The sequence below is a fragment of the Mytilus edulis genome, chromosome 2 (assembly GCF_963676685.1).
Source record: "Mytilus edulis chromosome 2, xbMytEdul2.2, whole genome shotgun sequence".
In the NCBI taxonomy this organism is placed as follows: domain Eukaryota; kingdom Metazoa; phylum Mollusca; class Bivalvia; order Mytilida; family Mytilidae; genus Mytilus; species Mytilus edulis.
Genome location: NC_092345.1, coordinates 91,085,714 through 91,157,802, shown reverse-complemented (window position 1 = coordinate 91,157,802; position 72,089 = coordinate 91,085,714). Strand labels below are relative to the sequence as shown.

Genomic DNA, 72,089 nt, shown 5'->3' with positions numbered 1-72,089 from the left:
TTTTATGTTGAACTCACCAAACTTTCGGTCACAAGGGTATCTAATAAAGGTTTTTATATTGGGCTCAGCAAACCCTAGGTAGCAAGGGTACCTGATAATGGTTTTTATGTTGGACTCCACCAATTCTCGGTCAAATGGGTATCTGACAAAGGTTTTTATGTTTGATTCTTCAAACTCTCGGTCTCAATTGGTACATTACGAAGGTTTTTATATCAGACTCTCAAAACCCTATGTCTCAAGGGTAACTGATAAAGGTTTTTATGTTGGACTCACCAAAATTTCGGTCACAAGGGTACCTGATAAAGGTTTTATGTTGGACTCCACCAATTCTCGGTCAAATGGGTATCTGACAAAGGTTTTCATGTTTGATTCTTCAAACTCTCGGTCTCAATTGGTACATTACGAAGGTTTTTATATCAGACTTTCAAAACCCTATGTCTCAAGGGTAACTGATAAAGGTTTTTATGTTGGACTCACCAAAATTTCGGTCACAAGGGTACCTGATAAAGATTTTATGTTGGACTCCACCAATTCGCGGTCAAATGGGTATCTGACAAAGGTTTTTATGTTTGATTCTTCAAACTCTCGGTCTCAATTGGTACATAACGAAGGTTTTTATATCAGACTCTCAAATCTGTATGTCTCAAGGGTACCTGATAAAGATTTTATGTTGGACTCCACCAATTCGCGGTCAAATGGGTATCTGACAAAGGTTTTTATGTTTGATTCTTCAAACTCTCGGTCTCAATTGGTACATAAGGAAGGTTCTTATATCAGACTGTCAAATCTCTATGTCTCAAGGGTACCTGATAAAGGTTTTATGTTGAACTCACCAAACTTTCGGTCACAAGGGTACCTAATAAGGATTTTTATGTTGGACTCACCAAACTTTTGGTGACATGGGTATCTGATAAAGGTTTTTATGTTGGGGTCGCCAAACTTTCGGCCACAAGGGTACCTAATAAGGGTTTTTATGTTGGACTCACCAAAATTTCGGTCACAAGGGTACCTAATAAGGGTTTTTATATTGGACTCACCAAAATTTCGGTCATAAGGGTACCTGATAAAGGTTTTTATGTTTTTCCATGGCAACAATCTGCATTTATTTGTTACAAAATATTGCAAAAAGGGGGGGGGGGAAGATGTGACATATTTCCCCCAAATTTGGCTAAAAAGTAGAATTTCAATCGCTTGGAGTAATACCTTTTCTGAAACTGTGTACATATATCATTCAGCAAATCCAATGAAAATCATACATCTTTCGTCTCATTTTTCTGTAAAATTGCGTCAAGAGCTTCGTGTAGAAAAAGAGTGTTTGTAAACAGTACATTAATTTCTGGACCGATGGTCTAGCTATGAAAATACGAATTATCAAACAGAAAACAGCCCATAAAACATGTAAAAAATAATCTTGATGCACTTATAACCATCTTTGAAGGCTAAATTAGCACTCATCTGTCGAAAAATGAATTTTCTTACACAATAACTTTCCTATTTGAAAAATACACAGAGGCCAAAATGCGAAACTAAACTCCCTTTGCTACCTAAGGTAATCTATGCCTGGGATAAGAAAATCCTTAGTTTTTCGTAAAATTCAAAGTTTTGTAAACAGGAAATTTATAAAAATGACGATATTATTGATATTCATGTCAACACCGAATGTTGACTACTAGAAGTACATTCATAAAAGGCTACTTATCTAGTTTTTTTTATCGAATTAGTTGGCCACGGCGTTAACTCTATCGTAATTTACAAGCATCAAAACTAAATTTGCGTTCATGATGGCTGCACTAACTAATCAGTAAATATATATATATATATATATATATATAAATATATATAAAAAGAAGTTCCGAACTGCAAGGTAAATCATAAAAAGGGTGGTCTTTATAAATTAACAACATCAAACCTTCTCAATCAACTAGTTAAAAACAACTGTTTCATCGTAATGTATGCTTTTTGAGTTGTCTTTCTTAGATACATCTTTATATTGAATTGAAGATTCGATTTTCTCTTGACCAAAAAAATATCTTTTGGAATTTTCCCAACAGAATTTAGCCGTTTTATTGACAGAAATATATTCATTGTCAAATATATATTATAACTGTCATATAAAAATAATCAAACTTAGATAAAATATTTAACAATTGAAGTATGGGGAAATTATACAGACATGCAGCCTTATTTCAGTAGTGAATGACAAATAAGAATTGACATTGTGCCTTCCTGGTAACTCATCAGTTAACATAAGACAGGCAGCTTAAGAAAAAGGTAAAATCTATTGACACTACTCCATAATGTAATCTAATCAATCGAAAAATGTTGGCAGCCGAAATTTGATTTTTTTGTAATTATAGAGTTTTATAAATACCAAAACATATACCAACTCAAATCATCCAGACGACCAGGAATTTCAATACGAATTTCATCGTTGTAAACGCTTATATTCAGCAAACTATTATTGAAATACTACCAACTTCTAACTGAATAAAAAGAGAAATGTTAAGAGAATTAGACCGATCAGTAGTCGAAGGAGAAAAATATTTATGTACTGTTTGCCTTCACTTGTGTGACTTGTAAATATTTTAAGAATTCTTATAATAGTAATATATTTTACAGTTGAACTTTCAATTAATAGTTGCTAAGAATTTTGATATTAAATTACAAAAAATAATCTTTAGGGAAGATGTAAATAAAATATAATAGCAAATATAAAACAAAACAGCTCACTATGCGGTATGGGCTTTGCTCATTGTTGCAGGCCGTACGGTGACCTTTAGTTAATTTATGTGTCATTTTGGTCTCTTGTGGTGAGTTGGCAATCATACCACATCTACTTTTTTTATAGTTATTTTTTTACTTTGTAAAGACACATTACGACGCTAAATGTCATCCCAGTATTACAATCGTTTTAGATTCAAAAGGTAACACACACACTTTTGTAGGGTCGATTTCAGGCATTTCAACGTTTCTCCGTAAGAGATAGGTTAGTTCAAGGGCACACCCCGGTTGATGACGTCCGTATAGTTCTGACATGCACACATGCATCACTCAATTTAAAGTCTGTGAACCCTGATTGATAATGCAGAGGGTTTAGTACTGCTTCGAAAGGGGAATTTGACAATTTGAAAGTTTAAATTATCTCTTTTATCATAGACTTTCGTTAGATGTTGTCCATCATTATCAAGGAAAAGATTAAGATTTGAAACAGACCTTTTATTTGTTGTTATATCCTTAATCGCTTGTTCGCTGGTACATTCTTTGCAAGCACTCACAGATTTTTGGTTGATTATGTGACAGGAGATTATTAATTAACTAGTATCTTAAAGTGGAAGTAAATAATTTAGCAAGAGGGACGAACGGATATTTAATTGTTCTAAAATCTCCTCTTAAGTGAATGATATAGGGGTATATGAAACAATATTATTAGGTGCCTTGGCAACAACATATTTGTCTTGAAGCCATAATAAGCATCTTCAAATTCCATCCCTTTTAAAGAGTTTTAAAGAGCTTAATGACCTTCTTTTACATCTTCATCATCCGCTAGGGTCATATCATATTAGAACAAATTGTTTTTTTCACTGCCAGTTAATTTACTAAATTGTTTGATAGATTACACACTTGACAAGGGATGCATACATTCATTTTCTCCAATATGGAGACTTGTCAGTATAATTTGTGATGTATCTCTTTATCGTCTTTTTAAACCAGTAAGATCGGAACCATTACATAATGAAAAGAGGAAATTCCTTTCAGTTCAGTTTTTGAAGAAAGGAATTGAACATCAGAAACAAGTAGCATCTAAAATTCTTTTTTATTTTCAAAATCAGTCTGTTCCTATTGTATCATACACTTATTATAAAACCATTTCACCTATAGTATTTAACTATAATCAGGCTTAGCAGGATATTGATTTACAAGAATACATAAACAAAACTCTGACATGTGACTGTTCCCAATCATCGGTTTTTTTTTTGCAGCCCCTCTGACTCTGTTATAACTGGGTATCGTAACATAATTCAACCTGAACAGCTCTGTAATGTCTAATTGTCTAATGTTCAGAGAACCCCAACACATTATTTGGAACGTTAACTTCAAAATAATTATGACTTCCATTAAAGACTACGCCAGAGTATGTGGTATTAACGAGAAGCAGGTGAACTGGACACTTTTTCAGAATGGTTCAAAACAATCAGGTTTCTGGTTAAACGACGGATTTTTGAGCTAAAAAACTGTATGAATGACTGACCAAAAAAATGTTTTCAGAGACAAAGAAGCTGTAAAATTACTATCATCTCTTCACGATAAAATGTTGTTGTTCCTGCGCTCAAAGCTTCAAATAATATAGTCTTTGCATGTAAATCGTACTACTGCGAGTGTCTTGTAAAACAATTATGAATAATTGAGCGCTCAGGTAATCACATACAAAAACATATCATTTAGCAAGGATGAGATTTTCGCGAAACATTAGTCCTTCGTGGTTTCAATAAGCATTACATCGACAGAAGGCGGCTTACATATATATGATGTGACGCTGAATTCGTATTTGATACATCTTGGGAAAAAATTTGTACCACTGAGCAGCTTACATGCATTTAGGTTTTTTTCTTAAATTCCCTTTACTGTTTTATCAGTCTGATACTGTCTGAATATGCGTGAATAACTGATGTTTTAACAAACAGTTTACGACTAAAAAGGTTCACTTGATTTCCATAATACGATACTTAGTAAGCTGTTTGGTAACTTCACTATTTTCTTAATGACCGTTAATCTTCTCCGGCAAACAAAATGGAATCTTTTAGTATATTTCATTAAGAGAAGAAGGGAAGACCAATCAACTTTTATGGAAGATCATTTATTTTATTATCCTGTAAAACTATTAAAAGACTTGTTTTTTTGGAAGAAATGTGTCTGGATAAATAATTTCCATTATAATCAGTAACGACTCCCGAAAATAAATCAAACGTATAAATGGTAATGTCCATAGAATTATATAATTCAATTTTGTTTTTGAACCTTATATGGTTAAATGGAGAATGGGAAAAGATTAGTTCCATTAAAGATTGTATTTGATTGAAATTGAAGACGCTCGAGATATGTACTTTCGTTGGATGACAAAAAATGACGTTTGATTCTTACGTGGAATTTCGTTTTACTTAATTAAATGAACCTATTACGCACAAAAATGGGCTACCGAATTAGTTTTTAGTTTAAACATATTCATTAATAGTGGATTGGGAACCAAGTTTTGCAACTTATATTAATCCCTTTCCACTTTGCGGGTGCGAGTGCTGGGCTACCGAATTGTTCAAGCCCTTATTTCATCAAGGGGAAACTTAGGTAGTAGGAAGGAAAAGATAAACCTGCAGCTACAGATGTCGCTACAGTGAATGATAGGTACAAACACATTCAGCCCAATAGAGGTCTTGTAATTGAAATTGAGAATATGTACTGTTAATTGTTAAGGGCAGAGGATCGATTTATGATTTTCAAACAATTCATTATATATCAGAATTTGAGTTACAAAACCAAGGGAAATATAGAATGAACATGATGAGGCCGGAAATACAGATGAAGAGATATATAAAAATAGCATTGTTGATATGCACGATGGTAAAGCACACAACCAAATGTTCTCAAAAGAACCCAGTTTTAACGATGAGTTTCAATATATTCTATAATGTACTAATCTTTTGGTATTAATATTGATTCACTCATAGGGTCTTTTCATAAAAAATCAACACATAATTATGTTTTTGAAAACCAGTTGTTGGCATGATACGGGTTATGTTATTCACATATATTTTTATATATATGGTATGATACTAAACCCTAACAGCAGTTAATAAGTAATACAATTATAAAGATTTAAATGATCTACAACGAAGATTTTGCTACAAACAATGCACATTTTTCAAAAAGCGAAAATCGATAAAACCATGGATGATATCTTATTTAAAAAGAGTGTGAACAGGATAGGCATTTTAAGTCTGATTTGTCTATTTCCTTACGTATATATGAATAAATATGGTATCTTTGATGAGTTTAAAAACCATATGTAGATATCACTAGTGAATAACTGGTAGTCAGTGCAAAGTGAAGTGAATAACTACGCTAACACGTTTGAACTCATTAACTTGAAACTCATTCCATTATCGAGGTTTTCTTATACTAACGTTTTCTTGGAATATTTGATATCAGAAACATTAAACAGTCAAACAATTACAGTTGCAGCATACGCAAATCGCTTTATCCCAATCATGTCAATAAATGCGATATTAATAAGATGACAGAAGACTGGACTCTTGTACATTTTGCCATTTTAGGTCACTTCAATGTTGACATATTTCGGCACTTAATGTAGCATATTAATCTATTGCAATAAAAAATCATAATATCTAATAAAATTTGTAGATTTAGCTAACAAAGTCTTTATATTTGTATAAAGTAACATTCGTTTATAGTGGAAAATTGTTTTAACGTTGAATAAGCTACAATTAAAAATTGCTTGCTGGTCCCTCTCTGTGATTACCATTATATTACGCTGGTTCATTTCCCAATCAATATGTCACCAAGGGAAGATAAATAAATCGATTTTCGTTCATAGTCTTTTTCAAAAATGATGAACGGTTCTTTATATTGGTTTGTAATCATTTTAAACGTTTCAAATTTATGAAATTATATTCGTACATCAATGTTTTTGATACACCAATAACAAAAACTGAAATATATTGAAATGATACATTTTGTAATTATTCAAAATTATATCAGAAACCTAAACTTAATTATAAAATAATGAACCTGTTAAGGGGAGAGAATACTCGCATAACTTTTTCGAATTGGCACATAATACAACGAAAAGTCACTCTGGCATACAAATGGCACATCAATATAATTATCTGCGAAATCGTTCCCCACCTTCAATGATGATTCTAAATTATAAATATAACCAAAAGTTGTTAATCTATAGATAGTTAAGACTAATTAAAGCTAACCCAATGTAAAAATATTTTTTTGCAATTTTTTTAAACTTCCTCAGAAAAATACTCGAGCCACTTGACTTTCATAGCTCAAAATTAACGTTTTTACACAATATTTGAATAAAGTAGTTGAAGATTATTCGCTTCTCAAAGTGTAAGACGCAATAAAAAATCGTATGGTTGCACCATCCTACCGAAATACGGATTTAATTAAGTCCTGAACATTTTGAGATTTCTTTGTATATTTTGAACAAAACCGGTTTTAACCAAATCACAAGTACGTGTTAAGATCCGACTAGATACCTATTTTCCTATATGGTCAGGTAAAGTTGCTACTTAATGTCAAGATAATATCCACTGGTCATTTTTGAATCGAATAAACACGATTATGAAAGGTTTGTTAATTATTTTTTTGTTGCAATTTCAAGTGTCTAATAATGGCTCTAATTTCATGCCTTGTCATGTATTACATAAATCTTGTAACCTATGCATAAAGACGAGCCCAAAGAAATTAAACGTAAGGTTAACGACATTGTCGAATGTGAATTAAACTTATTTCTTATAATAAAATGCTTGAAGTAACGATTAATGTAAAAGTCATCAGATATAAATTTCGCATGACTTATTTCTATGTTTATATTTCTGAAAACGATAAGTCTTTGTAACAAATAACTGTTTAATTATTGGTTGAATGACAACATTCTGTTAATGAGATGTTCCTATCTGACAGTAAATCCATTAAGATACGATACAACAATCATTATGCAGCGTAATGTTGCATGCGTTTCAAAAATAAAACTTCGTCTTCTATCAATGCTTTTGTTTTTGACCATTACAGTAACATTACCAATGACAAACGGATTAAAAATCCAAAAAAATGAAAGAAAGAGAGATAACGTCTAGGGAATAACGTTTTTGTTTTGTCAATATTGGAATAGAATGTTTTCAATTATTTCTACGTGTATTAATTACACAATACAGCTCAAGGTCAACGTATGATCTTCCACAATAGAAAAGTGTATAAACAATTTGAGAAGATCTGAATCGTTCCTAGTTTGTGAAGATATGAACAGCGACATTCAATTTGTCATACAACGTCTAGTACATTTTCTAAAAAAAAGTTCATTAGAAGGTTCTAATACCTTGTTGATAAATACTCTGTATCAACTTCAAGTATAATACACGATGGTCTTGAAGTATAAATTCTAGGTACAGATGTTGTTTATCATCTTAATAATGTGTTATAGTATCATGTCTTTATAAACCTTTCTTTATACAGTCTGTTTTTTTTTGTGATATCCATTTGACATGGCTCTGTACTTGTACATCCCGTCATTGTTTATTGTATATTCTTGTCTTTCATTTTTGGTAAGTCACTTTGTCGATATGCCTTTTTGTTTTTCATTGTTACGTATGACGTGGCTCTGTACATATACATCTCGTCATTGTGTTATTGTGCTATTGAATATTTTTGTATTTTTGTCTTTTGTTTTTACTTATGTGCTTTATCTATATGCCTTTTTGTGTTTCTTTGTTACACATTTGTTTGTGTTTTAATAGTGGTTATGATTAAAACGCAATATTGACTGCCGTGACCCTATTTTTGACATGTTGGCCTATTATGTATATTTGTTTTGTTCACACATCGTTTGGCATGCCACAAAACCAGGTTCAACCGACCATTTTTCATAAAATGCCCTGTACCAAGTCAGGAAAATGGCCATTGCTACATTATAGTTCGTTTCTGTGTGTGTTACATAAGAAAATTGTGGATAAAACCTAGATTTATAGCTAGCTAAACCTCTCACTTGTATGACAGTCGCTTAAAATTTCATTATATCGACAACGAAATGTTAACAAAATAACCAGCCATAAGTGGTTAACATGTCAAAAATTAGGGTACAGAAGTCAAAATGGTGCTATAATCTTAATCACTAAAAACAAATAAATATGTAACAAAGAAACACAAAAAGGTATAGTGACAAAGCACAAAGATAAAACAAAAAGAATATTGCCGTCTAATAACTAGCCATCTTGTAGTGTCATGATTTGAATTAACAAACGCGCTATTCGTATCATCACACAAAAATTCACGTTATCCACAAAGGTGTAATGCCAATCCAGAGTTGTTTATAAAAGGGGTCAAAACTTATTCATTTTATAAATAAGGACTCACTCGAAAGAGTTATTAAAGTACATAGAGATTATTTCTGTTAGTTCGAAAATACCTAAAAATAAAAATAACCCGAGATGCCGCAATTGCATAATAACATAACTTTAGTGTACTGTCTTAATGAAGCGAAGGTTACCATCAATCTATGACCATCTATATCAATCGATAAACATACCTAGCAGACATACAATCCCTTGTCTCTTTCATTTTAACAGTGTAAAGCGAAAACCTAGTCTCATTAAAATAGCACACCCTTGTCTATTCCTTTTCTCCAAGATTATCAAGATTATCACTTGCTTCGTTATCTGAACAGATATTAGATACTTTTGTTTAAATCTTGCATTTCAGTTTCACATTAAATGTGTCCTTCATTTTTTTTTGTATCACAAAATCATTGAAAGCAAAATTTTATGTGTTTATTTTACCCGTTTTTTAGGTTTTTTTTGTTGTTTCACAAATAAAAGTACGTTATATCCGCCGTTATATTAGGTGGATTTATCTTTTGAAAAAATGGGAGGATATAACTAAATGGCAAACAGACACTCTAAATCGAGAAAGATAGATGACAACATTGACATAGGTATGCATTGTCATTGCTTATGAAGTAAACAGTCAACAACAGACGCATTTGTATTAATGTCCTACTCATAATAGCCCAAAATATAAACCACCAATTAAAAATTACAGCTCTAAATTATTAGAAGAACATGAATCGACACCGATTTAATTTTAAGCAGTTGTGTAGTATTTATGTAGAAGTAAACGTGTTAAACACTTGTTACCCCCCCCCCCCCCCCCCCAAAAAAAAAGAAGGTACCTTTCAATATACACTTGGCCGTTCGCTAATTCTGACGAGGGCAACTCCTAACTCTTTGTCGGTTAGTGGAACAATATTATATACAGTTGTTATTGGATTTCACTGTGCTTATACATATTTGCATAACAGAATATTTATGTAAAAAAGAATTGTTATTGTACGACTTTTTTTCACACAAATCTTGAAAATTCTGACAATGCAGTGAATATTTGAATAATTTAATAGTAACTAAAGCACGAAATAGAACAGAATAATTTTGTGCTACTAAACAACAACTCCACAAACTAACTTGACCTAAACAGAATAAAATGGTTCTATTCATTTAAGTTATGATGATTAATGTTTTATATGGTATATGATTCTATTATATAAAAACATAACACTTGAAAAAGTCCGAGAATGAAGAGTATAATACATATGTCTAGAATATCAAAATTACAAGGACAGTGACTTGGTAACATAAAGGGCAAATTGGAAAACCAATAATGTTTGTTTCAGTGAAAAATTACAGTACAAATGATTCAGTAGCATTTAAAATAAGTTAAACAGTGATCAATCATCCGTAATCGTGTTTTCTTTAAAACAATAAGACAAATAAGTGTTTGAACACAGGCATCAGAGATCAAGAGCCAAACCATCATAGATTGACTCTTAATTTTTAAATTAATTGATACTTAATAATAATAAAGTCTCTCATATAGTTCTCTCCACTCGGAATATTATATTTGAAGCAGCTGTAAAATGTATAGGCAGAACTGTATCTGGTGTTCAATTCAATTAAACATTCTTTATGTACTTTACATTACGATAGAACACGATTAGAGGTTGACAAATCATATACAATTTATAATTGGTTTGTGCGTGTTTTTCAATTATCTTGCTGGCGCAAAGTCTGTAAAAGTTATTAGCTTTGCTTGTCAACCTTGTTTGTACTGGTCTGACAAAAGATGTTTTGGTTTAATATAGATTAGATTGCACTTTGACAAGAAACCTATTTCATGTCCAAACAAATACAAACAAGTCAAAAAGTTCCTAAGAAAATAAATTTAATGTAACATGCTTGTTATCATATAAGCACTGGCATGTCGTTATTTTGAAAAACGAAAAAATGTATGTTTTTATCAATAACCTATTGCGAAACAAAAGACTCTTGTAAATAGTGTTGTGATGATATTAGTTAAAGGGTTGGAATATCCAGAAAAACATTAGATCAAATATCAAATAAACATTTAATTGATTAATTAATATAATACTGACCGAGATTGTATATTTCAAAGTGCACTTAGATTTGATTTAACTTTCAAAAAGGGTAAAAGTAAAGCAGTTTCTGAACTACAATTTATGTTCATGCAAATATGAGGTATTAATGGGAGAATTATGAATCATGGTATTTAAGAAAGATAATTTTAATTTATCAGTCGTCCCGCTGTATATATCCCTCTGCTCAGCTTTTAATTAAATTGCATACCACAGCTTTGTGACGTCAAATACGTTGACCTGGCATTGATCCCTGTGAGCAGAACATATCATCGACATCATAATATATGTACCGACGTTGATAAGTTTGACCCAAACTTCGATGACTGTCTGATAATGTGCCAGTATTTTGGTACTTAAATAAAATACTTATATCTTTCAATAAAATCAGCGGTTACAAAATATCAAAATAATTCAAGTTTAAGGAATATATTTCTCTCACGCAATCCTCCGTTTTTCTTGACTTGGTTTGGCTTTACTTTTCCTCCTTTTTGGTTTTTACCACTTCCTCAAGGATTTTGGAATATTTTTTACCTAAAGTCACCTAAGAGACACCAATAATCGAAATGCGCATCTGGTGCTATAAAATTGCGACTGTTAAGGATATTGTAGAACGGTCAAAATGATTTTTTTTGTTTATTTTGCATCAAAGGTTAAACTTTGTGCAAATCCGATCTTGGTAAGGCACATTATTGTAATTTACCGACATTTGATGGTTTTACTGTTTGAAATCGTCTCCGAAAAACAAATACATTTTTGAGTACAGGACGGCGTTATTACATATTTACATGTTATAAAGCTCTTTGAACTTATTTTCAGTTACATTATGCAATTCCTCGACATGTTTACTTTGTTCTTTGGTTTTCGTAATTTGGATAACGATAGAAAAATGTAAGAGCCTTTCACTTATAGATTTTTATTGCATGTTCTTACGTATACTGTACCCTTTTCTGATGATCATGATAACATGAGGGACAGGTGAGATTGAGATATCATAAACTTTTAACCCCGACACCTGTCTATTTGCCTGTCCTATTAAGTAAGGAACATATACAGTGATTATCGTTTGTTATATCTTGTTGCTTTTGTCATTTAGGGCACGTGACATTATTGATAGATATGTTAACACATGATTGTCACTTAACCCACACATATGCTATTGTCCATATTTAAAGAAAAATGACTGCGTTTTCAATTAATGTACAAATAAGGAGATAATGTATAATTCCAGTGATACAAATAACACATAAGGTCGACGTAGGTCTTCTGTATTAAGATTATTGCAATTGGAACAATTAATCGTCCGCATATATCTAAATTATGACAATAGCATGTGTACTGTTCATACCAATGACGTTTAGATAACTGAGACCCGGGATAGCGAAGTGTAAAGCAATTAGAGAAACCGAATGCTATAGCAGAATTAAAATATGATAATGTTTGCAAAACCATGTCGTATAGTAAGCAATACCTGGGATCACAAAATGTTCAACAATCAGAGAAAGTTTTGGTTCTGATACATGAATAAAGGAGACAGTAACCATCGACAAAAACAAGCTAACAGGTATGGGACCTGGACAAGAACATAATGAGTATGTTCATGTGATCGTATGCAGTTTAATATCATTATGGGTAAATCCCATGTTGTGTCTATCTATATGATATCAACAAGATTAAGTGATGGCTATTTTAAAAATTCTTTTTTGAATAACAAACTTTATATATTCAAGAAAACCGGAAAAACAATATTACATTTGCGCGAAAATTATAAAATATATTATTTGAATATAATGCATTAAAACAAACAAATAAATGGTATACACAATTTGTGTATATGCACATTTGAAATCTGAATCTTGTAAAGGTATTAATTGAAACCAATGCATCAACGGCTTTATAAGATTCCGTTCCTCTTTATGGACACATGCATGTTGTAGTACGTTTTGTTTTAATGCTTTGTCTCATAAATATGTTAAAATTATATTTTGGTAGGAAAAACTTACATCTGATTTTGGTGTGCTATATTCCTTCAAATATATGATTATTTATTGCGACGTTGATAACATCTTCCACTTAAACCAACATGTGAACCATGTTCAACTCCTTAAAGGGAAAACAAAACAGAGTGTCATATTTCCAAAAAAGAAAATATAAATTCAATTTATTAAAAAAAAAAAAAATTGATAACCATACGTTTGTGTAGATGTCAATTTATATAGATTATTTTAAGACACTAAAATAATTTGAGTATAAGTCCAATAAATAAATATATTTATACAATTGATTTTAACTCGCCAAACAAAATAGAGTCATTTGACTTGAGATAACACCGTAGTAAAGCTGCTAAATTTGTTCGATAGTAAAACTTGCAAACCTCCATCTTTGTAATTATTTGATGGATTTTTGACGACAAAATCTTGTTACTGTTACACCGCTGTCCCATGTGTAGGAAGTGTTGGGATCCCGCTAACAAGTTTAACCTGGCCACATTATGTATGTATGTGCCTTTCCCATCAATTAGGCCGTTAGATTTTTCGTTTGAATTGTTTTACATTTTTCATTTCAGGGCCTTTTATAGCTACTATGCGGTATGATGTTTTAATATGAGGAAGGCGCTACCTTAAATGCCAGCTTTGTACTAAGACAATGCCCTAAATATAGATTAGGTTGTTGGTTGTTTAACGTCCAGTGGCAAATATTTCATGCATGTTCAGAACGAATGTCCTAGGCTACATTAATATATTGTTTATGTCTAAAATAAAATTATAAGTTCAGATGGAAAATGTGTAGGGAACGAACATTGAACTTGAAAAGGCATGAGGGGTAATGGTATTTTTCCTGAAAAAAATATTCTGATTCCCAAATTGATGAATAAAAAATCTATTCAAGCATACGACAAAAAAAATATTTTGATATTGACCAAAAATGATTTTATCTTTCAGAAATGCAAAATAAATTGAACTTTTATATATCTAAAAACATAAAACTTCCCAAACCGCACATGTAACTCCGTACACAGTAGTTTTTAAGGTGATAATAAGGCTGTATTTGCCAATTTGTTATGATATACCTTTAAACTAGTGTTAAATTTTGACTAAATAAGTTTAATTGATAGCGCTGAAGGGCTTTCGTAAAAAAAAAATCAGACTCTAATAAACAAACATTTGTAATTCTGATCATCGTCAGTTTGTGAGTTCTACATCAATTTTTTGTACTAATTAAGAGTCGGTTTTATGTTATTTTTTGCATATATATTTTTTTTGATACATGTACAGGATGTAGCTTACTTTTCAAGTTTTTAAATGGCAGCAAAATAAAATTGAGAATGGAAATGGGAAATACAATTATTTTTGTATGTGCCTGTCCCAAGTCAGGAGCCTGTAATTCAGTGGTTGTCGTTTGTTTATGTGTTACATATTTGTTTTTCTTTCATTTTTTTACATAAATTAAATAAGGCCGTTAGTTTTCTTGTTTGAATTGTTTTACATTGTCTTATCGGGACCTTTTATAGCTGACAATGTGGTTTGGGCTTTGCTCATTGTTGAAGGCCGTACGGTTACCTATAGTTGTTAATGTTTGTGTCATTTTTGTCTTTTGTGGATAGTTGTCTCATTGGCAAACATACCACATCTTCTTTTTTTATAATCACAAGCATACAAAAGTAATCATGTCATATTTTTGTGTCATAGTTGTTTTCAAGAAGACACATTTGGTTTCTAGACAATAACTTGAGTATAAGTGAATGGATCTCTATGAAACTTTAATACACAAAAGGAAGATTAGAATTTATTTTGGTACAACATTATTGGGGAGGGTTCTTTTCCAAATTTTGGGGTTTTCTTCCAAAAATTACCTTATTTACATTGATTATACTCGTCTAGTACTATATATAGATGCAACAAATAGTGATTTGGCAGGAGATGCACTCAAAATAGGGTATTTTTTATTTAATATTTTATCTGTAATTTGTGCACTTTTCCAATGATATGTACTTCTTGATAATGTCTATGTGAGTATCATGATGAAGAAAATATATTTAGTAAGTATATATTCACAACTGACCTGCTCAAGTGCACTGCAAAAGGATCTTCTTTCCCTTCAATTCCAAAATTTACACATGATTGTTTGTTCTCACAGTAACACATGAGTTATTTGGTAAATAAAACACTTGTCATTGTTTGAAACTTTCAGTAATAAAAATTTAGTTTAGCCTGTTTGAAAGTTTCACTGATTATGAACATTGTTAACAGAAAATGTACAAAACACTTGATAAAATTGCATTATCTGCAGAATTATTGATATCTTTCCTCACAATATATTCACAAGTACATTAGAACTAACATATTGTCCATGCTATTCTGATCTGAGTTTTTATTCATACATATACTGGCATGGCTGGTGCTGTTTTAAGTTCTCTTCTTTTTCTGTTTCTTGAGAAGTATTTGTTTAACCTGTTCAGTCACTATAAAGTGTTACAATTCTTATTTAGACGCAACACATAAATAGTGACTAAAAAGGTACTGCTTTCACATGAGAGAAGCTAGAAAAAAAATTAAATGTACACATTTTCAATATTTTTTTAGGACTTACTATCATATGAAATTAAGGAGATATGTAGTTAGAGACTGCTGCTGAATAGAAATATGTGGGTTCACCTGATACCTGTTTTTAAATTAGTCCATATTGAAGTTTAAAGGATCCAAAATTAAAACATGTTTGATTCTAACTGACATAAATATATTTTATATGCTAAACATACATCTGAGGTTGTATCAGGCTGTGCATGGCGAAGCATTTTATTGCCTTTATGTTTGTACTTTTTTTTGTTTTGGTCATGAAAACAAATTTGTAGTTCTGTTGTGAAGTTGCTAACATGAGAATACCCAAATTGCACATAAATTGTCAATTTTTTACCAACTTTTTTTATGTACCAGACAAAAGTTTATTCTATGCTAATTTTGTAGACTATCCTTGTTTACAATATAGATACACCATTTTAATTTTGAGTCCATGTAGAGTCATTGAAAAATGGGTTTGAAATTACATCTAAACAATCCATGATACTGTAATGAGGTGAGTACCCAAATTCCATACATCATTACATGTATGGTTACTTTCAAATCCTTAAAACTGGGATATAAACATAAATTTTGTTTTACTTCTTCAAATATTTCAAACAATTTGACATTATTTAATACTTTAAACCTTTTTTTTTAAGAAAAGGATGCTGGTAACAAATTTAATTTGCTCATTTTAAAAAGATGATAATAAGATAACTTCACATGGTGAAAGCAAACTTAGTAAAATTTTTGAAGGGTTTTTTTGCTGAATAGGTGCAATTTGGTTACTGAGTATAATTTTGGTACTGTGAGGTTATATAACCATAAGTGTGTATTGCTAAATAGGTTGAAATGTGAACCTGATAGTGATATAGCGATAAAGTACTTGGTAGAGTGAAAATGTTTTGATCAGGTTTAAACTGATGCATAAAATATGCAGGCCACTGTTGCAGCTTGAATTTTAAAGGATGTAGCCCACATACTTCCAAGTAACATGCCCTGTATATACCTATCAAAGTTCTCATTCTCATGGGTTAAAATAAATCCATCTTCCAATAAAATCCAATTTTGGACAATATGGGAGCATACAATATATACAGTAGTCAGTTCTAAATGTACTACTCAGACTCAAGTCTCCTTTTATGAATAAACTAAGAGGGAGAAAACAAAACAGTTTCCATCTCCTGGGACTGTACATGCTGTATAAGGTGTGACATAATCATAGAAAAGATTTGTTGAGATTTTGCCAAAGAAGTACAGAATTAGAAGATTGTGAATTATTTGAATATTTGTTTGTGTTCTAAACTTTTGTTAAGTTTTGAATTAGTCTGTGGGTTACCATAGGATCCAGAGGGGGCGGTCCGTGGGAAAAAAATGTTGATTATATAGGTAATCACTGAAGCCTGAAGCATGACTGGAGCACCCCGTCAGCGCCCCCCCTTTTATGAAAAATGCTGGATTCGCCATTGACTCCATGAATAACCGTGACAACCAGTCAACAGTATAATTATCACTGTTCCTTGATTTGGGGAATAATGTGGCAGATGAACATAAGTAGTCGTGGTCAACCAGTGCACCGTAGTTTACCCCGCATGCCGCATGGCCATTATAAAAAAAAAATCCGAAATGTATTGCTTGCGGAGTTCTTTTCAGTGTTCCCATGCCTGGACGGAACTTTTACACTAAATATGTTATCGTTAACTGAGATTGTGTGACTTTTAAATGAAGTACCTGTGATTTTTAGGTAATTTGTTTTGACTTCACTGATAATGGAATGTTGAAGCAGACGAAACATGGCGTCAGATGTTGTTGTCCTCACTTCGGTAATTTCCGTGGTACAATTAAATTTAAATAAGCTTCACTAGTTACAAAAATTTCTGAATTCTTGTTTTTGCAAACAAATAGAAATTCATGTCGTATTAAACATTGAAATTTTTCCAATCTGCCCCGTTTTTACAAGATCGCGTTGAAACGTTAAATTTGGCCGCCATTAAAAAAAAATCGTACGAGATTTAACGAGAGTGACGAAACTTTTCAGATGGGTCGTCTAGAAAGAGTTATCATTTTTTGTCCCAAAACGATGCTTCTACCATAAGTGCCAGCATAGCTGGCATATCAATGTTAAAGGACGTTCGGTTACCTATGGTTGGTTATTTCAGTGTCATTTGGTCCCGTTTGGAGAGTTGTCTCATTGGCAATGATACCACATCTTTTTTTTTTATATGTTTCAGATTTGTGTCTAATACCTGACAGATCTTTATCTAAAATACATGTATACAAACGATCACCAAGAGGTGATCTATAAATAAGTCATCATGAAGTAATTGCCCTTAAATGGCTATTGTTTACCTTTTTTTTTTGCGTTTTAAGCAACAAATAAAGAGAGTACCTGTAAATAAGAAAAAAGGACCGAAAAAACAAGATAAATTTTGTTCTAGTCTACAAAGTTTCAAAGGATTGTCATTTGTAAAAGAGGGCCGAAAGATTCCAGAGGGACAGTCAAACTCATATATCGAAAATAAACTGACAACGCCATGGCAAAAAAAGAAACAACATAGAAAACTAAAGAATAAGCAACACGAACCCCACGAAAACTAGGGGTGATATCAGGTGCTCCGGAAGGAAGAGCAGATCCTACTCTACATGTGGCACCCGTCGTGTTGTTCATGTTATAACAAACTCGGTAAATAGTCTAATTCGGTAGGTCACATTTATGTTTAAAAGATGTCCATGTACCAAGGTAAAACAGCTTTTAAACCATACTTCTTTATATTAGGGAATAACGACGCCATACAGATTAGGGTTTGATAAATAAAGGCAACAGTAGTATGCACCTGTTCAATAGTCATAATATGATTGAGCAAAAACAAAACCGTTTGCAACCTTGACTGATATCGATATCATCATGCAAGACTGACATATAACAGTTGCTATTGATTGTATTACACAAATTCTTTTTTTTTTTATTTACTACATTTTTGTACTAAGTATATATTAATTTCAAATATCACCTTTTAATGACGGACACAATTGTGTAATTAAGTAGTTGTTTTTTTTTTAATAAATTTACTGTTTGCAAAAGTATAATTATTCGAAATAATAAGGATTGTCTTATCCCAGGTATAGATAACATTAGCCGTATTTGGCACAACTGTTTTGGAATTTGTACTTATTTGGCTTTCTTTTTATTTTGATATGAACGTCACGGATGAGTCTTATGTAAACGAAACGCGCGTCTGGTGTATTAAATTATAAGCCTGGTACCTTTGATAACTAAGCCTACTAGTTATTTCTTCGACGTTGATTTTATTTGTTAATTTTACTTATTGCAAATTGGAAGACAAGTGACAGGTTAAGCTAGATATAAAACCAGATTTAATACACCATTTTCTACGTAAGGAAATGCCTGTACCACGCTAGGTATATGTTTCCTTGCGTTTGATGTTTTTAAGCTTTTGATTTGCCATTTCACCCGGATGTTCCTTTTGTAATTTGCTGATGAGTCGGGTTGTGTTTGTTATTTCACGTTTTGCATTCGCACAGTTTTTTCTAAATAAAAACATATTGTAAAATATTTTTTCATTTAATTTTCATTTTTTTTCCCTATACATAAGTATAATGATACACCTTAATACTATAAATTCTACCATCACACAACTACAAAAACGTACAGCCTTTGGGTATCAAATACCCGTATTAGAGTGCAGGACGACGTTGTTACGTATCAACATGTTTTTAAGTTCTTTTAACATGTTTCAGCTACAGTTTTTAAAACATGCTTTGAGATAGCAATGTTTTTTATAGCTAAGTAAAGCTTTTAACTTTTTTTTTTGTAATCTGGAATACAGATAGCATCAAGATAACTGTGTTTCCAGTACATATTATTTATTGTATGTTGTTATATTACCTTTTTGGATCTACATAACTATACATTTTCAATGATAAAACATTCATAGTATACAAAGATAATATTGAGAAATGTTTGTTTTTAATAAGATCGTATACCAAAGATTCTGGTAAAATTGTTTATGAAAAACTTTATAAGTTTTTGTAATATACAGACATAACGTTAAGACACAATTTTCAGAATAATTCCGTACACCAAAGAATATGGAAAAATTGCATTACAAAACACTACATATCGTAAGCGGCTACACAATGATATATAATACACTTCTATTCTTAATTCAGTTTATCGCTGATGTTTTGCACTTCTGTTTTCCCTGAAGAATTATTTGTATCTGTAACTTGCTACATCTATACATCGCATACTGTGTCTTGTAGTGGTACCATTTCTGGCTTATCTGTGAACTGGAATAGAATTATTATAGTATTTTGATCATTTTATCATGGTATTTTTATCATTTTATCATAGTATTTATATCATTTTATCGAGACTAGGGTGGAAATACATTTTAATATTAAGATAAACACAGTAGCCATAGCGTTGTCAGTTTATTTTCGACTTATGAGTGTATGTGTCCCTTTGGTATCGTTCGCTTGTGTGAAATCGTAAGTAAACTCATCAACTTCATAAATTAAAAGCAGATTGCTTCGTCTTTGTTTTTGTGTGAAATCATATAACCTATAAAGAGAAACCACGAACAAGACATGACACAATGATCGTAACAAATCTCCCTTGAAGTTCAACTGGTTATTTTTTATTGAAGTTTAGGATAGTCCTTACGTTTTTAAAGATGACCCTTTCACACTGTTTTTATTTTCTACAAAATATTTTAAAACTAATGCAAGCTTTAATATGAATAAAAATTGAGTCTAAATTCATAAACAAGCACGAACAGAGACGAACAGAGGATCGAATCATCAGACTTTATAATTGAATCACAATTCTAGTAACAAACCTTTTTGTTACAATCGTCAGCCATATTTTCTGTCACGGTATAATGTGTAGATGAACAGCGATGTTTTCGTCGCCCGCTTCCATACATCAACCAATGCTGATCCCATTTCCGTTTCAAAATCGCAATGATCTATAAAAAAAGAAAAAAAAGAAGAGTACATAGAATCTGTTAAGGTATTGTCACTATTGATTTCGACTATTTACAAAATAAAGATAAACAACTGTTATAAAAGCTTTGGAAAATTGTTAGTTTTATATAAGTGTGTCAATTCACGAGGCGAGTACGCTACCAAGAGACCACAGAGTCGGTTGAACAGTCTGCTAAACTTTTTTTAATTATGTTTTCGTGTATATATCAACGATAAACTTCTGTTTAACTCTTCAAATTAAAAAAAATGTCTATATAAGAAAATTTATTTCACGTTTTCATAATTGTAATAGCTCGGATGTATTTTTTTTTATTCCAACTCAAGAAGAGTAAAGTCTTGAAGTGTATTTTTGATTCATTCTGAAACTAAATTTTATTGAATTTTGTTGTGTGTGGTCTCAAACATTCTGTCCATTTAACGTTTCAAGGGATTAATTGCGACGTATCTTCCAGATTTAAACTATTTGTACGTACATCAGTTCTGTTGCTCTTTGTCTACTTTGATATAGCTAGTAGCCTCATATTAATTACCTATGTAATTGAGCATTTGACATTTATAAATATTCATTAATAAGGAGACAAAAAATATCTTGCAATTTTCATGAGATCAGAAGTAATCCAAAATAACCCATTTTGATTGTGCATTCCTTTTAAACTAGAGTGGTCCAAATTCTAAACTAATTTTTACTGGATCAGAGTCTTTGTGTTTATATTTTGATATTCTCCTTTTATTTCGTTTTTTTTATTAACGTATTTTTATGATTGAAATATGGGAAGAAGTTCGTTTCAGTCAAAAGTCAAACACACAATTATGCATATTCTTATTTAAATGTCACATGTATCAGAACAATGAGTCTACACTATTTTCAAGGACCGGTATTTCGCTTTTTACATTGTCTATACTTCTAATATACTGCCTTGTTTAAATAAGTAAGTGTAGTGTAGTTTGCAATTATAGGAAATACCTTTGACAGCCCTTGTCATTCATTTAAACAACAAATGTTTTTTAGTATATGCAATCATGAAATAGTCAAATGCTATTGCAACATCGCAAATACGGTCGTGGTAAAACTTATACCCACATTAAAGTGCAGGACGACGTCGTTACATTTTAACATGTTTTGAATTACTTCAGCAACAGTTTAACATTCTTTGAGATAGTAATGCTGGTTTACCGATACTATTAAGATAAGTGTGTTTCTTGTACATATGTCTCATTGTATGTTTTAACAAGGACACTTTAAAAATATAAATACCTCAAAATTGAAAAAAAATTATTAAAGGTCCATGTTCTTTAATTTCCAAATGAGATCTATGGCCATAAAATTTGCCATATACATTACCAAGAAATTACTTTTTCATATTGAACTAAATGTTGACCAATTCAAAACTTTTTGAAAAAGGAAATTTTGAACCTGTAGTTCGATAAATTATATGACAATGTTGTCAATACTTTTAACTCGATCCCTGTATCGTAATAGTAATAGTACTAGTATGATCTAATATGCATACGGATAATAAAAAAAGAAATACCAATTAAAAAAGGCATCCTCAATTGTCAATTATGTTATTTTGAGATACTACTGATAAATCACGAAACAGATTGTATCAACTAAGGTAAACTTGTTATACCAAGCATGTAATGGTAAGACAGGATACCTGAAATCTGTAAATAAAATGAACTTACCTCGCTATTACAAAAGCAATACATGATGGATACGAACGAACCCTAGAAATAAAAAAAAATCAACTGGATTATTTTCATTAACTTTGTACATAGGAGTCCTTAGTGATTTTTTAACTAAAGTAATTTCATTTCAGTTTTTTTTTTATTTGGTTTGTATTCACTTATACTCGGACATTTATAGCTTCTAATATATCCATGCTGATTTTATTATGTTTACGAAGGAACCAATACTCCGTTGTTTTCAAATGATTTCTGCCTCCTTATATCTTATTATGATGTATTATTCACCCTTACTGTTAATTTGAAGGTTATATTTATGTATATGAAGTGTTTAATAAGAATAAAACGACAATAGTCATTTTGCGATCATTAAATCCCTTTATTTAAAGCTTTTTCATTTCCTCTTCTTACAACTAATGAGCATTGTATAATCTGGTAATTACGGATTCATTAATTTTACGATTAATGTATTTCTCTGTGTTCATGGACCAGTGTTACAATTTATAGACCGTTATTGACAAAAAATAACCTAGTGGAGAACGATTTATTTACATCACGCTAAAGAAATAGTATCACTTGTCACATGTTCCAGAACGTTCCTTCATATCTTGTGGGAAAAGAATTATATACACATTAGAATATATTGGTAATGATAAACGAGGTCTGCGAATAATGTAATGAAAGAAGTAGAAGTAGCCGAATGTTTTTTTTTATATGGTATGAAAGAATGAAAGAGAGTCGACAAATACTAAAGTAATATAAACTCACAAGTCAAAACAATTGCGAATGAAAATGCGTGTGCTAATTAATTTCAATAGAAGATATCTGACTTTTTTCCTTTATTTGTATTTCTATAATAAAGCGTTTCCGCTTAAAATGTTGGTATTTGACCACAAGTTTTCATTTGAAAGTTCGTATGGTTTGCAGACGCCATCATGGTTTGGTAATACAATGAACAAATTATATGATACTGATTTCCGTGTTCAAGACAATTTTATTTACATAATTATATATCTTTCTTCATGCTAAGTGTTCAGTATTCTATATCTATTAGTCTGAAATATTGTAAAACTATTTTCCATTTACACAACTCTTATCATACGTAAACAATACCTGCAGTGAAGTTAAAACTGCCACCGAATACACATAGATATCTGATAAACCAGAACTTTCACTCGGTCTCATTGGTAATACAAGATACTGTAATCCTAGTAATGGAAGTAACACCAAAGTGGCTCTAGCTGCTTTCCTAAAAAAATATATTTATATATTTGTATAAACAGTGACTTCAGTTTACGAAAAAGTATTAGGCAACTTCAGAAAATATTCAAACATACTGAGCTGTAGGAAAATCTAGATAGAATATCTACATTATCAACTTGTCATTGCAACCATAAGATGTAGCACTTCATGAATCAAGCAGACTTTCTTTTTATCTAAAAGGAGATGTTGCAATATGATGATTATTAGTGCTGATGTATATGTGTTCGATGATACGAACTCGCATTGAAAGAAATGATTGATCAGATTGATTAACATATGGACAAACAATTGTATGTACAATGTCTGCTCTTTGTCCGCAACTTCTATTCACTAACATACTTATACCAATCAGCAAAGATAACAGTTACATATGAACAAGTGTAATGTAGCTCCTGGTGAAATAAGATGTTTAGTTAAATGAGTGATACAAGTGATGATTAGGTTTGTATATATGAAAGGTTCTAAATTAAGTAGGATGATTATCAAATACATCGCCTGAAATCTTGTAGATTCGATTATCTGGTGACCAACACAGCTTTCGGTACATATATCTCATAAGCGCCATTTACTGATCAGTTAATGGTTAATTAATGTACATATTAATAAACATAGACCCCATTGCTTTCGGCACAATTATTTCATGTAAGTACATTTAAATGGGCAATCATACCACATCTTCTTTTTTTTTATATTTATTGAAGTCATACATTTGTCGTATATAACAGACAACAGTAGTTACCGATACTCTAAACATATACATCTATTTTGTATTAATAACACCTTGAAAATCTCAACAGCTATAATCGGAACGAGACAAGGCGAGTCGACTCAGTAAGAGTCCGATGTCGATCATGCATTGCCCTTAATTCGGACCCAGAGTTAGTTGCAACTTTCGTATCAGAAAACAGGAAACAATCAGAATACTATCGTTGTTTCTTTATATCTTTTATCGCTTACACATGTATCTGGTGAATTCAGAAACAGATAATTCATACCGATCGAATATCGAGGGAAAGCAATAAATGCTCAAATATTGTATCGTCGATTGTAGTTATTCTTTCTCTTTATGAACACTCATTTGTCTACCCCAATGCATATATGGTATATACCAGATTTGCCACACTATTCAAACACTCTATTTTCAATGTTTATCATCTTTATAATTGATTTTGTAATGCAATTGGTTTGTAAACTATGGCTAAATAAAATATAAGCAAATTATCTTTAATGATTTTCTTCCAAACTCTGTGGAAGGAGTAAAGTCTTAAATCGTAACCTACTTGCTTTGTGATGCTTCTGGAATTTTCTGCAACTTTGTCATCAGAAGTCTAACAATATTTACAAGGAACATTATGTTGATCTAAAATATGCAAAGTTTGATTTAACAGAAAAATGCAAATTTTGAAAGACAAATAAAATTTCAAAGAAATCTTTATACTGTGATGTTTGAACATGTGTTAGCCATTTAAGGAATATAATATCAAAGACATTTAAACTTATTGATGATAATAACCGTTCTGTAGTAATTCGAATATTTACTTGCATGTTGTTGTAAAAGAATAACTCAGCATAGATATCTTTAAAAAAAATGTTGCAAGTAACAAAATTGTATCTATCCATTCAATGCATGAAATATTGAATACGTACACAAATGGAAACAACTATTGGACCATACATAATCCATTGCAAACTACTTTCTTCATGCCAACATCTAAAACATAACATGTAAGAATTACAACAATATACATATTATATCAATTTAAATGATGATAAATATTCTGATTACTAATATTCTTCGTTCATTCACTTGCCAGATATAAACTAGTAACCAAAGCATATATGTAAACGTCAGAAAATATTCGAGTTATTAAGCTTCATATACATTAAAGGTATTAAATTTCACATTCTGTTATCATCATATTAAATCAAAATGATAGGTAGGGAAATAATGATTTAAATGTTTAAGATTATATGACACTTTGGAATTTGGTGCTGCGACGGTCATACATGTGAGAGGTTTAGCTTGCTATAAAATCAGGTTCAATTCATCATTTTCTACATAACAAAATGTATGTACCAAGTCAGGAATATGACAGTTGTTGTCCATTCGTTTGATGTGTTTTATCTTTTGACTTTGCCGTTTGATAAAGGACTTTCCTTTTTGAATTTTCTGTGGAGTTCAGTATTTTTTGTGATTTTACTATTTGTATGGATGTATAGAAACGATCACCAAACCACACTGTCGTCACAGAGATTTTTGTAGACGAAACGCGCATCTGGGGTACAAAATTGTAATCTTGGTATCTATAATGGGTTTAATAATATTGCATCACATTTGATTTCTTTGGCAATTCACGAAAATGACACTAAGTTGGCGATAATTAAATGCTGAACTCTTTTCTAGATAAAGAACAGCAATACAAGCGCTGGTCCTTTGCTGCATGTACTAATTTTGTGTCTTGGATAGATACCCCATATCCTTTTGTTTTTCTGTTTTTGTTAAGACGAATGATTATTGCTTTCCGTATCGGACTGGGGGCTTCGCAACGATTAGTTACATTTAACCGTTAGTCAATCACACGTTTACTTATTTATTATACTAGTTATATACATTAATTTGAAAAATGATGAAATTTTACACATTTACGAGTAAACATGCTGTATAATCAGACTAACAGAAAAACAAACAGCAATTAACGTCACTGTATCTATGGAATTGGTATTGAAGAAGGCATCCATTACGAAAAACAATCGTCGAAATGTCGAATGCCATAAACAATCTTAAAATAATTCAGAATGTGTCAATTGTTGTAAAATACCTTATGATATAATCACTTTTACAACATTCAAATTATCTTAATCTGCTGTTTTCACATCTTTTAATGTAAAGATATTTTCTCTGGGAATATTAATCATTTTCGTAATGTATATTGCATGTAGATTTTAATTAACGAGTATGATTCGATCAATTTCTAAGATGAAGCTGTTGAGTTCAAACAATCAAGCATGAACCAATCAGACGGTACAATGAATTGCAAACAAAAGGTTAAGACAATTCCTGAAGAAATATTAAAGTACGACCATATTTCTGCACTAATACGTTGTTGTTTTTATGACATATGTTGGAATGAATAAATGTATCCAATTTAAAACAATATGTTTTGCGTATCAAATACGGAAAATGTAATGAATTTTTGAACTATAAGAGTACTTGATAATGTTTTTAATTTTTAAGAAATTGTTGTTCTGTAAAGCCTTTGTTTATTCACTATTTTAATTTTAATTATAGACCATGTCAAAATCAATCCATACTCCATTAAAAATACCAAGATTTTAAGGATGATAATCGTTGTTGCTTATTTATAGAAATAAATCAAATTTGAACAAAATCTAGAACCATTTCAATGTTTTAGCCTAATGTCAAACCGTTCCTGATATTTCTAAGTTTAATACGGTGACTTGATTTCGGGCACACCGGACGACTCATTATTGCCGGAACTTTCAAAACAGGTGACGTCTTTGTAAACAATGATTTAAAGAGTCTTCTTAATTTATTTTTTTCCGTAAATTTTCTATCAAAATAACATCCAGGCAAATTACTTTTTTGGGATAATTTCAAAAGTATTGAATTCTATGCATATTAATATTGAAACGGCTTTTAAAAAAATGATATATTTACTTTTTTCCCACGATACATGCAAATTTCAAAATTAAATATGAAAAGTGAGTTAAGTCGGTACATTTGTATTTGCATATTTCAATAGTGCATATCATAACTGACGTGTGAAATAATTCAAGGAACAATCAATGAGAGATTTTTTCTGTATTGTTTGTCCTTAAAGGGAGGTATACTAGTTGCCTCCTATGTTTTGATTGTTACCAGAATCATGGATAATTTAAGTGACTGGAAATGATTTAGGTCTATGATCCCGTCAATGTCCCATACTATTTGTTCGTATGGTAGGTATACTTTGGATCAAGTATTGAATGCAAATTTGATATGCAAATACATCAGATTTGCATTCGCTAATGACGGTTGTCTATGTTAGAATAATCATAATTCCATTAATGTAGTGTTTTCTGTTTTAAAGCGATTTGTTTGCCATCTCCCATGAGACTCTCTAAACCAATGTCAATTATCATGGCGTCCAAACAACTTTGTCAATCGTTATTCAATGGTGTTTTAGTTTCTTCTAGATTGGTATACCCTTTGCTCATTTGTGTTTCATTTGCAATTTAAATTATTATTATCGTGTTCAATGTTGAAAATATTCACATCTTTAATTTATCTATGCATTAGTCGATGCTTATTTAAAAACAATAAGTAAGTAATCACAAATTATTAGTAAGTACATTTTAGATAAATGTCCACGAGATACCAATCTTACAGCAGAAAAAATCAAACAGAACCAAACTTCTGGAATAATTGATATCAAGATGTCAGCATGTAGTTTTCAACGATAACATTGTTTCGCTCTAAATCACGTCTAAACACACAGCGTTCTAAATGGTATCGAATCACGCATTGGTTCTAGACACATGTACATATTCTGGCACCGAGTTAACAGCGCACTTTATGGCATACAGTGGAGACCACTTCTCACCTTTCATCAAATCTGTCAGAATTTGTCAGTGAAACTGTTCTAGGACCGTATGTACAACTGTCATCCTGACACCTTTTAGACAGTTCAAGCTAGAACAGTTCAAAGCTAGAACTGATTTGGTAAGTTCTACCCTAGAACAGTTTTAGACAGCTTTACGACTAGAAAAGTTCTAAGACTAGAACAGTTCTACGATTAGAACTGATTTTGTTAGTTCTACGGCTAGATTTGATTTAGTCAGTTCTATTCATAGAAGAGTTTTAAGAACTATTTGTCTTAAATATAAATAAGTCAAAAGAATATAATATAAATATTAAAACATTCTTTATCAACGATAATAATAACACTGGATGGTGACCAGTGAGATTCCCTAGCTGCAGGGACTTTGTTTAGAACAGGTCAGGTCAGTTCGGCTAGAGCAGTTTTAGACAGTTCGGCTGACACTTCTACAGTTAGAACTGATTTGGACAGTTCTACCTAAAACTGAGTCTGACAGTTTTAATTATAAAATTAACAGTTCTAATGTAGAACGGTTCTAGATAGTCTAGAACAGTTTAGAACAGTTCTATGAGATGTTATTCTGACAGTTCTAATGAGAAGTTAGAAGTGAATCACTGTATATGGTATCGTGTCATACAATGCTCTATGTGTCACACAGCGGTAACTATTTATTCGTCCTCAATGCTTTTCAACTTCGCATATTATTTTGGCCTATATTTTTTTTTATTCGAGCGTCACTGACGATTTATTTGTAGTCGAAACGTGCGTCTGGTGTACAGAATGGTAATCCTAGTATATATGATGAGTTTAACTGCATCGACTCACACATAGTTCAATGGAATATAAAATTGAAAATAGATAAACAGAGATGGTGAGACCAATAGGCGTCATTCATGTTTGGAGATTAGCACATACAGGTGATGGTTAAATTAGTTTTTTTTAATACTGAGCAAATCCTTGTAAACATTTTAATAACTTGAATTATTCAAAATTTTATTTGAAATAATACAAATACAACAGACAACCTAAAATCTAATTAACCTCTGTATTATGTATTGTTAAGTCGTACATGTAGATCAAACGATAACAAAGCATAACAGAAAAAAGTAAAATCACAAAAGATTTATTGGTTTACAATGATGACACAATGAGGTATCATAACGTCACATGTTGTATACTAAAGTAAATTAAATCTTTTAATGTTAAATGGTTTCACTCTTACCTTTTTCCTGTTCGACTTCTGAGAACAGTATAGATAATGGTTGGAATAAGTGGGTATCCTGCAACATGATATCACTTGTTTATTTATTTATTATAATAGTCAACATGAATGTAAATGTAAGAATGTTATTAGTAAGGAACAATTTAAAAATGTTGCTTGACGAGACAGTAAAAGATCTATCTTTTCACTATGTTATCTAAACCGGCTCAAATTTCGAGATTTTAATTGATTTACCTGCAGGATGAAAATAATATAAACCTTTGTTTTAGTATGAAATTCAAAACAGTGTAGCTGTGGCCATTGATTGACACATTAAAATCATTCATTGACTGGGACAATTTAGGTGAACGTTTGTATGTAACGATCAATGCTCACTATGTACTTTTTAAAGACACTTAAACTATGGGGTCACCAAAGGTTCTCAACACCTAAATAAAGTAATTCGAAAAATTAATCAGAAATAACACGATATTTTGATTTATATCAATTATATAAATCAAAACACAAAGGTTATTCCTGATTAATTTTTCGAATTATTTTATAATTAAAGGCGTTAAGAAACCTTTGTTGACCCCACAGTTTAAATGTCTATCGTAGGTACGTCATGAACAGCGGTTGTTACAGACAAACGTTCACGTAAATTGACCCAGTCAATGGATGATTTTGATGGGTCAATCAATGGCCACAGCTACACTGTTTTGAATTTCATACTAAATGTTTTGCTCGGTTAAAAGTTTCCACTGGAGAATTTCCTGAACACAAGGCAAAATTACAACAATCAAAGCTTTCAAAATTCTTCATTGATATTTAAGGGCATACGATACAGTTTTGATCCCGTATTTACAGTTTGATGAAAATTTCCATATAGGCTATTTTTTGCCTGATTAAATCAAATATGTAATAAAAAATATTAAATAAGGTCGAAATTTTGTATATTTCCTCAAAATTCGGATTTGTGGCCGTATTTTTACTTTCGAAAGAAAGACATAACTTTTTTGTTTTAAAAGATAAACACAAATTGTTTTTTGTTAAATAATTTGTAATTTCTGTATTTTATAAGTATCTTAAAAATTTATGCTTTTTTATTCAGAAATAACTCAAATTTATCAAATGGTCATGAATTGAGAAAAAAACGTCATTTTTTGCTGTATATTTATCAAAATTAAAAAAAATTGACTATTTACAGTTTTATAAAATTTGATCCACATAATCTCCCTGCATAATGAAACAAAATGTCGTTTTAAAAAATAGGGGTCCATGCACTCGTTTTCAAATTAAATCAGTTTGAATGATAAAAATCAGTTGAAAAATGTATCTTTTCCCGATATGTCACAGTTTGATGTTAAGGGCATACGATACAGTTACAGGGAAGGTAATGACGTTGCTAACGTAAAATGTTATTTTCGCGACGTCAAACTATGACATATCGGGAAAAGATGCATTTTTCGACTGATTTTTATCATTCAAACTGATTTAATTTGAAAACGAGTGCATGGACCCCTATTTTTTAAAACAGCAATTTGTTTCATGTTGCAAGGAGATTATGTGACCCAAATTTTATAAAACTGTAAATAGCGCATTTTTTTTTAATTTTGATAAACATGCAGCAAAAAATGACGTTTTTTCCTCTATTCATGAACATTTGATAAATATAGAGTTATTTCGGAATAAAAATTACATAATTTTCAATGATACTTATAAAATACAGAAATTACCGATTATTTAACAAAAAACAATTTGTGTTTATCTTTTAAGGCAAAAAAGTTACGTCGTTCTTTCGAAAAAGAAAATACGGACACAAATATGAATTTTGAGCAAATATACAAAATTTCGACCTCATTTTACTCAAAAAGTAGCACATGAAGGTATATTTTTTTATGACATATTTGATTTAATCAGGTGAAAAATAGCCTATATGCAAATTTTCATCAACTTGTAAATACAGGTTCAAAACTGTATCGTATGCCCTTAAGAAATTAAACACAAAAAGATATTTTTTCAATCATAGATACAAGTGGATACATATTTGTACTGTAAATACTTTCCCTATACGTTCAGACATTTTTCCTTAGGAAACACTAATGTGTACTCCTTTTTTGGGATAACAAAATATTTGATATTGCTTAAATCGTCTTTTTTATATTTTTGAGATGAAATTGTATTGTTACAAAAAGTCTTTATCATTTAACATTGGCTATTATCATCTTATTTTGCATCTTAGTTTCCTGTTTTATGCACCTTGTATTATGATACGAACATTGTAACAAGTTTCAGAATTTAAGCTTTTGTTCCGATATAAACAGTATTTACTATGATTACAAACCATGGAGACTTGATACTTTGTATTTTGCTGTTCATATTTAAACCATTATCTTTTGAATACGTAATTTGTTGTTATAAAACGACTTTAAGTTCAGTGGAATTTATGAAGAAAACAAACACATATCTCAGATTTCAGATATTGGATTCTAGCTTCAAAGTTTGAACAAAACTAAAGTTTTCCGTTGTAAGGTTAGAAGGCATTGATTTATCAAATACATGGCATTTTTTGTTTGTTTTTGTAAGGTCATTCCTGGAACCAACATTACACGTTTGAAATTGTATCACATCGCAGGAAAAAGAGATATATTCTTATCATATAACAGTACATGTATCAGAATAGTTTAAGGGTAATGATAATCATAGTTGAATCTCTATCGAACTGTCCTATTCAAATGCATTAAAATGATTTTCTTCTTTTAAATTTTAGATAGTTCATGTTTTGTTTCAGATAACCAATTGAAACTTCAGTTTATTATTTTTACCTCTAGCAAAATCGCCATATTGGTTGCTATGATGAACAAAACAAGTGTATGTACTTTAAAAAAAATATAGAAAAGAATAAGCTTACCCCATCCAATTGCATAACATATAAATGTTAGTATTTTTCCGTTGCTGAATACTCTTATTAGTACTGTATGAAGGTAAAGTCCTTCGCAAAACATCCAGGCAAAATTACATTGCATAAAATACTGTGCTAACACGTGGAGAAATTGACACCACCACTGAAAGAATGATAGTTTTAATCTTTTACTGCATCAGTTGTGCCATTCTTATTTCGAATAGTACATGTCTTATTCAATATGAGTTCTTCGTAATATATGGATTAAAAAAACCAAAGATCAACAAAAGTGGGGCGAAAAATACTAAAGGGACAGCCAAAGTCATAGATCAAAAATTTACTGACAACGCCATGGCTAAAAAAAAGAACAAACAGACAAATAATAGTATAAAAGACACAACATAGAAAACTAAAGACTAAGCAACACGAACCCTAACAACAAACACTGGGGTGATCTCAGGTGCTCCAGAAGGGTAAGGGAGCTACCATTTGATTTTTATGGGGGGGGGGGGGGGCTAGGATGAAAAATTTTGTCCTGCTTTTTTTTATAGTTGTAATCCCTGTCCTGCCTTTTTATTTTTTACTCTATTCGGTCCTGCCTTTTTTTTACTAGTTTATCCTGACTTTTTTTTACACAAATTGTCATCCTGCCTTTTTTTTATCAAGTTGCTCATCCTGCCTTTTTTTTTTTACTCAAAACTCCTGTCCTGCCTATTTTTTTCAAATTTCATCCTAGCCCCACCCCCCCCCCCCCCCCCCCCCCACCCCACCCATAAAAATCAAATGGTAGCTCCCTAAGCAGATACTGCTTTACATGTGGCATCCGACGTGTTGCTCATATGATTAAAAACCCGGAAGATAGTCTAATTCGGTAGGTCACATTCGTAGTGAAAAGGGAAGTGGATTGTTGTTACGACAAAACATATCTGAAATCATCTGTGAAACGGTTATTCCATACGGTCAACCAACTCGTAATGTCGTCCGTAAAATTTACGAAGGGATGATTTCAACCTCACCATTTGTAACTCTTGGTTTAATAGTTCCTTGAGATCAGCAACCCGGTATCAAGGAAATCGTAATAGGAAATACAAGCCCGGAAATATCGTATCAATTGGGAGATATATACTCCATATGCAGGCGCTGCTGGAATGCTTCTACATAGAAATGGAAAGTTCATAAATGGGAAGCTGATATCATCTCTTTAGTCGTAAAGTTTTGTTTTCAACCGACCCTCATTGTGAATTTCTAGATGTAAGTCAAGATATTAGGCAGACTTAACTGTATATGGTATAACCTGTATCTCTAGTTAGAATGAATAGATGCGTTCAACATATTCACCAAATTTTAAATTATTTAGTGAGAGAACATCTATATTACGGAAAGTTAAGTTAAAGGATATTGCTAACTTCTTATCTTTCTTCTTAAAAGTTCCTGTATAAAGTCAGACTCAAATATTAATAAAAAAACAAGTCGGCACAATTTGTTCCCATTGCAATGCCGACAGTCTGTTGAAATACACGTCCTCCGAACGTAACAAATATGTTGTCAATCAAGAAATCAAGCATCTTGATATTGTCAGTTTCAGAGAAATTTTTGTTTGAATCAGATTGATTCTTTACAAAGTAGTATTTATTCCTTCCTAAAAACAAGATACAGTACCTGTATCTACGTTCGCCATTCTTTTTTATGAAACAAAACACACGTGTGTTACGACATTTCTCCACTCGAGACCGCTACATTTCGATCTTTTTAAATACTTAAAATTTAACTGTTAAAAGTGGAGAAACATCGTTATACAAGAGTTATAGTGGTGGAATCTGTTTATCTTATGATTTTTATCCTTTTTTTTAACGAATGGGGACCTTTGTGTACTTTTGATGTGAAGTCATCAGGCATGGTCGCCTTTTTTATGACGTCACAAAGTAAAATTTAAAAGAAGTCAAGAAAATTTAACGTCACAATTACATTTCGACCAATCATTTGCCGAGAACATATTTTTCACTCGCGAGAAGAAATGGTTTTTTTTCACACCGATCAAGAAATATGAAAAAAGCACAACAATTAGAGAAAAGACAATCCTGGACATTACTGAATAGTCCTTGTAATATATACCCCGTTTCTATGGGATGGTTTGGTGTGCAATCAGGAAAAAAACAAGTCCCTGATATTAAGAAAACATCACTAGTTACTCTATATTTGAGTCACCTTTCTATTTTACTGTTTTGCTTAAAATATCTGTATGTTACTATCATTTAACCGCATTATTCATTTGATACTCTAATTCCTTTATTTACCATACTTCAAAAAATACCGTACCAGAAAAATATTGATCAAGAAACAGGCGTCATTCGCACTGAAATCGGTATCATATGGTAGATTAGTGTCACTTGGTACGTCTGCTGATTGGTTCGTGGCACAACAAAGTATCAAATTATATTCTTCTTAAATGAAGGCATGATCTTAAGAATATATTTCATTTCCTTAATTTTATAACTGAACTAGAGCTGCGGTTGTAACTTCCTCGTGCAAACTTAGAAAAGATTATTTTAGAAACATGTCCTTGAAAGCACGTTAAAACGTATCATGCTTATATTTTCATTCAAAAAGACTGCTTATCGCAGCAAACCCAAATTAAAAAAAAACACCCTTATATCATGAATGACTCATACTTTTCTGTGTAGTTATTAATTTTGCAATTATATTGGAGTAAATGTACTGATCACCTTTTCGGAGAAACTTACAAGAATATACTTACCGGGTTAGCATCTATAATATCTCCGTCTAGTACGACTAGTTTGTAGTAAAGGATCCAGGTTAAACCAGTAAACACGTATGATAGGAAGAGATTTTTATGGATCAGCACCCTTCCACATCGCAACTGTCTAAAGACAAAGAAATTAATAATTATAATTCGTTTGAACCAAAATGTTCGTAAAAAGTTTTGAAGAGATTGTTTGCATAAAGTTATCAGTAATAATACACCATAACAAACAAGATATATTTAATAAAAACATAGAAGTTTTCATACTAATTAATACTTCGTATTCAGTATTTGTAATCCTGGGTTGGTTTTTCAAAAAATATTTGTTTTGGTCTGTGCAGAATGCGATAAGATATAATAAGCAATCTATATAGCACTCGATGACCTTTAGACATGATCAAAATCCATTCTGTATAGTAAGATACAAAAAGGCGCCAGCATGACACAATGAAAATAAATCTAAAAGAGAAAACTAACGGCCTCAACAATTATACATAAAGCGAATGTGGCAGACTGCAATCAACGACAACGAATGATTTACTGGCTGACAGATAACCGGAATGAGGCAAGGTTTAGATATTTATGAGCGCTTAATCCTTCCTCTAGTTTATGACAGTGATGCTACAGCACAACATAAAAATAAACGAAAAAACTCAGCTTATCTCCTCAGATCGGCATTAAGAATTTTTATTTTAAAAAGACAAAAAAAAGCAAGTTACCGAACACAGAATACTCGCAATTAATGGATGCTAGTTCAACTAATAGATAATCTATTTTTACCAGACTTAACTATAAATCCATAGTAGGTTTTGGTGTCCCGGAATCGTAAAGAATCTGAGTAAATCATGGTAAAAAACACTGTCAGACTGTAAGTGAACAGCCATGTATATAAGATGATGTGGTATGGGTGCCAATAAGACAACTCTTCATGCAAGTCACAATTTCTAAAAGTTAACCATCATAGGTCATATGGTCTTCACACGGAGCCTTGGCTCACACCGAACATCTAGCTATAAAGGGCTCCAAAAACGACTAGTGTAAAACCATTCAAGCAGGGGAAAAACGGTCTATACACATTTGTATTTATTTATATTTTAACTTATTAAAACACTATGTTTGTACCTATGACGACAATATGCATGAATGTAAAATCGATATCTAAGTCAATTCAAAGAATCGATCAGATTAAATGGGTCATTTCTAAATTTATGGGCTCTATAAACTACATCACCTTAAAATTTAGCATGTTATATTTCTTCAAGTAAAGCCAAACTTCCATGCAAACCAACCTTTGTATCTATGAAACAGTTTCGTAAACGTACATATAGGTGTGGTATGATTTTTTTGTGCCAAAACCAGCTGTTTTTGAATAACATCTTACATGTAAGATTCAAAAATTGAAACCATAAAATATAAAACATGATATACGTACTAAACGTGGGGGAAATATGAAGAAAAATTAAATATGTGATTTCAATTTTCCAATGAATATTAAACATTGATGCTAAGGACACATGGATAAATATGACTCTAAATTTAATATCCTTGTAACTTTTACAAACTAGTGTTGTAATCATAGGTTTATAAATATATTCATCACTAACGTATAATGTCGAAAAACAAAATTGAGTTCGAGCCTATCTCTTGATTGTAGATATGATAAGTTTTGTTTTCAATATTTTTGACAAAGTACGTGTACTTTTATACTTTTATTAATTATATTCTGCAATTTAGTATTCCCACTGTAATGATTAAGTTGGAATTGTTTTTGTTTTGCATTGAAATCAGTATTACATAACCAAGGGTACTTCTTTGTCTTTTATCGTTTGTTAGAAATAGATCTACAATATAAGAAGCCATTAAATTTTACAGAACTTGAAAATTTCATCATTTCCTACCTGAATCCGAAGAAAATGGATAATGCAATTGTGAGCAGCAGTAAAGACAACGCATTTCCAGCAATATATACATAAACATAACCTTGACTCTCATGGCTAATATCCTACAAAAGAAGACAACATTTCAACTTTAAATTTAAGGATTTCACTGATTTCGAATTAACCAAAACCAAACAACATAAGTTTTTATTTAATTTTTATAATAGCGAAATAACATATGGTGGGTTTCCGTTCATATTCCTAAATTAAATAACTGCAATGATATAAGTTATTTTTAAATTTTGTCAAACATAATATACATGTATACCCTTATTATCACAAATAAAACATTATTGTGAAAGAATTATTCTGCATGAATTAAATACGTATCCATTTTTAAACACCATTTCGCTATTCCATTATAGTTCGAACTGAGTGAAAAATAAAAGACACCAAGGATTATTTCCACGATTTAAAGAAATCAAATAAACAACATGGACAAATTACCATCCTTTCTGACTGAACTTTGTTTTGATGTTATCAAACATGTTTGATGGTTATACTGTACATAGAAATGAAATAAGATAATGCATGTTTTGCTTTATTACAGTAAAGGAAACCGTAAAGACTCGAGCGTAGTCTTTACATCGTTATTTATTGCACAATATTGCCAATGCATTTTACAACATTTTCGTTATTGCATCAACTACATCAATACTGTCCATAAACAATTATTTACGCTTTGACAAAAGACTAAGAGATCATATGCAGAGTAATGTTGCGAAACTTCTACAGTAAGATCACTATACCGGTATACACGGGGTTCCTAAACAATTATGATATACAATGTAAATTGTTGATGGTCCAGCAGACAAAACAGTTTTCTTTATTGAAGATGGTTTGCTGATTATTACCAATTATTACCAATTGACAAGATGGCTTAAGACAAAAGCTACATGAAAATTAGAAAAATACTTCTTTATTAAGATCGATTTCCTACTGAATCACTATATTTAAGGTCATTCAACGATGGTTTGCTTTATCTAATTTGATTTTGTAATGCAAATATAGTATTGCATAACTAAAGCGACTTGTCACTGCAAATGTACTGGTCGTCAACATCAAAACGATTGCCATTAGTTGAATCGGAACTGTTTACTATTCTGGATGGCTTTTGGCCTTTCCCATTTTTCTTGGTGTTTTTGTTGCTCACTCTTGAAATCCTTTGTATTTAAATTTGTGGGCTGGTGGGTTTTTTTCCCGTTAATTTTTTGCCAGTTCCTTAACTAATGTTTTTTTATTGGACTTCTCATGGTATTTGTTTTCATATACGTATGGAGGATTGCGGTCGATCGCTTTTTATAGATTGTTAAGTATGGGATCTTTCCTGAATTATATTTATGCCAGACTCCAGCTGGAACCCTGTGTTTTGAATATTTACTAACATCGACATCATGCTATTTACAAGCGGTATCGATTGTAAGTCTTTCAAAATATACAGCGCGGTAAAATAAATCCCAAGAAATTAATTTTTCACAGCTGTCTTGATTTAATCAGTTTTTGCAGATGAAAAAATACATCAAATAAGCGAAACGATAAAAAGAAAATAAAGCCCAATTGAGTACCTTTATATTTAAAGTGCAACATGCAGTGCTTTGAACAGCAATACATGGTAACTATAAAACCTCTTCAATATTTGAAGCAGAAGAGTTATAATAGCATGCTGGTAATATGTAAATATATATCTGTTTTCGACTAGATTTGTTGAACATTAATTAAATAAAGACACAGGTTTGTACCAAACAGTACTGCAAAAAATCTGTTTCGGCTAAGGTTTAAAAAAGTAAGTAAATTATACAAATAAAATTTATGACATATTCCTTTTACGTTAGCATTAATTTTAATCAATTGTTTGATATGTCATAAGTACATTAAATGTATATACAAATATTGCGATATTGTTTTGAAGCAATGGTACGCTCGCATTATCTGTAAAGCTAAAATTTGCCACATTTTTGAAAACCTATGACATTTTAATTTGAGCATTGTAAATATTCTATCCAAATGACTATCATTTACTTTGAAGGACAGTTAAAAGTAATGTGGTTAATATTAAAGGAGATGTAGACGATACCTTTGATTGATGAAATGACAGCAGTCGAACGTCACAAATTAAGTTCGAGGTCTTCAAGAGTTGAAAAATAGTTTTGAATTAATTAAAAAGATCTGCCATCGAAAGTCTATGTTTCGAATAAAAAAAGCATACTTTTCTACATTGGCTAGAGGTATAGGGGGAGGGTTGAGACCTCATAAACATGTTTAACTCCGCCGCAATTTTGCGCCTGTCCCAAGTCAGGAGCCTCTGTCCTTTGTTAGTCTTGTATATTTTTAATTTTAGTTTCTAGTGTATAATTCGGAGTTTAGTATGACGTTCATTATCTCTGTACTAGTATACATATTTTTAAAGGGTCAGCTGAAGGGAGTTTCTCGCTACATTGAAGACCCATTAGTGGCCTTCGGCTGTTGTCTGCTCTATGGTCGGGTTGTTGTCGCTTTGACACATTCCCCATTTCCTTTCTCAATTTTATTAGAATATGACTGCAATGAGACAGTCACTAACGATGTTCCTGACTTGCAAGATGCACATTGATGTGTGACGGACTTAAAACAGTCTTTTATAGCTTTCATCCCTCCCCTTTTTTAGTCTCTTTCACTTGACTATCATATGGCCAGTATAGAAAAATACTCACATCAAGTATAACTAAAGATTTTTTTTTATGTTTGGTCAATTTAGATTTAAAAAAATGAATTTGGGTTCAAACACTGCAGCCTAATTTTAAAGAAAGAGAGGATGTCATAGGAGGTAGGCTTGTAAAACAAATTCAATCAAAACGGACAATATGGAAGGAAAAACAAAAACAACAAAATATCCACTAAACAATACATGGAAAATACTACACTGAAAACTAGATATTAAGCAACGCCAACCAACAAAAACCATTGTTGAAATGAGATGATCCAGAAGGGAATACAGCTACTGTTCGATTTGTGGCAATTGTTGTGTTACAAATTGCAAGTTTAAATTATTAAAATTTTTGAAACAATGTATACTTCAATATTTTTCGTTCTATATAATATAAGGTAAAACAATGCAATAATAACTTATATATTTATGTATAGCTTACGTTTAAGTGAGTATAATTTTCCCCTCTGATGTCCCATGTTCCGTTTTCTGTACAGTGATAACTTATTCGGTCTGAAATGGAAACAATATTTTGCTTTTTACAGCGTTCGTAGTTTGTCTATCAAAACATTTCAATTTCGGATGAAATAAGAAGAATGCACTAAGTTTACCAACTAGAGATATTTAGAAGAAAATCAGTAGCCGTTTACTCTAGCTTGCACAAGGCTTTTACAACTTGTAACAGCGTGAAATAGAGTCGCACAAGTACTTAAATCCAGGAATTCGAGAAAAAAAAACATAGATAAGAGGAACATATACAATTAGAAAGTTAAATCTGTTTTACACGATTTCAAATTTGAGCAATGATTCTTTATCCTCATGGAAGTTAAAATGAACAACATATCAGCAATAAAAAATATATAATTTGAAGCTTATTTTGAAATGGCGACTGATAAAACAAAAACCCATGCGAAATGATGATTGTAATTGATAACAGAATGCCAGATAAACTAATTTACACTGCAAGGATCAAACCGGGGTAAAACTATGGTAATCCCTAAAGTTTTCTCATCTAGCAGTCAAAATTTGGCAAGTTCTTCGGAACGAAGATGTTACACACGGTGTTTCGTAGCTGATGAGTCTGTATGCGAGTTGTTGCAAGGAAAGATGTATGCCCCTAACAAACCTGCCCTGATTTTCGATGGGCAGTTCGAATTTCACGTTCGTTCTTGATTACTTTATGCAGACTGACTTATCTGTTGTATTAATTGGTAAGTTGTGCTCCTTCTGGATACGTGTGACAATTTGCAACTGGTTATTTAAGCAAGCAACAATCAATCTATCTATTAAATTAAATATCTGCAATGGTTGTTTGTCTCCTCGTGGTTTCAAATTCAAACAAATTTCATAAGAAAAAAACATTCTTAATAGTATGAGGTACAAATGTATACAAGAAGGAAAAGCCTTCTTTAAAACTAGCATATACGGAAACAATCCTAATGAGACAACTATCCATCAGAGACTAAATGACATAGATGAACGGCCGTGAAGTACGAACAACACTCATACTGTATAGTTTGTTGTTAGAGACCCCGACATGACAGAATGCAGTATAAAGTAATGTCTGATGAAAAAAAGTAAAATGAAAAGCAAATATTTATAAATAAATAAAAATAAAATAAAAATCGACCCTAAACCCACTGAATTACAAACTCCTGACATGGGAAGGCGCATACAGAAGGCGACAGGGTTAAATATATTTGCAAGCCCTCAACTCTCCTCTAATATGGTAATCAAAATGGTTTACATCATAATTATATTTTGTGAAAACGAGATTTTTATAGTTCGTTCTTATGTTGTACTGTTATACCACTGTCCCAGGTTAGAGGGAGGGTTGGGATCCCGCTTACATGTTTAACCCCGCCACATTCTGTATGTATGTGTCTGTCTGAATTCAGGAACCTGTAATTCATTGATTGTCGTTTGTTTATGTGTTAAATATTTGTTTTTCGTTCATTTTTTGTACATAAATTAGGCCGTTAGTTTTCTCGTTTGAATTGTTCTACATTGTCATTTCGGGGCCTTTTAAAACTGAATTTTCGGTAGTGAGCTTTAAAGGCCGTACGGTGACATATAGTTGTTAATTTCTGTGTCATTTTGGTCTCTTGTGGAGAATTGTCTCATTGACAATTATAATACATCTTTTTTTTTGTATTTCATCGTGGTATTTAGATTTTTAAGTAAGAAAGAAAAACAAATTAAAAGTAATACGCACAGCTATTGATTGCTAGGATCCTTGATTGAACTGCTGTTTCACCAGCCAGTGTGTGGTTCCAACATGCTCCCATCCTTCCAGCTGTGCCATTACAAAATAAGTTATCTTAAAAACAAAACATAGTACTTATACAGTTTAATTCACCGTTCACCAACTATTCATACAATTTTATGTACAGAAAAATAAATGTTATGATACAGAAAGACAACATCAACAAGTGTAATTTTGGTCAACCTATTCAATAATTCGGAATTCTGATTACTAAGTATTTATTTGTCAATCAAAATCAAGAACCAAACAACAATTATTTGACTGTCGGGTATATTTGTTCTTGTGTATTGTATGATCAGTTGCAACTATTCTGCTCACAATTCAATTACAGTCCACACGACACGTGTTTCAAGATAAACTTTTATCGGGTAAATACCAGAAGACAAAATTTCTTCGGGTAAAACAGCCCCTGGGACTTTTTCAGTATAATAGTCACAGCAGTCCCCAAGCAGCGGTATCGCCCTAGAGCTATTACATGAAAGAAAAAAAATACTTTTAAAGTTCGTGTGTCAATCATGATAAATGAACAAATTTCTTTTCGGCAAATAACTAAAAAAAATTTTTTGAGAGCTTATTCGAGAAATCATCCTATAATGAACTGACCCTCTCAAAATAATTTTCAATATGTTTCGGCTATCAAAACATCGACAGATATCATAAGGTTTTATCAAGTATAATAATATGAAGGAGTAAATTTATTAAAAATATTGTAGTATCATTTTAAAAGTTATTGAACGTGTCTGTTTTTCTCTTCATTGAACATCGTATACTGTACTTTACTTTGACAAGGAGTAAATTATTTCACTTGTTACAGAAGATTCTATGAGATTTGAGTAAATTACATGAAACAAACTAATATTTATAGAAAACGATGACAATTTGTCAAACAGTGAAGGCAGTAATTGGAGACTAGAGATCGTAATATCTAGGGAATAAAACAATTTGTGTACTTCAGTCCTTTTAATATAGTTTCTCCAAAAGGATACGATTTGATTACGAGTATGAAATTTGTCAAATGTTACACTATCTATGTATGACCATGAGGTTATTGTAAACTGTAGTACTGTTATTTGTCATCATCCATATTTAATTATTATTACATTACAAGTATGTTTCATTATAATACGTTATTTTGATTGGATAACAGCAATACCACGTTATTCTGAACTTAACCTTCATTTTAAAATGAAATATAACATAATGATTCATGATAGCACGAGCTTCCACAATAAAGAGCACTAGTATATAAAAGAAGAACTTTATAGAAATCGTTTTTATTTTGTGATCCTATAAACAAAAATGTAATAAGTACGGTGGCAGAATGAGGCCATGCAAGAAATATTTTTTAACTTGTTCCCACAATATAATATTTTGTTCCCACAACATAATATTTGTTTCCCACAAGAAAGTGTTCTTGTTCCCACAAGATAATATGTTGTTCCCACAAGATAATATGTTGTTCCCACAAGATAATATAATGTACCCACCAGATAATATATTGTTCCCACAAGATAATATATTGTTCCCACAAGATAATATATTGTTCCCACAAGATAATATATTGTTCCCACAAGATAATATCTTGTACCCACAAGATAACATGTTGTTCCCGCAAGATAATATTTTGTTCCCACAAGATAATATATTGTACCCACAGGATAATATATTGTTCCCACAAGATAATATATTGTACCCACAAGATAGTATATTGTACCCACAAGATAGTATATTGTTCCAACAAGATAATATATTGTTACCACAAGATAATATCTTGTACCCACAAGATAGTATATTGTACCCACAAGATAGTATATTGTTCCCACAAGATAATATATTGTACCAACAAGATATTATCTTGTTCTCACAAGATAATATATTGTTCTCACAAGATAATATCGTGTACCCACAAGATAATATCTTGTACCCACAAGAAAATATCGTATACCCACAAGATAATATCGTATACCCACAAGATAATATCTTGTACCCACAAGATAATGCATTGTTCCCACAAGATAATATATTGCTCAAAAGTGTTATATTCATATTATTGTGAGTTATAAAAAGAAACAAGAGGCTTTCACGAGCCTGAATCGCTCACCTGGTAAACAATGCCCCATAAACTAATTTAATATATTAATGTTTGTTGTAAAAGTTTAAACATGGTTATACAACAGTGTCATCATCACCTTTCAACTAAGGATACCATGTTTACTTTAAAAACCAAATATTGTTGAAATCCGAGCAAGTATAAAAAATGTGCCCGAAAATGGCAGCCATTTTAAGCTGCCCAAACAAATTTTCACCATCACCATTCACCTCAGGATACCATGTTTACCTTTAAAGCTTTCATCTTTATTTTCTTCTATAATTCAGGAAAAAATAGCAAAAAAATAGTGATGTAGCCATGTTTTTCGACGGATCAAAAATCGAGGTATAAACTTTGTGCATACCCTAAGGAACTATCATGCTTTCTCGCTACATTTAAGACCTGTTGGTGACCCTCTGCTGTTGTTTTTTATTTGGTCGGGTTGTTGTCTCTTTGACACATTCCCCATTTCCATTCTCAATTTTATTATTTTAAGTTTCATTCAAATCCATTCAGTAGTTTCAGAGAAGAAGATGTTTGAAAAATTGTTTAAGACGACGACGACATACGCCAAGTGATGGGAAAAGCTCACATTACCTTTTAGGAAAGGTGAGCTAAAAAAGATGTCTAGTCAAAATTAACAAATTATAAGCTGGCACTGTCAATTGATGGATGTTCCCTAAACTGCCCTGTTATAAAAAGAAACACTTTTGATTTTTAATGGTTCAAAATACATTCGTACTAGTATATTTGGGTCATATATAAGCATGCAAAGTCTGGCTATTTTTTCACCCGTGTAAATGTGTTAAAATTCCTGTGTGAAACCATCCCTACACAAACTTAATTCATATTTTCCTAACAATGACCTTGAACTTTGATCTATTTATCCCAAATTCTACAAGTTTCTTTTCCTTCTTTATATTTCAATTTGAATAATATCATTCCAATCAAAACTAGATATGGACAATCCCCTTTTTCTGCTATGCCATATATGCATTAGTATAGTTCCACATATTTTAGATTTGACAAACTGTGAGTGAGTGATGTTGGCATGCAACTTGAAAATGTAACACTTGCTGTTACAGAAGACACAAATGATCCCCCTGAATGACCAAAAAAATGACCATAAAGTCCAACTTTGAACTTTGACTTTGGAACAGTAGGCTCTCAAGAGCCTGTATCGCTCACCTATAATTTTGTGCTTAAATCTTTCATCAAGAACTCTTTTTAGTTTATCGATGTATAATAATGAGTGCTTAAAATGCCATTTAACAGTTCTTTGTATCCGTCATATTTTATTCAAAAGCAAAAAAAAAAATGCATTTTACCCATTTGTTTTACTTTAGCCATAGTGACTAAAAATTTAAATGGCAATAACTCCTTCAGGGGTCATCTGACAATGTTTGTCATTTGAGTTATTAGCAGATAACTTGCTTAACATTTTTGCTGTTTACAGTTTATCTTTATCTAAAACAATATTCAAGATAATAACCGAAAACTGCAAAATTTCCTTAAAATCAATAATTCAGGGGCAATAATCTAAAAATTGGTTACCCAATTCAGCTGAAAATTTCAGGGCAGGTACAGCTTGACCTAATGCATACTTTAACTCCTTGTCTGATTTGATCTTAATGCTATAGTTTTTGAGATATAAGCCAAAACAGTATTTTGACCCCTATGTTATATTTTTAGCCATGGCGGCCATGTTTGTTGATGGATCAAAACTTTGGATATAGTTTTAAACAAGATACCCTAAGCAAGGACTTATATAGAACCTATATACGTCCTTGCCCTAAGGAACATTCAGTTTAAGTTTGGAAGTATTTGGCCCAGTAGTTTCAGAAGAGAAGATTTTTAAATGTTAGCAAACATGATGAACTGTTTAAAATTGTCTTTAAAACGCAATAACTCTTTAAGAGATCAATTGACAATTTTGTTCATGATTGACTTTTTGTAGGTCTTATTTTGCTGAACATATTTGCTGTTTATAGTTTATCTTTAATATCTTCAATATTATTCAAGATAATAACCAAAAACTGCAAAATTTCCTTAAAAGTACCAATTTTGTGGCAGCAATCCAACAATGAGTTGTTCAATTCTTATGAAAATTTGAGGGCAGGTAGACCTTGACCTCATGCATACTTTATCTTCTTATCAGATTTGCTCGAAATGCTACAGTTTTTGAGATATAAGCCAAAAACTGCATTTGACCCGTATGTTCTATTTTAGCAATGGCGGCCATGTTTATTTATGGATCAAAACTTCGGATATAATTTATAACTAAATACCCTAAGGAACATTCACTTAAAGTTTAGAATTATTTGGCTTAGTAGTTTCGGAGGAGAAGATTTTTAAATGTTAGCAAAGATGATAAACAAATATTGTAAAATTGTCTTTAAAGGGCAATAACTGCTTAAGGGGTCAATTGACACTTTTGGTCATAATTCTTTTTGTAGATCTTACTTTGCTGAACAACTGTAGTCAACTTTTTATCTCTATCTTCAATAATATTCAAGATAATAACCAAAAACTACAAAAATTCCCTAAAATTACCAATTTAGTGACAGCAACCCAACAATGGGTTGTTCGATTTGTCTGAAAATTTCAGGACTGTTAGATCTTGACCTATTGAACATTTTTCAGGATCTTGAGAGCCTCTTTTTGTTTCTTTTTATAACGCACAATAATATGAATAAAACACTTCTTTAACAATATATTATCTTGTGGGTACAAGATATTGTCTTGTGGGAACAAGATGTTATCTTGTGGGTACAGGATATTATCTTGTGGGTACAAGATATTATCTTGTGGGAGCAAGATATTATCTTGTAGGAACAATATATTATCTTGTGAGAACAAGATAATATCTTGTGGGTACAAGATATTATCTTGTGGGAACAATATACTATCTTTTGGGTACAAGATATTATCTTGTGGGAACAATATATTATCTTGTGGGTACAATATATTATCTTGTGGGAACAATATATTATCTTGTGGGTACAATATATTATATTGTGGGAACAAGATATTATCTTGTGGGAACAACATATTATCTTGTGGGAACAACATGTTATCTTGTTGGAACAACATATTATCTTGTGGGAACAAGAACACTTTCTTGTGGGCACAAGATATTATCTTGTGGGAACAAAATGTGATGTTGTGGGAACAAAATATTATGTTGTGGGAACAAGTTAAAAAATATTTCTTGCATGGCCTCATTCTGCCACCGTAAATAAGAGGTATTAAATGTTTCTGCAAGTCATTTTATAGGGTTGTAAAAGCAATGACCGGGTGCACATTTTTAGAATGAAGCGCTTCTGCACTTCATAAAAAATGTGCTTCGATCAACGCTTTGCAAAACTGTTAGGAATCATTGGTCCTCAATGCTTTTCAACTTTGAACTTTATTTGGCCTTTTTAACTTTTCTTTATTTGAGTCTTTTGTAGACGAAACGCGCGTCTGGCGTAAATAAAAAATTCCTATCCTGGTATCTATGATGAGTTTTTTATACCCCAAATTTACAAAAGAATCAGTCAATTCTACAATAAATTGCTGAACCTAATAAGTTTCTATCAGTTAATTCATTTTTAAAATGCCACATTATTTTGTTTCGTTGAGAGTGATCTTGATATTATTTACATTGAACAAATATATTGATTGATTGTTGTACGCTTATCCATAACCTCCAATGGAAAATAGTTTATGCATTTTCAGGAAGAGACAAAATTAATAATAAATATTTTTTATTGGCTCTGAAAGTTTAGTCGATCGAGATGAAGGACGTGTAATTTGAACTCCAGGAATTGAAAAATTTGAAAGTTTCAAGATAGTGGAACTTTTTCGACCTTATTCATCAAAATCCTAAACAACGTTAACTAAACCAATGCTCCTTGTATTAAACTGCCGGATGAGTCCATTTCACCATATTAATTTTTTTTTATGTCCAAGGTAATCTATTGGGTACAGTAAAAATTTGAAATGATAATAACTTTCAATATAAAAACAATGTTATTATTTTACTGCATAATTTGTTCATTTAAGTCAAATTCAATGATATTTATAGCTCGTATATAGCTATTCATGCCATATGTGTTAAAATCTTTCAGTCCTTGGTTTTCTAAATTTTAAGTCTGAGAGTTCCTGGTAAAGATATTCAAGATAAGCACATCGCACGAAATTAATAGCTTACAGACGCAGTTTTTATAACACCCAAAAATAATGTAATTTATTATAGAATAAGCAAATAAAGTATTAAAGTAAAATGATAGAATTCATCCACTACATGGAAAACTATAACCAAGATGCGATTTTTAACAGCATCATGACGCAAACATTAAGTACTTTTAGAAGGCAATAGATTTATCAATAGTTTGAAACAATTAAAGATCAAGACAAAATAAAACTCAAGAACAGTTCAACACCAATGCTCAGCAATGATGTAATATAAACATATGTTACTTTGACATGTGAACAATACCTCTGAAGAAGACCTATGTAAATGTAATGTATATGCATATTTGAATAGTGTGCAAGTTAAATACAATCAGAAAGTGTAAACATTGCAAAGGCGTGATCCATGCAGAGCTACATCTAAATTCATTAAATAATCATCATACAAACTATATTTATGAATTTGAAAACTATTACTATTCCGTATTATGAAATAAAGTAAAAACAAAAATAGTAGTAGAACTAGGCAACAATCTGGCCTTAAAGTCATGAAACTTTCGAGTCAGTTTTTTGTACTCATACTCCAAAATCAACCAATCAAAATGTTGGATTTCATGTTTCGAGCATGATTTTTGTGCTCCGAGCACTGCGCAAAGTTTTATGACTTCAACCCTTGGTGATATAAACCAGCGTTTTTAAGAAGGTAATCTGAAATCGTGAAAAAAAAATCAAAACTCGGTGAATGAATTTTGTTTGACTTGCTATATATGTGACTTGTGGTTGGAGATTTATACTCAAAATGCAAGCGCTGCAAGAATTTTGCTTCACAGAAATACAAGGTTCACAATAGGAATTTCAAAATAATCTGTGTTGTCGCAAAGTCTTATTCTTTACCGACTCTCATTGTCAAGTTTTTAATATGGCAGACCTTATCTGTTGTATATTTTATTTAAAGTTTAATGTGATTAACGGTTTTACATGATCACCGCGTGCACTTTGAAAAGGGCATCAGGTGGTAATGCCAGCTTCTTTCCATTTTCATTGAGTAGCTTCTGTTTGAAATCTGTTATACCAGCTATAACAACGACGAAGTACTGACAAGAAAAACATGTATTTAATAAGTCATACAAAATACGTAAAAATCAGCTGACAAAGTCATAAATAATTGAAGATACTAATCTCAATCAATATAAAAATATACAAAATTGGTTTATTGAATTTTGAAAAGATGACTCCAAATGGTTAGCATGATTCTTTGTATAATCTAAGAAATTCTAAATATTCTTTTATAGATAAATTATCGGGGAGGATCATGAAATACACAGTATGTTATAAAGTTTGATACAAAAAAGTGTCAAATAATGGTGTTTCATGCTCATGTCAATCTATCACGCACATCTACGTACTTTTAACCTTAACTGTAAAGATCATATTAACATGTGAAGTTCAGTGCGCAAGATATATATGATGGACAGCCTGTATTTCAGACAAGCACTTATTTCTCTATCATCCTTTTATTTAGATCTAATGTAGCAATAGATAAGAATAAAGTGGTCATTAATGACCCATGTAAAGATGTGGTGACTTCATGTGGGCAGTACTTACACATAGGAAACATTAATTAGATCCCATTTATTCATGTTAATAAAACTTCCTTCTATTTAAGGAATTAAAGATTTACTGAAGTAGTTGGAGATTACACAACTCAAATGGGGCTGGTTGAATGCCAACTTTTATTGATGCGTATTTTATTACATTAATGAAACAGTAATCAATTTGTGTATTGATGTTAACTTGATGCACGTACATATAACGGAACATCAAACTAATAGATTAGGAATGCCATTATTTGTAAAAGTTGTTGACAGTGTATGTATAAAATGGACTGTAAAAAGTAAACAAACTTGTCTGCTCTATCTCTTTTTTCCGTACTAAGCGCGTAATTGCACTTGCAATATGTTATATTTCGAAGGAAAAGTAATGTGTTTATCATCTTTACTGGGTTTTTTCCTTAAAGGTTATGTAACAAAGATCAGATTGCATTTGTCGAAACATTCAAAGAGTTACTCCATTTCAACTAAGTTACCTCTAGTAGTTCTAAAAAGACCAAACAGGCCGCATTAACAAGCAAACAAAAAACCAATTTGAAGACACAGAAAAACATATAAAGTCAAATGATAAAAAGAAGAAGGCAATGTACGAAAATATAAACAATAGAAACTATATTTGTCACCAATACTACACTAAGTTTATTAAGTTCAAAAGTATAATATGCTCTGCATGTGATGGTCATCTAAATTTAGAAGAGGGTTTTGACGATGCTAAGTACATTCATAACTCAATAGAAGAATAGTGGCAAAGTTACTCAATAAACACGATATTTTCAAAGCCCTGAACAGATTCGTATATTATTCCAATCTGTAACAAGCAAATCTATTTTATATCAAAAATATAAATGATAAATTAAACTTGCCAATTAAGTCTTGCGTTGAACAAATGTCATTGAGGAATAAAGGCTCTTGTTATAAAATATAAAAAAAAAGATTCAAATGGCCCGAAGAATGAGATCACATATATTTTGCTTACATTATATTTCCTAAGAACTGTCTCTTGTTCTGACAAAAGCTATCAGTTTTTCGTACATCTGGTCGCTGAGATCGTTAAAAGAACAGTGCAGTTTAATTTTTATTTTATTTTGTATGTTAATGTACTTGGATTACAATGTTTATGACTCGATTTTTGCTTAAATCTTTACAAAAGAAGGGAAATCAATTTACAACCAAAGGATTTACTTTTTTTTAACTCTCTGTTACAAATTAGGTAGACTTTATTACCCTGAAGACATCCGTTTTATAACCACTGAGGATCACTGAGACCACATACAGTATTAATTAATCAGTATCGTTTTTAAGATTTTATGTAGTAAATAATAAATTTGTCAGGAGATGCAGCTTCGTGTCATAAATGACTTTTATCGTAACAATAAAATCCTAACTAAGAACTCGACAATAAATGATACTGAAAATTAAAAGTCATAGATTACGCTAAAATTATAACATATCATTAGGCTTATGTACATCTTTTATAAAACGCCTTCATTTTCATCATTTATTGCACTAATATAAAAAAAAAAAGGAGATTGTCTGTCTTCTGTACATTATAATAATCTTACTCATGTGCGACATTTTGTCTGAACGATATAGGTTTGAGTCAATAGACAACACTGAACTAACTAAATAATGACAGTTTTCTATCACTAACAGAAAGGCGTTGGTCAGTTATCCTATAGCTATGATCTGCGTTTGTATCGAGCTTTATATGACAAAAGGTTCGTTGAAGATACTCTGTATAGCCACGAATGATTTCAACTGAAATTAGTCAAATGATGTAGTGGTGGGAATTTGGAAAGTGTTTGTTTCCAATGCTTCAATGATAATACCATTTTGGTCGATATTCCTAAAAAAAACCTGTGTATACCGTATATATAAATATAGCTAATGACTTCTTGGATATAGACCTAGATGTCTGATATTGGTGTTCCCTGCTCTTAGGTATTATAAAATTTTCCTCCCACCATCTATTAATAATCAACTTATGACTCTTAATATTATAGAAAAAGCCGTCTATAACATCACCTTAAATGTCTATTGTAGAAAAGTTGGTTTGCCATATCGAGGTCGCGTTCGTTTGTATCACACATTTCCTTTTTATTAAAAATGGAAATAAAAAATAAATAAATACAAGGCAACAATTTTGATTCGTTTTGAAATGCAACGAGATAAGTAAAACGTCTTGTAATTGTTTCTTTACTTTAAACAGTCAACTGCCTGTATCACCACTGTACCCAATGTCCTTAGTACTAAAGAACTATACAATACACATAATTATTCAAAAAGCTTTGAAATTGGAATACATGTAAATTCACTTGATGTTAGTTCTTTGATATTTCATAGTCGACTAACTTTAAAGAGAAAGATGGTGCCGACAAACATCGCGAACCAGTTTTTCGAGTGTTTTTGCAAATGATATATTGCAGTTCTTTCTTTCTGCCGCGTCTGAAATGTTTAAACGATGATAAAGAAGACAATGACGTGTAAGGCTGCTGTAGGATTTCTAATGAATTATACAAGGCATTACACATAATCAAACAGACGACAAACGATCGAAATGACGTCACCGACGCAGTAATTAACAGGAAATTAACTGCAGTTCATATATGCTCTCTTCAATATTGACTGATTAAATGGTCATTCCTACACACAGACTATTGGTAATGTTATGTAAGTATTTGGTTTCAAGATTTTTGCACATGAAACAATAAATACGCATCAAATTATCTTTCTTTGGTGCTTTAATCACGTTTTGAATAGAAATTAGCCGTCTAAAATGAAATTCCAAAAGAATACAATGAAACATTAGATTTTTGAAATTTTTATTGTACTTTTCGTCAAACTAAACTAAATTGCTAAATACTTATAATATGAAGTAGAGAAAATTATAAAATTCTACAAAACGTGTAACAACTTTTCTCAAATTGCTGTCATCAGACGCTGTAAGAGAGTCTGAATAAACATTATTACACAGAAATTTTATTTTAATTTGACAGGATTTGAATCATCTAAATAAACTCATCATAGATACCAGGACTAAATTTTGTATACACGCCAGACGCGCGTTTCGTCTACAAAAGACTCATCAGTGACGCTCGAATCCAAAAAAGTTAAAAAGGCCAAATAAAGTACGAAGAGCATTAAATTAAATTGTAGAGTAGGAACAAATATATTACACTTAGTCCACCTCGAACAGAGGAATTCATTCAAAATACAAGGAAAATGGTTAATTACGATTAAACAACGCGAAAATTTTAAAACGTTCAATAGTTGCAACGCGTTGCGCCAGTGTACGCGAGGACAGATGACATGTTGCTTTCATGTACCGTGAATAACAAAAAGAAATGCTCAAATATTTCTATCACATTTTTTTGTATCTACAGTGTCAAATACGTGTTTATTCCTAACATGATATGGCAAGTCTCAAATATGAAGATTTAATACAAGCAACTTGTTAGTGATAGTTATTTTGAGGGAAAATTCAGTTATCGCGGATCGACAAATGCTATATTGTTAGGAAATTGAAGCGCACCAGGAAAGGAACGCTCCCTATCGAAAACTAATATTATTTCTAAAGAATACAATGGTGAACTCTATTTGCAGTAATTGGCAGCAGTCTTGCATATAAAATTAAATTGAAATGTCATGTACATTATTTCTCATGTAGTTCGTAGTACGAAGTGGCATAGTTTACTGAAGTGTAAATTTTATTCATGACTGCTATTCAAAGTGCCATGGTAGTATCTGTATTCATTCAAATCTAAATGCCCGTATGAGAAAACAACGAGAAAAAACATTATATTGCTTAGATCAATGGCTTCAAGCTATATATGCTGATAATTTACACCTACCAATAACAAAGTCAATCTTTTAGGTAATGAACTTTAATATACTGTAAATTCAGAAATTATTGCGTGCATTTATTATTGCGATTTAGTCATTTCAAACTTAAATGCGATTTTAATTTTTACGATTTTGAGAAAAGCCTGTTTAATTCTGATAAGATATATCAAAATACGAGTTTTAATTATTGCGTTTACAACTCTGTCGCATTATTCGCAATAATAAAAACCTCGCAATAATTTCTGAATTTACAGTATTTGTTATTTTACAGGTAATTGCATGCATACATTTAGTCTATCTTAATCCATCAACTATATCTTTTTATACATATATAAATACGATAACTTCGAAAACAAAGTAAGACTGTTAACTTTTCCTTTTCTGCGAGTTTCGTTGAGTAGTAGAAATCCCAACATACGTAGTCAGCAATTGCTAGATCTCTTTAGATACCGTCGTAATATAATTGAAACTCGTGTTCTCTCTCTCTCTTTTTTTTTTAATATTGTTCCTTTTCGATTCGCGTGTCATCTTTGTCATCTTGACATTATCTTAACGGCACACTCTCTATTAATCAGCATTTAAACTTTTAAATTTTGTTTTAATGTTACCATGACTTGATTTTATAAAACAAAATTGTCTGTAGCGGATAAGAAAAAATGATTAAGTAGGAATTTTCAGCTTTATTGAATAACAAATTTGGTTTACCCGAGCAGCAAGAACTTTAATGTTAAAATAAAACGATAAACAGGAAAACATCAATATGCCATGACATAATTACTGACTTTCGTAAATTAACTTTCAATCTCTTCTAGTACATCCAAAAAATAAATAAACCAGTTATAGAAAAACAAAAGTTGAGAATTTTCACAATTATAGATTAGAAATTGGTAATTATGTTTCTTCAGCAGAGTTTTCTTCCCTGATGTCAAAGAATAAGAATTTTCTGAGCAATAATAGATGATCAATTTTTATTATAAGATCTTACTGATATAATTCTAATGAAAGATAATTAATTTCAACAAATTTTAAGCTCTTATGCAGTTAAACATCTGTATTAATTAGATAATACAGTCATCTTCATTGCAGAGAGGGGATAAAGGTGAAATGGCATGTTCAATATCTCTACATACAAATCAAATTTAGCATGAACGTATTATTCTAAATTCTGTACGGCTGACACGTGCTTACGAATTAACATTTATCTGTAATGAACAAAGCAAACATTTTGGAAGCCAAAAATGAAAACTTATTCAGAGCTTAGAAATCGAAAAATGTCTCACCTGTTAGAGTGCAACATAATTTTGAGTACAATTTCAAAAATAATTTTACAGTATTAAAGATTAAGTTATTTATTGTTGTTTGCTGAACGTCCAGTTGCAAATATTTCATGTATGTTCAGGGCCAGAACTGACTAGCTATAAATTCAGAAAATTTTACGTCAAGTTATCAAGTTAGCTTTTGGTGTTGCAAGCACAGGATGTGCACATTGTTTACAACTGTAGAACATTACGTTTTCATGGTTCTATAAGGTATAGACAGATCAGGTAAAATTTTGAAAGACTTTAAAGCTAATTTCCTAATGCATGTAGTGCAAGAATTTCGAGGCTGGTGATACTCCCCGAGGGAATATCAATCATGTGGTCATTTTTATTTTAGATTTATGAGTTTGACTGTCCCTTTGGTATCTTTTGTCCCTCTTTTATAAATTTCCTGTTTACAAAACTTTGAATTTTTCGAAAAACTAAGGATTTTCGTTTCCCAGGCAAAGATTACCTTAGCTGTATTTGGCACAACTTTTATGGAATTTTGGATCCTCAATGCTTTTCAACTTTGTACTTGTTTGGCTTTATAAATATTTTGATATGAGCGTCATTAAGTCTAATGAGTCTTGTGAAGACGAAACGCGCGTCTGGCGTACTAAATTATAATCCTGGTACCTTTGTAACTATTTCGTTAGCTTACGTGCTTGCTTTGTTTGTATATCATACAATTGTTATTGGATGAACATTAAACCAACTTTAAATATATATACAGGTTGAACAATGCCAATCTATATGTTTTTGAAGCTGTCAATCTAACTTATAATGCTTGAGCTAATATTTATATAAACAAAGCAAGCAAGCCAACCAATGTCTTACGCTATCTTAAAGCATAAGAAATTAGCTCTGACTTATAGTATATTAAGTTGAGTACGAAGGTGGTATTGGCAACTAGAAGCCCCAAAAGAATGTGAGTCGGTTGCCTGAATCTATACACATCTTGAACAATGGTCACTCTCCAACGCGATAGACTAATTTGGAATATAAATCACGACTAAAATTTTTATTTCATTGATATGCATTTGTCGTACTGGTAATTTTCTGCTATTTACAGTTTCTCTCTTACTATCTCTTGAAAAAAGCAAACTAAGCAATAACTCCTATACCAGTCGATCTTGTCTTGTTGTTCATTTGTGCTATCAGAGTTACAAGTTTTAGCTATAATGATTGTTGCAAACAAAAAATGGGGGGGGGGGGGGGGGGGGGGTGAATGGGAAAAATCTTTAAACGGCAATGACTCCTTATATTTTATTAACAGTTTCCACTTTCTTGACCTATCAAAAGATCCAGTCTTGCTAAGTTCCCATCATACATAGGAAAAAATAGAAGAAACTTTGAACAAGACATTTAGTGATTTAACTAATGTCAAAGAGTTTTTCTGTCTAAAGGTTAAGACTTGAGTAAATAAATTTCTAAATATGAAGCTGTTGATTCCAATTACAGATAACCTTGGGTTGTTGTAACTTGATCAGTTTCCTCTGCAAATTACAAAAGCCTCGTTCACTGTCACAGCTAATTCAATATATACTTAATTTATCAAGTAGCAAGTGGAAAATTTGTTTTTCATTTTCATTAATCAGTTGAAGAAAATAACAAATTATTCAATTCCATGTTATTAAAGACAATACGAAGTTTCAGTCAAAACCATTATGTGAAGTTTTATTACACTATTAAAGCCTAATCTTCTAAAAGGAATTATCATTATTATCATTATTATTATTATTATTATTATTATTATTATTATTATTATCATTATAATTAGTTTTGTTGCATATTTGTTTTATCTAATTTTATTTTTTATGTGCATTTATGTAAGACTTGTTTAATCACCATATGTTATGCCTGTTCTAAGACAGGCTATCTGTTAACATGCCTTTTGTTGTTCGTTGTTTGTCATTGTTTGTAAGCCTTGTTTCGAAGCAGTAATGCGTTCGTGGCTGAATTGGTTTAATGAGACTTGTTGTCATAAAGAACTCTTTTTTTATAACATGTTCGTTGTCTGTTAACGTTATAACGTTTACATTTCCTTGAAAGTTCATCAATATATAACAGGCAATACAAAAAAAGTTGGGAAAAATAACAAGACTTAGTAATTAAACTTTTAGAATTTGCACCTGAACAAATTGCATGCATGTACAGAAAAAAGCAATCATTATAAGTAAACTGCATAGCGATGCATGTGTGAACTGTCAATATGCTATGCATATGACGTTTGCGATAATTTTATTTACTAGTTCTTAAAAATTAGTAATGAGGTTTACGTTTTGTAAACAGTTAAGTTTCACAATAACTATGAATGGTAGATAATTCTTTACAAAATTTATTATTGGAAGTATAATAACTAAATTAATAACTGTGTCTGTTTTTGACACCTGACATTGACCTCTATTGAATTGAATGTTTGTGTTTTGTTATTAAGGTCTGTTTTCCAGTTACTATGAATAGCAGGACAATTGTTTGTGTACACGTAAGTTTTAGCGAGTACAGCAGCCTTGTGATAAGGCGTGTTCCGAAATTAATTTTATATAAGGGGTGCAATGTTTATAAAACTCAGTCACATGACCGGGTCACCATGTCCTTAATATCTCCCTCAAGTAAATACGGTTTGGTTTTTATTAAAATACTGTATTTTGTATATTGCAGGAGGAAACCCAGTTGAAATAGAACAAAAGAATCGAAGCTCTTTGTTAGAGAAGGTGATAAATGCTTACTGTAATTTTTACTATAGTAACAAAATTTTTAAAAGTTAATAGAATCAAATAAAACGACAATTTTCTTCTCAATTAGGAAGTGTTTTATTTTATAAAAACACCATTTGCATAAGTTTTCAATTTATCTATTACATAGTGATGCAGAACAACTAGATATCAAGTCGACGACATGAGTATCAAGTTGGATGTAGAAAATGCATAACCTCCGATTAAAAAATATATATACCACGGACGGAGAACATATCAATCTATTAGTTCAGTAATTTTCGTGTCTGCCCTTCCATTATGTGACTCAAGAAAAAATTCCAAAAAATGGGTAACAATTGTATCGAAAAGAGAAAATCGAGTGCACCTTTTCATGTTAGGGCGATGTATAATTTGTCTTAAAAACGTACAAAGCAAAAGTATTTGATATATCGTCTCGCCTCAGATTCTATCATTTTTATATATCAAAGCTACAGGTTGACTTTATAACATAAAAAAATCACAGTACGAAAAGATGAAATATATGGGTCAAGTGAAACAAAATACCTACCTAATGAATCACAAAAACAGAGAATGTGTGTTCGATTTCCATTCTCAATTTTATTATCGAATAGCGTTTTTTTTTTTACTAAAAGTACTTGACGACGATCTTTTAAGTTGGATGATGAAAATGCAGTATGTGATAACTAGGGTTTATAATCTTCAACCACTGAACATTTTTAGTCTGCCCTTCCACGAAATATTTATATAGATTTATTTTTAAATATTTAAGAATTTTCGAAAAATCCACCTGACAATCGATCAGACGATAGTTTTGAGTTGAATCAATTCAGACAAGTTCATTTTCACAATCGTTAAAATGGAAGCCATTGTAGGGATGACGCGCTGCCAATTTTGCTCTTGAAAACCGATACATTTATCCACATAGCACAAATACGATCCTTATATGACAAATGTATCTATCAGCTAATGAGCATCAGTTAATGATCTGGCGTAATGGGGAGATAATTTGACGAAGTAGAATCCTGACTGTATTAGTGGCCCTGTTAATGTACATGTGTGAGTATGATAGTTGTCAACTGGTTCTATTAATGTTTATGTCAAGGTTTGTAACTCGAATTGGAGGATACAGTAGAGTAAACCGAATATCAATATATGGTGTACATATCTGTTTGACCTTATTTGGTTTATTCCCGAATATAAGACATTGTGTGTGTCCACAGATGATCTGCTTACTTGTCATTGCTTTCCACCACAATCTTCTCAAAAGAAATTTCTATTTTAGAAATAAAGTTCGACACGTTGGTATGGATGATTAAATCCACTACAGACACTGCAAGGTGAAAATGGCTTCACCTTATTTTTTATTTAAACGAGGAGAAGGATAAGAAAGAATTTAAAAATGACAAAAATACTGAACTCCGAGGAAATTTCAAAACGAAAAGTCCCTTAAAACAAATGACAAAATCAAACACATTAAACGAATGGACAACAACTGTCATATTTCTTAATTTGTACTCCATGAATTATTATAATTACTATCTACGCCAATACTAATAGTATATTGTTCAGTCCATTATAATACGCGACCCGAAAGTATGAAAAAATACATCAGACAAAGTCATCTTTATAAGGGGCTAATAATACACAAGAGAGATGTATTCATTTCTTATAATTACTTGATTCAAAATTGAATTGATTATATGAAGTAGGTCATATATGATAAACATTAAAATAAAAATGTACTCATTTTGAAAAATTCAGTTCAAATAGACTTCCTGCATTTACCCTGCTACACTATCTACAATTTTCGTCGTTTTAGGGAATTTATAAAACAAAATGTGTTGTACTTTTCCAGGTTTTTTTTTTTCATGTACTGTATCTACGTCATGGTATACCTAAATTCTCTAGCCCAATATTTTTTTCTTTCAAATAGCTTTGTTCTTCCTGTAAACCAAATTTATGACAGCTAAGTTGATGATCTACATCCTCCTAGCTTTAAATACTACTCAATTTATTATTTCATAATCGGTATATTTAAGCAACATCATTCCTGTCATTACTAGATCAACATTTCTCTAGTTAAGTGTTTTTAACCGGTTGTGCAATGTGTTGATACTTAAAATATAAAATAAAGGTATGCCTAATTCATATCATGTACAAATTATTGTATAAGTTTACACATTTTTTACAAATCGGTCGTGAAAAGTCCATCATTGCAATGGTAGTGAGTAAGAGGACCGGATCCATTATGTTATCTACTTTTACAATACCATATTTGTGTGATAACAAGTTTATTGCAGTAAATCGACCTCTTATTACAGTCCCATTTAAACGTTCATACGTTATCTCCACCATTCGTTTCTCTACCTTAGATGATAATTATTTTATCATCAAAGTCATAGCATCATTTCTTTAATCATTCAAACTTATAACCACGTGTCGTTAACGTAACCGGCCATGACATCTATTGCAAAAACCTTTCAAATAGAAAGTCTGATAGAAACACTGAATGCAATTAACCTATTTTTTTTCTATGAAATGATGAAATACTAAGATATATTACTATGCGTTGCAAAAATCCCTTTTCCTGTGACTGGAAAACAGGTACATCAAAGATAACATATTTTTCAAGTAGGGGCTTTCATAGATCTGTTTTATTTTCTGAAATTTGACCTGTAATTCCAATTTTCAGTATTTGTCGTTATAATTTATTTCCATCACTCTCCTGTAGTTCTTATTACAAAATTGTGACTTGTTTATCTAATGAACATGAAACGGAAATATCATTTCTAAAAATATATAATTTAACTTTAAACTGGGTTTTTATTGGGCCTGTCTTCGGAAATTTCTCGTAAAGATGATTATGAAGCACTGAGAAAATTCTGTTGTGACAGTATAGGTACTAAGAGTATACACTGAGACTCTGGAGTATCATCTGCGTTTCTTGTTGTGTAAATCGTCCTCGACGGTCCATCTCAAGTATAGCTGCACCAATCTGATGTCGAGTTTTCAGTTACTACTAGAACACATCCACGAAAACGCGGGCATTTATGGCGTGATTGAAAGTGTGTAAACTGTTGTAGGATGAATTTTTGTTTGGTTAAAGATTTTAACACTGAAGAATTTCAGGAAAGGAATCAAAAGACATAGGTACTTGGAGACATGATACTTTTTTTTAGCCCTCTCCCCTTTTTTCCAAAGACCGTTACATGTATATTTTGTTTTCTGTTAATTTCAATTATTTTCGCGTTTTCTGTATCCTATGAACATACATAGTTGTGTTTCAGTGCTATTTATTATCAATTCCAAGTTTATTATTAACGGCGGTCACTGATATATTATATAGAGTCTCTATATATTATAGTAGTACGATCATAGTAAACATGCAGATAAACGTGAAAATAATTGTCCTGTCCTCCAGTACTTGTGAGAATTATGTGCAACTTTAAAACTGTCCTAAACAAAAGTCTTGTTTATGACTTAAAAGTCCGTCCGATCACGGAATCAATATCCGGACGCCTTTTTTTCGTTATTCTCCCAAAATAACCCAAACTGAATAATCATAAGAATGGATGACAAATGCGGATACGCATGGTACCTATACAATAGAGGCAGGATGATTATTTTATTGTAGAAGGAAGAGAAGCGACACACAAAATGAGGTCTTCTAATTTTTAAAATAGTATAGATAATTGTTCGGCGAAATAATCGCATTTGTGAGAATTTCATAATGCCCGCGTCACACTGTCCCGATTTTTACGCCGATAGCAACACGATTATGGAAATTTTCAAAATCGGGACTGATCGTATCCAGATCGGGCTATTCGTAATGCCATCTTTAACCATCGTAGAACCATCGGCGACTTTTTCTAGCCTTCGGGGAAAACTTCGGGGAGGGTTCTAAATTTTTTAACATGTTAAAAAATCCCCGAAGGTGCGTCCGATGTTGAGTGTTCGTATTGAGTTCGTATCACCATCCTCACCATCGTAATGTCACCGGGAATGAATCTTTGAACATCGTATTGCATTCGTGTTTCCATCGTTTCCATCGGGCAGTTTTGACATTACGATGTCTATACGAATGAGTCACGAAGCTACCAGAGGGTCTTACGATGGAAGCACGACTTCGTGAAGACCTCGTATTCCCGTCGTGTTGCCATCGAATACAAGTACGAAGGCGACAAGATGGAACTACGACGGCAATAAATCCAGCTAAGTGTAAGTTAAGTTTTGGCGCTAAATTATTTAAAGTGCAATGCGCGATAAAAACATGGACCTCATATCATATGATTCTATGAGAACAAGAAAGACGACAGCGTTGTTTCTATTAATTCAAATGGAACAAGAAGAGCAGCTATTACAGGCTCAGTATTTACTTTTACAAGTAAAATATTATCTTTTGTCAATTTTTCATATCAAGTAACATAATGAAAATCATAAAACGCGACTCATACACCAACACTGCATGTACACGTTTATATAGGGAAACCAACTTTTTCTTCATTATTCTGATTTTTTATGTATCGTATGAGTTGTTGTCACACGAATCTTTATTACATAACCATTTTGTTTTCTATATGTCATATTTTGCCGCATTTGTTGCTTTCCCTACATCCTTCCTTTTGTCTATATTATTATGATATTCTACTGGAAAGAGCTCTTTTTAAATAAAAGGGATCAACGAACCCATTACCTTACTTTTAAGATAGATCAGTAAACCTGGGCATAAATATGGGTGATTATTCAGACTAGTGCACACATTTTACAGTCCAAACAAGGCAATGCCGAGCGTGGCATCCCTCGTATGTAACATATTGGGGACAAATATGGACACTATATTTGTATATGACACATGCAGAAAATGGTAAATTGAATATGCATCTTTGATACATAAACTATTTAGAAATCAACCAAAACATTCAGTAACTGAAAATACCTTTTATATTGTCTTTAGAACCAGCAGGTAAAAAAATGAGCAACCAATTTCCTGTGTACTACTAGTATGCTATTTCAAGGAGAAAAAACAAGTCCATATGCATAACCTTGACCTTTGGCCTTGAACTTAAAAAATGTCAGATCATTACAAGGAGGAACAATATACAAAATGTGGTTAAAATCTTTTGAAGCATATTGGTTTTAGAGTGTCCACAAGGGTGATATTGCCTTGTATGACAACTGCCACTGTGACCTTGACCTTTGAACTTTTAAGTTAATAGCGCTTAAGATATTCTTAACGAGTAACACCATACCAAGTTTTGAGCATTTTGTTTCTAGAGTGTCCATAACAACTCTATCTACACGCAACTTATATGTAGTAGGCGAGGGGATAATACACTAAGTTTTATAAGACTCGATTTTCGGCCATGCACGGCAGACTTGTACAGAAACAATATGTTGTCGAAATTCTGTTCGTTTCATAAAAAAGTTCAAAACAGGTAGAACGCATTTTTAGATCGTTTGTATACTTATCGTAAGCTGTACACGACGTCTTTTATACATCGTATGGCCATCGCGCCATCATCGTAATCCATCGTGTAGCCTTCGTGATCCATCGTATCGGCTTCGGCTGAGTTATGAAGCTTAAATACCCTTCTTCGGTTAACTTTCGTATGTCCATCTTTTGCTTTCGTATATAATTTCGGCACCATCGTATAGACTTCGTTATTCATCGTATTTTCTTCGGTCACCTTTTGGTATTTTAACGAGATCGGGACCAACTTCGTACGAACTTACAATTTTCGTATTCGGGTGACCATCGTATATAAAAATCGGGACAGTGTGACGCGGGCATTAGAGATTCAGATGTAAAATTCCTAGGATAACAAATTTACTAGAGCATTAACTGGTACTTTGTTAGATATTTTTAAAAGTGCATTCTTTGCATTTACTACCCTGTTTGCCGGATTAATTTACTACATCTAAGTAATAATTAATATACTAGTAACTTTTTTTTAATTATTCGAATGTTCTAGTTATACTTTTTGTATATTTTGGATTATAGCTCCTCATCTTCTTAATAAGCTTTTAATCTTTAAATATTTTGCCCTCGACAATCACCGAAGAGACATTTATTGTCGAAATGCGCATCTGCTGCAGAAAATTAGTACCCTTAATGTTATTATTATAATATTGCACGTAAAAGATCATCTATTACGTATTGTTAACCTTAAGATGTAAGATAAGTGAGTTTTTACATTTTAGCACTATGACAAACATTTTATCAAATTTCCCCGCCATGTGAACAAACTGACCATCACTAATGCCTGGTTGCTATCATTTGATGTCAAATACAATTAACTCTGCTGGACCACATACAACAAAACGACTGTTAAGTTATTATTTGTAATTATCTTACCGATAACAAATTAAAGATGACAACAGAAGCTATCTACGATAATAGATAACTTGTGGAATTGTGACGTCGTAATTAGGTGCTCTAGAAAAGGCAAAACGATTTTTTTAGGTGGCAGGTACCAGTGTTTGTGTACCAAAACATGTTTCCCACGCAGAAATATTTCAAAGTTAAGTAATGAAATATAGTATTGCTATATCTTGATTGAAAAAAAACCCAAATGAATGTAAATTATAGGTTACCGTACTACATTCGTGAGCAGTTTCGTACACATGCAGACATATTGGACCAGTAAAAAATTGGCCAGTCACCAAAATTTACAGCTTTCTTTTATACAAGTATTATGGAAGCCCGCACACTTTTTAGCTACCCGTAGCCATACATTTTTGCTACAATGATTTATGTTTATTTCTCGTTTTTTTTTTATATATATATTAGACCGTTTTTCCCCCGTTTGAATGGTTTTACACTAGTAATTTTGGGGCCCTTTATAGCTTGTTGTTCGGTGTGAGCCAAGGCATCGTGCTGATGGCCGTAAATTGAGCTATACTGGTTTACTTTTATAAATTGTTATTTGGATGGAGAGTTGTCTCATTTGGCACTCATACCACACCTTCCTATATCTATATCTACTTTATCAGTTACGGCTCTTTTATTTTGATTGAATGCTTGGAGTTTGCTAAATGTCCAGTGGCAAATATTTCGTGAATTTTCAAAAAGAAAGCAAATATAAATATACAATAAGTTCCATAGATATGTTATGTAACGTGTTCATTTGTTTCACGTGGAATTGTGTGGTCCTTTCCATAATCTCCAACCTTACTCAGTTTTTTTTTCTTTCATTTTTAACAACTTCCCACATTACTTTGTGTTTTGTGGTCCTTTCTACAATCTCCAACCTTACTTTATGTTTTATGGGTTAATTTTAACGTTTTGTTCACATATAACAATATAGTATGATATTATGTGAACACAACCACCAACCTTACTTTGTGTTCTTATTTATTTTCCATCAATCATTGTGACAACATCATTAGTGTTCCTATCCAATTAGTTTCTTCAAAATATGTTTTATTGCTTTGATAATTTCCATGAATAGAAGTTTTATTTCTCTATTATTGAAAAAATGTGATTAAAGGAGAAGTGAAAAGGAAACTTGCATTGTATGCCAGTACATTCTAAAGGGAGCAATGACAGTACACTCAATTCAGGGACAAATTAACGCTAGTAAGAATAGTTCACGTCCGCCCGCAAAATGAATGATTGTTCTTATTTTAGACATAGGGAGATAAAGTAAAGATACACTTTTGACAAATGAGTAGGGGCAATAAGGCCCTTATTTGGCCCAAAAATAACTGCAAATTTAAAATTTGTCAAACATATTTGTTAATTACTGTACAATATCTAAGGTACAAGGTTTTCAGAAAAACAAAACAATTTTGGACATTGAACAAGTTACAATGGCAACAAATCATGACTTAAGGAATTTCCAAAACGTGTTTACATATTTAAAGCATATCATCTATATTTAAAAGCTTATGATGAAATTTGGAATATATAAAACAGACTTTGTTTTCCCTCGTTTAAATGGTTTTACACATGTCATTTTTGGGCCCTTTATAGCTTGCTGTTCTGTGTGAGCAAAGGCTCTGTTTCGAAAAACGACATTTGACCTATAATGTTTTTTTCTTTTATAAATTGTGTCTTAGATGGAGAGTTGTCTCATTGGTACTTTTACCACATCTTTTTTTCTATTAGTATTTGCATTTCCAAATCAAGAGTAGGTCATTTACAGAAGATATCACTATCAGCATTTTAAAAGCAATGAAAATATCCATAAGTACAATTGTTTTTAATTTGCTCTAGAAATGCTGCACGAAATACAATGTACATTCAAAACACTATTTGTAGTAGTTTAAAAGAAACCCAATATATTGCCCACATACACTGGTTCTTTTAACCAGGGTAAATACTAGACCGTTCATAACTGTTTAATAGATTCATATTTTAAAAGTATTCATAGGCGGATCTTTCTTAGGCAAAAAATTGGTTGCTTATATGGGTAATTACTGAAGCGTGACTGAAGCGCCCCCTTTTTATGTCAGTCAGCGCCCCGACCTTAGAAAAAGTTCTGGATCCGCCACTGTTACTATAAAAAAAAATCTCTGTCAGTCGGTGTAAGATCTCGAAACAGTGTACTTGTTGTCATAAATCTTGGGTTTTATTATCTTTAGCCTAGACCATAATTATTTACAAACAATGACCTTTTTCATTGTATGGTATTATATGGATAATATATTTCTGAACTTGGAATATCATGCAGCATCTTTATTATAATAAATATTCATCTTTTCTGACGCCAATTGCATGATCATTAGTAAACAGAAGCCTTCTGTTAATCCATTTAAATATGTAGTGGTTATATCTTTTGGTCAGCTATCCGCACACTATCCGATCTCTGATATTAAAATTGCACGTTAAATTCATTTTTAAGAAAATGTTTAAAGATGACAAAATGTATGCAAGATGCTAGGAGCACGTGATATAGGAGTGCGAGAGATAACGTAGTTATCTTGTTTGTGTAATATCGCCTTCAGAAGTTAGACAACCAACTCCTTAAAATCTTATATAATTACCAGTTAGGAGAGTAAAGGAGTCATGTCAACTTTTCCATATGACAAGGACTAAAAAGGAAGTGGCGACTAGTCCTTGTAAAAGGTATAGCAAGGACTAAGTATGAAAATTATCGAGAATTTCAGGAGTTGTGGCAACTTGTACTTGTGATATGTTCATGTACTAACTGGTCCTTGAGATATGCACTAACAGGCATAGCAAGGACTAAGTATGAAATCAGACGAGAGTAGAGGAGTCGTGGCAACTTGTCCTTGACCTCATGCCAAGTGCCATAGTCAGGAATAAGTTTGTAAATCGACGAGGAATCACTGTGGCAACTGGTCCTTGACCTAATGCCAAGTGCCATAGTCAGGAATAAGTTTGTAAAGCGACGAGGAATCACTGGGGCAACTTGACCTTGACCTAATGCCAAGTGCCATAGTCAGGAATTAGTTTGTAAAGTGACGAGCGTACACTGTGGTCATTTGTCTTTGTCCTATGTGTCAAAATGCAAAGCAAGGACCAAGTATGTAAAGTGACGAGCGTACACTGTGGTCATTTGTCTTTGTCCTATGTGCCAAAATGCAAAGCAAGGACCAAGTATGTAAAGTGACGAGCGTACAGGAGTTATCAGTGTGGTCATCTCAATGTTATTTACTTAAAAAAAACCTTTTCATATATATGTCTGAATTTGAAGACGTTAAAGATAAATAAATTTGGGGTCTATGATCAATTGTAAAAATTTTGTTTCCGTCTCCTTGGGAATATCAAACATATTCGTGTATTCACGTTCAGCAATACGAGTTTTGCATTGATGGCTGTATATATGTCAATGTCAACATTTACGACTGATGTCATGAATTTCGTTAAAACAAATGAAATATGTTCTCAATATTATTTTACCGTTTGGTATTGCAAAGAAACTGAAAATAAAATGAAGAATTTTGTAGAAAATCCACAAACTTAAATACAGAGATTTTTTTTTTATAAAAGTTTGAAACATAGTTTAGGCCACACCAATTTAATTTCTTGTTCTACGGATTTTTGGACTCCAAAAATTGGGGCGAGCGAGCGATTTGAAAATTTTAATAAAAAAATATTTAACTTGAAAATTTTGGAGGCGAAGCTTGAAAAGCAAAGGCGAGCGATTATATGTTTTTTTTTGTAAACATAAAATAGTAGGTTTTGACAATATTCAAACTTGATTTAAACTTGTGCTTTTACATTTCTTAAATTTATGAAGTATTTTTTCCCCTTTCAACATGTTCAACAAGAAATAATTGAATAATTAAATCTGGTCTATGTATGTGTGACTGACAATGAGACAATTCTTCATCCAAGTCATAATCAGGTCCAGAACAACCCCTTAATGTTATGAATATCCCTTTTATGAGGGGTCAATATAAGCTATAACATATTTTTTTGGTAAAAAAAAACATTTTTTAGTACACAATGGCTCATATTTTCCCACAGAACTATAATATCTATCTGGTATTAAATGGTTAAATCTTGTCCAAGAATTTTGTAATATTCCTTGACTTTAACCATGTTAACACATTTACTTTAACAGTTTAATATTATTCAAAATAAGTGGACCCCTCTTTAAGAAAAGTTGTTTTAAAATATGATGTATTTCTCCTCTTTTTGAGTAAAAAATTCTAAGTTTTCAAAGGTTTTGTAAAGTAGCACAATACAAATCCTTGGTATTTCTATTTTCTTTTCTACAACAGTAAAATGACCTCTTGTCTGAGGGAGGGTTGTTCCCAACCTGATAATATCAAACATAGCATAGGTCAAAGTACGGCCTTTTACACAGTTCTTGATCCAAACCAAACAGCAAGCTATAACTGTATAAGGGACCCCAAAATTATTAGTGTACATAATTCGAACAGGAAAACCAACGATCTAATTTATATATCCAAACGGGAAAACACCAATGAACTCCATCAACAAACGATAACTTCTGAACGACAGGTCCCTGAATCAACCAGGACAGGTGCACAAACCTGCAGCGAGTATGGATAGTTTTGTACCGCCAGCAACTCTTTCAGAAGTTCTTTACATTCTTTATTCTAACAACGAACATCTTTTGATAGGGAATATAAGTAAGGGGAAAAGAAACCAACGTTTTGTTCTGTACGTGTATTTCCACTGTTAATTTATATCGAACGGAAGCACTCCCACTTAGGATTAATTGTTTTCATGCTGAAACAAATATGCTCACGTCTATTTACACAGTGTGGTGGGGTGCTTATAGGTTTAAAATCGTTACTGTGATTTTAAAAACATATGTTGAGATCTTTTTATAATATTTACAAAAAAACAAAACGGTGCGGGAAATGGACATGATTACATTTCCGGATGCGGGAAGCGGGAATATAAAAAAAATATATAAAAAAATCTGTTTTGAAAAAAATAGGTGCGGGCGGGTCCGTCGAACAAGGAATTAAATTGGTGTGGTCTTGCACTTGTTTTTTTTATAATCAGCTATCGTTTATTGTTAACAAAAGACTAAACAACCACATCTCGTGCTGAGTCACTAAAGTCGAGCGCACCCTAGAAGGTGTACTTGAAATGGTCCATATTTATATTTATTTTAACCAATATCTAAATTTATAAACCTGCTTTAAGGAAATCATTGCTAGCACTGCATGCAATAATCCTCTATCTATCAATTAAAGTACTAAATTACCAAATATGAGAGCACAAGGGGAAAGGCTGTGGATTTTCTATAAAATTTCCATTTGTTTAGCATTGAAGCAACACAAGGGTACACAATCCTTAAATCATACCAGGCTGTTGATTTTCTGTTTAAAAGTATTACATATTTTGTTACCCTGGGGACTTTTATAGCTTTCATCACTTAGTCTATACGATATTGGGTTTTCTCAGGTTGTCATATTGCAGATTTACATTATTATTTGTATGCTTTTGGTAAACAGTACAACAAGCTGTAGATTACAACTGAAATGCAGTATTTAAATTTCATTGGTGTGCTGGGAATATACTTTAGAATACAAACTTTAAGACCTATAATTCGAACACCGTGATGTTAAACAAACGTGTTAGAAATATGCATTTCAAAAATCAATAGAAATAAATAATCTTTCATATTTTGATTCAGCCTATAAACTCTTCAAAATCATTTGATACTTCAAATTAAAAAGAAAAACATAAATATGTTGGATATACTTGAATTGCTAAGTTTTAATATAAATTACTTGTACATTACGTTACTTCTAAAATGAAAATCCTTTAATTTACCAAGATCTACAGAAATTTACCGCAATTGAATTATTGTCTTCCCGTACTCTAATTCGCCAATAGCTTATTGGTATTTAGCAATCTCACAGCTGTTTGTCCATTAAACATGTACATTCAGGATTGTAATAAATGTTGTTTAGTGGTTATATTATTTTCGGTTCATATGTGATCCTCGTTTCTCGTTTTTTTTTTTATATAAATTAGAAAATAAACAACAAGGAAAAGAATTATAGTTTGTCTTAAAGAATATTCTACTAACTTAAAACATAAAATAAAAGATCGTGCATAGATAAATGACAACACAGACGTACATTGACATTATATGCGTTGGTTCAAGATAACAATTTCATTTACACCATACTTACAAAAGATTCTTTTCATATGATTTTAAACCAAGGCATATTTTTGTCCACTCGTATATATTACACAAGAAGAAAGAAGGTACTATGTAATAGTCCACATACAGTTTTTATTAATTTTAACTTATATACATATCATGTAGTTCAATATCTAAAGGACTTCTTTTTGAATGTTAACACACAGTGTATAAAGTAAGTCAAACTAAGCATTGTTAAGTAAAAACACTGATAAAAGAACAGTTGACGTCAATTTACACTAACGTTATGTTATAGTATTTGCATTATCTGTAAAATTCCAATTAATAGACCCATTTACAAATAATACAAATCATTTAAATGCTATTATCGTGTCATTTATATATTTCAACAATATGTTAGTACTTAATAAGCATATTTCTACTGTTTGACCGCATAAAGTGAAATAGGTATTGTGGATAAATTATTATATATAATATCATGACAATTTACAAAAGGTGCAGGTTAAACTATTCAGTCGTTATGTTAGAGTATTATAGACAACATAATGAAATCAAATCTGATGATTGACAAAACAGACTTTTTCAGGTCATTGTATGTTGAAAGCCATACAGATAGATACAGCAAGAAAAACATTGAACATTTTCAAACGATTTTAATTTAAAAAAAATAAACGATGGAAAAAAGGAAAAAAGGCAAAAATATTCTCACAGATAAAAATAATAATATTAACTTCAAATTGTACGTAGTAACAAAACACCACCGAGCACATCTTCTTATTTTGTGGGGCATAAGTAATGAGTAAAAAGAAAATACCATTCGACAGAAAAAGTTTATACTCTCATAACTTGTCAATATAAATATTTAACTTGCACGTAAGTCATCGTATGCAAAGTTTATGGAGTACTGGGTCAGTCCTTTCGTCTTTTTTCTATACGTTTTTTTTTGTAATTCTGTTTTAAAGCGCACTATCTCTTATAAATTTTTACAACAGTTTTGTTATTCTAACCTACATTGTAACTAGACATCGCTCATGATAGCATACGTATTTTTTTCTTTTTACTTTCTATTAACAATGAGCAATTGGATCATAGACAATTTATAAGTTATGGCATCGTGTTTCACACAAAAAAAACACGATTATACAATTATACAAGTCTTACCTCCAAAGTTGGGCTTAATCTTAGAAATTCTTTCTAAACACTTGGTCTGTTCTTCGCTTACTGTCTCAAAAAATGATAACGTTTCTTCCGGTGTCATAGTCCTTGTATCATAACATAAACTTCTTTACACTTATGATAAACTTTATGCCTTATTTGACTTCAGTTCTTTATTTTGATAGCTGAACAATTGCCTTGCGCACAAGTATGTATCGATCTAGTACAAGCGGGTTCTTTAACAGATTTCGTAATTACACAGAGGAAAATAAATATGGCGATTCTGATGATAAACTATGATATTGGACTTGCTGCAGATGTGGCATTAATAAACCAATAACTAATTTTGTTCACATCACAGTAATGTTTTAGCTATAGTTGTTTCATTCAAGCATAAAGTGTGAAAGAAGAACGCGATAGAATAAAGAAAAATTCCACATTTAAAAAAAAGAATAAAATTTAAAACAGCCGCAATTGCAAAAAAAAAACCCAGCAAAAGCACTGATTATTTAAGAATTCTTTATTTTTACTAAATA

At 31.6% G+C, this 72,089-nt stretch overlaps 1 protein-coding gene across 1 annotated transcript; it reads right to left on the bottom strand.

The window, feature by feature from the left end:
* Positions 1-19,654: 19,654 nt before the first annotated feature.
* LOC139513400 (calcitonin receptor-like) lies at positions 19,655-71,739 on the bottom strand. Its single transcript, XM_071301827.1, has 13 exons — positions 71,560-71,739; positions 42,046-42,150; positions 40,273-40,343; positions 37,109-37,212; positions 35,205-35,331; positions 32,459-32,612; positions 29,569-29,626; positions 25,393-25,456; positions 25,026-25,105; positions 23,596-23,731; positions 22,483-22,524; positions 20,649-20,777; positions 19,655-20,097 (listed from the first exon to the last, which is right to left on the bottom strand). The coding sequence occupies exons 1-13, from the start codon at positions 71,654-71,656 to the stop codon at positions 20,044-20,046; spliced, it is 1,221 nt and encodes a 406-aa protein (XP_071157928.1). The 5' UTR covers positions 71,657-71,739; the 3' UTR covers positions 19,655-20,043.
* Between the last annotated feature and the right edge of the window lie 350 nt (positions 71,740-72,089).

What these genes read in the sequence shown, in the direction of transcription:
- LOC139513400 (XM_071301827.1), bottom strand. Translation starts at nt 71,656, where the DNA reads ATGACACCGGAAGAAACGTTATCATTTTTTGAGACAGTAAGCGAAGAA. An exon ending in GATCCTAGCAATCAATAGCT is followed by an intron (nt 40,344 to 42,045) that starts GTGCGTATTACT and finishes TTTCCATTTCAG; the next exon opens with ACCGAATAAGTTATCACTGT. An exon ending in TCCATTTTCTTCGGATTCAG is followed by an intron (nt 35,332 to 37,108) that starts GTAGGAAATGAT and finishes CTTTGTCTTTAG; the next exon opens with ACAGTTGCGATGTGGAAGGG.